This window comes from Ylistrum balloti, unplaced genomic scaffold (genome assembly GCF_031769215.1).
Source record: "Ylistrum balloti isolate Yb309-2 unplaced genomic scaffold, AGI_CSIRO_Ybal_v1 Utg372346, whole genome shotgun sequence".
NCBI lineage: Eukaryota > Metazoa > Mollusca > Bivalvia > Pectinida > Pectinidae > Ylistrum > Ylistrum balloti.
In genome coordinates this window covers 1-57,254 of record NW_026783076.1, presented here as the reverse complement: position 1 = coordinate 57,254, position 57,254 = coordinate 1, and the positions used below count along the sequence as shown (strand labels likewise).

General features: G+C 36.8%; 3 protein-coding genes across 3 annotated transcripts; 2 read left to right on the top strand and 1 right to left on the bottom strand.

Annotated features, from left to right (window-relative positions):
- Positions 1–1,687: 1,687 nt before the first annotated feature.
- On the bottom strand, positions 1,688–9,583 carry LOC132564513 (cryptochrome DASH-like; the record flags this gene model as incomplete). Its single annotated transcript, XM_060229167.1, has 12 exons — positions 9,497–9,583; positions 8,326–8,498; positions 7,748–7,847; positions 6,753–6,871; positions 6,198–6,346; positions 5,793–5,955; positions 3,721–3,890; positions 3,294–3,353; positions 2,748–2,830; positions 2,197–2,271; positions 1,893–2,012; positions 1,688–1,749 (listed from the first exon to the last, which is right to left on the bottom strand). Coding segments are annotated over exons 1-12 (1,343 nt in total), but the record flags the coding sequence as incomplete, so codon positions are not given.
- A 2,386-nt stretch (positions 9,584–11,969) lies between these two features.
- Positions 11,970–12,931, top strand: LOC132564512 (uncharacterized). Its single transcript, XM_060229166.1, has 2 exons — positions 11,970–12,168; positions 12,435–12,931. The coding sequence occupies exons 1-2, from the start codon at positions 11,970–11,972 to the stop codon at positions 12,929–12,931; spliced, it is 696 nt and encodes a 231-aa protein (XP_060085149.1).
- Positions 12,932–15,997: 3,066 nt separating this feature from the next.
- On the top strand, positions 15,998–17,988 carry LOC132564514 (uncharacterized). Its single transcript, XM_060229168.1, has 2 exons — positions 15,998–16,689; positions 17,078–17,988. Exons 1-2 carry the CDS (start codon positions 16,163–16,165, stop codon positions 17,589–17,591), a joined length of 1,041 nt encoding a protein of 346 aa, XP_060085151.1. The 5' UTR covers positions 15,998–16,162; the 3' UTR covers positions 17,592–17,988.
- Positions 17,989–57,254: the final 39,266 nt, after the last annotated feature.

Below are 57,254 nucleotides of genomic sequence, written 5' to 3'. Positions count from 1 at the left end.
TCAATTGTACCAATAATACTTTACACATTCACACTGGGACTTTACACATTCACACTGGAACTTTACACATTCACACTGGGACCTAACACTTTGCTAGGTTTATCCTAATCTTTATTAAAATACTTTCCGGGAATCAGATGTTAACTGACATCTTCATTATTCCTAATCTTCATATTGTAATCGTTCACATGCATCACTCTTCAACAGAATCAACGAGACATCATGTCAGAAAGACAAAAACTAAAATTAAGCTAAAACTATATATATTAACTTCACGTGTAAACCTTAAAATTAGCATAGCTGTAGAGTTCCCGTACGATTTCATACTCTGGCCTTTGGCCGTTGGGGTACTTATAAATTATCTCCGATCAGAAATTTGAAAGAGCTAGACCTACAATAGCGCGGACAGTGACAGATATTTTAAAGTTCTGGTTAATTTCCGATCTGTTGGGCCACTGACAGAAGTGACTGCGATGAGACCATTATGAAACGATCATTCCAAAATAAATCCATTTCAAAATACTGAAATACTTTACGGAAGCAACAAAAATGTGCTAGATGCTTACATAACATTTTTCAAATGCATACTGCTTCAAGGGAAAAGTCTTGAAAATATTTTGGAAAAAAAAGTGCTATGGCGGCAGTGCCCAGCTTGCGCGTCGCCGTCAAGCCTAAATTCAATAGACGCGAAGGCTCATTCCAAATGAATTGTTGCAAAAAATGCAATTGATAGTTCAGTATAAGTATTGACTTCAAATTCAGCTAACATATATATATATATAGTGATACCTACCTACATGAATTACCCGCCATCTTCTTTCAGCCGCCGTCTTCTTTCAGGGTCCAGCAGCACAGAGCACCCCGGCTGTTTCCGTCAAAATTTTATGCTACTCTAAATCATTCTTATTTTAGTTTCATTTTTATTTTCAACTACATATATCAGTATTTTTAATAGTTATCAACAGTATTAAACGGGAAGTAAATTTTCGAAAAAAGAAAAATAGAAAGATATACAAATGTATATGACTCCCACAATGCATCGCGCGGAAAAGAAAGTTAAGCCGCCATATTGGCATCGCCTCGCAAAATTTACCACCATAAACGTGAGTCTTTGTCATTGTATTTACAAATTTCGATGTCTGATTATCATTAATACACAACACAAAACATTTTCTTGATGTACAGGTAATGAAGAAAATGTCGATAAGGTTGTTTCATTTAATGACTAGCATCAGCAACTTGTAGGGGCGATAATCCAATGATTACGGTAATGTCCGGCAGATGGAGTAGGAGTAAACTTTCGATTTATGAACCAATGAAAACGAAGTACTGATACTCAGCCTCAGGGGCGATAGCAACATGCTGAAGAGCATTGAAAATGCTCTTAGCATAAAAACTAATACAAATTTTGCAAATATTTGGTATGGGAACTGTTAGAGTATTTCAAATACAATGGAATCATCGTTTTGTGACATCGAATACTAGTTAGATATCTATGACAACTGCTGTTTAACACATTGAGAAATCATTGTCAGGTCCATGTTTGGTCATACTGAATTACATTAGGATCCTAGTTAAGCCCCTGTTTCACAATGTATAACTGACCTAAGGGTCATAGCTGAGCCTCTGTTTGATGTGGAACTTACCTCAGGATCATGGTCAAGCCGCTGTTTGATGTGGAACTTACCTCAGGATCATAGTCAAGCCTCTGTTTGATGTGGAACTTACCTCAGTATCATAGTCAAGCCTCTGTTAAATATGCAACTTACCTCAGGATCATAGTCAAGCCTCTGTTTGATGTGGAACTTACCTCAGGATCATAGTCAAGCCTCTGTTTGATGTGGAACTTACCTCAGGATCATAGTCAAGCCTCTGTTTGATGTGGAACTTACCTCAGGATCATAGTCAAGCCCTTGTTTGATCATGTTGAACTTGCGATCCTCTCTAGGATCATTACCAATGCCAGCACTGTATAACCAGTTGCCATAGTTACTGCACACATCGTGATCAATCTAAAATAAGTTATTTTCCAATTGGTTACAGCAAGAGACTCAGAACTCACAAACAGGCAAAACAATATGAATTAAACGTTACAATGTACAACAATAAATACATAGTCAAGACATATAAAACCATCGTGGCATTGAACACACTCATAAAATCAAAGTTAATTTTGATATAAACACAACCACTTACCAGTTGTGATTCAAACCACTCTGCTCCCATCCTCCAGTCAAGTTTCAAGTCTTTAGTCAGAAAACTAGCAACATTCTGAAATGTGGAGAAAGTTAAAATCATTATACAGTTGCTTTATTGTGCATTAAAGGAATAACTGCACAAAAATTATATTCTAATAATGTTAATTCCTTGTTTGCATTGAAACCGATATAAAAATACACATTTTGTATTTCAATGAAGATATAAAATGGGCTCTAAATCAACTGCAGTATGGTGTTTCGTAATACCGTTTGGTGCTGCAATGTTCTAAGGATCTTAATTCCAGCTGATCCGCCTAACATACTTTTAATTTGAAAAGTTTCAATGGTTGTGATATCAAGCTGACACATTTATACAGACCATTGTTATGTAATTATGTGACATTCAGATTTCTCTGGACTGTTCCATCACTAACATGAGAATATAAGTCGCCATGTCATACTGACAAAACGCCATCGATAATTGGCGAGATAATGAATAAAAAATCCTGAAGACAAGAATGACTGGCACATGATACATATGATTTATACCTGTCTGCCCCTGTTCGACATGAAACCAGTGGCAGCCAGTTCCCTCATGTTGGCGTCTACAAATGGTACTCCAGTTTTTCCTTCTGTAACAGAAAGTTTAGAGATGGTGTGGTTTTATTCTGTGTAACTTTTATCAATGCCTTGATACTTCACTTCTTGGTGAAGAAAAAGAGGCGAGACTTAAAATGGATAACTTTGTTCTTTTTAAACTGCACTGTGTATCATTCATTCAATATTGAGTAATATACACTTCACCCAAACAGTTGAAATGTTTCAGACAATCTATCTGTGATTTTATGACATGGTCACAGTTGGCTAAAACTGAGACAAATATAAAATCATAGATAGATAGTTAGAATCCTTCAGACTTTATTTGAGTTTTCTCTGCTTTTCTTACTTTTTTGTTTTGTTTTTGTCATTAGCTTATTTTGTTTTCCAAAATATATCTCTTTTTACATATCCATACCAAAGAGCATTCCAACACCTAAAAAATACAGGTATAAGAGCATAGATATTGATAGCAACAAAGTAAGGTAAAATGTATACCCATCCAGGCCTTCAAAAGGTTTCGATCTCGTTTCCAAGGAATTGCCTTCTCTTGTATACCTGTATAGTAACAAATAAGAAATGAAGGACTACCAGTTCATTTTTAAAATAGCTTGAATTTTTTTGGACTTATCTACAACATTTTAATTTCTTCTTAAAGAAAAAATGATAAAATACCAAATAAGAGAAAATCGATGTTGAAAAGAAAGATTTCTATTTACAATCTCAAACCATTTATCTTCCCTGTTGACCTATGACATCATCACAGTGAACTTCCTATAGTGTAAGAGACAAATTTATCCAGAAAATACTTTCGGTATCAATTTATTTAATGCAAAGTGGTTTTGTATCATCTTGTATGATCTAAATCATCAAGAAATCATTTAAATGTCCTTGACCTTGTGATTTGTAGCCATGACCAACTCACCCCCTTCACTGAACAGTTTTTTTCCATATTTCAGTGCCACATATCTGAAGTAATCCCTCCACAGCAACTCAAAGGTCACCCAGTATGTTGACTGGTTAGCTAAACGCTCAGCCTCATATTTCTTAATCTCCCAGTAGATGTGACGTGGGGAAATACACCCATTGGCCAGCCTGATTGTATTACATCATAAGTACATATAGTTATGTAAAGGTCTGTTAAGTGTTAGATAACACAATAATATATTACTCAAGAGGTATAATTATGTACATCCCAAAAGTTTCCGGTTAGGTCTCAGCATTTATCAGTCTCTAAGAGCTATTAAGGAGCTAAGGACGTTCATAGCAGTAAATACAAATACAAATCATTGGATTATTTATCCAACTCAACTCAGGTAAAAGGACATTCAGTGGAAAGAGAGTACGGTAAAATATCTTCAGAATAAACAAACTTCCTAAATTTTGTGTATTTACAATATGGAGAACTTCTGACATCAGGGTAGAAGATTTAATTACCACAAAAATAACCTGATAGAAAACAGGTTGATAATTTATAGGCGAGAGGACTTCTAACATCAGAGTAGAAGACTTAATTACCACACAGATAACTTGGTAGAACACAGGTAGATAATTTATAGGCGAGAGGACTTCTAACATCAGAGTAGAAGACTTAATTACCACACAGATAACTTGGTAGAACACAGGTAGATAATTTATAGGCGAGAGAACTTCTGACATCAGTGTAGAAGATTTAATTACCACACAGATAACTTGGTAGAACACATGTATATAATTTATAGGCGAGAGAACTTCTGACATCAGTGGAAAAGACTTAATTACCACACAGATAACTTGGTAGAACACATGTATATAATTTATAGGCGAGAGAACTTCTGACATCAGTGGAGAAGACTTAATTACCACACAGATAACTTGGTAGAACACATGTATATAATTTATAGGCGAGAGAACTTCTGACATCAGTGTAGAAGACCTAACTACCACACAGATAACTTGGTAGAACACAGGTAGATAATTTATAGTCGAGAGAACTTCTGACATCAGTGTAGAATACTTACCACACAGATAACTTGGTAGAACACAGGTAGATAATTTATAGGCGAGAGAACTTCTGACATCAGTGTAGAATACTTACCACACAGATAACTTGGTAGAACACAGGTAGATAATTTATAGGCGAGAGAAATTCTGACATCAGTGTAGAATACTTACCACACAGAAAATTTGGTAGAACACAGGTATATAATTTATAGGCGAGAGAAATTCTGACATCAGTGTAGAATACTTACCAAACAGATAACTTGGTAGAACACAGGTATATAATTTATAGGCGAGAGAACTTCTGACATCAGTGTAGAAGACCTAACTACCACACAGATAACTTGGTAGAACACAGGTAGATAATTTATAGTCCACACAGTGTATACTTACCACACAGAAAATTTGGTAGAACACAGGTAGATAATTTATAGGCGAGAGAAATTCTGACATCAGTGTAGAATACTTACCACACAGAAAATTTGGTAGAACACAGGTATATAATTTATAGGCGAGAGAAATTCTGACATCAGTGTAGAATACTTACCACACAGAAAATTTGGTAGAACACAGGTATATAATTTATAGGCGAGAGAACTTCTGACATCAGTGTAGAAGACCTAACTACCACACAGATAACTTGGTAGAACACAGGTAGATAATTTATAGTCGAGAGAAATTCTGACATCAGTGTAGAATACTTACCACACAGATAACTTGGTAGAACACAGGTATATAATTTATAGGCGAGAGAACTTCTGACATCAGTGTAGAAGACCTAACTACCACACAGATAACTTGGTAGAACACAGGTAGATAATTTATAGTCGAGAGAAATTCTGACATCAGTGTAGAATACTTACCACACAGAAAATTTGGTAGAACACAGGTAGATAATTTATAGGCGAGAGAACTTCTGACATCAGTGTAGAATACTTACCACACAGAAAATTTGGTAGAACACAGGTAGATAATTTATAGGCGAGAGAAATTCTGACATCAGTGTAGAATACTTACCACACAGAAAATTTGGTAGAGTAGTCAGAGCCTACAAGGCCATTCCTTGTCTCTTTATAAGTAGACACACTGTCAGATTGCCACAGATAGTGATTGAGTCTGTCAAGGGCAACAGTTTCTCCTCCCTGGAATGACATCACAGAACGTGGATCCTCAGGAGCAGCTGTAAAAAATAGAAATCATCTTTATATACAATACATCACAGAACATAGGTCCACATAAACAAATGTTCCTACTGTCAGTTTGTCAATACTTTGTGCATAAAATCAAAAACATCATTCCTACTACTAGTAAATATATTTTATGTAAGAAATCGAGGATTAAAAATGCAATAATAGGACAATTTATTTGTTGAATACAGGTACTAATCTGATCATTAATTCAAAAATATTTTACTGTAATTACCCGTCAAGCCAAGGTCTGTTAACGACGGCACCTGTCCCTCCTCAACACCAGGTGGTAGGGGCTGGAGTTTGTCTGGCATAGTCAAAGACTTCCTCACTCTCGCCTGACCTTCTACATTCTTCCTGAACTGTGTGTATACATCTGGTAACCTGGATACAGTGACCACATAAATCTTCTCTATTTACTAATATCAGATTTACCTCCCCCTTACCACCACCATCAAAATGTGATGGTAAACAAATTCTACAGCAGTACTATTGTAAGTATTCATCATTATTATTGTTCTCAGCTATTTTTTTATTTTGCTTCAGTTTTTTTCAATAGGAATTCTGTTATGTTATACAATATATGTATCCTCTCTCAAATCTTCAATCCTTAATCAGCATTACTGGTGAAGTATTTGAGTTTGCCTTAATGAATTTTTTGTGATGTCGCCAATTATAAACTTTATTATATTTACAAACCATCAAAATTAAAGATACCATCCTTGGGTGACTTCATATTTATGCTGTCTTACACCTTTTTGAATACTGGAATATTTAGTTTTTCACTTACTGTTGAATCCTGAATGGGAGGTCATCTCTATGATAGAGGGGATGACCCCAAAAACTTTGAACTTTAACACCACAACTTTTCTGCAGTTTTGACTCTACTTCTAGTTCTTCAGCAGTGGCCTAATAAGAAGAAAAGAATTTGAAAATGAATTAAGTGCGTTTTCAATAAAATTTTCACTATCTCTCACCTTGCTTCTACTTTGAAAATTACCTCCACAAAATCAAGTTCGTAGGCAATATAAAAGAAAGATATAAATAGGAATTTATCTTTTTGTATTTTTTTTTAATTTTTTTTTTTTTTTTTTTTTTTAATTCTTTTCTACTTGTCAAAATTCCTAGATGCAGTATGTTATAGATATCCATAACAATGCTGAATTTTTTACCCATTTCTCAAAGTAGGGGAACCCACAGGACTTGTTGATGTTTAATACAAAACCAGTGATACAGAGACGGTCCATCGTCAAAGATGTTTTCTTTATAAACTTAAAGTGATAGCACATCTTCAAACTTCCACTAAGTACTTTTAAATAGTATACATTTCATTAAAGGTGAAGACAATACCCAGTCCAGGACTAGGTATAAAAGTGAAAAGCTCCTGCTTAGTGCTGAAAATGAGTCAGTGCTGATCTCACACAGAAACCATAAATTCTGAAATTTGCCAATGGCCATTGATTCAACTGTCACTGTTTCAATTCAAAAGAGACTTATCATGCCATGCTTTCCCTTTCTACTGAATAACACAACATATGTGTTTTAAATTCATCTACAAGGATAGCTCCTTTGAATTCATGTACAAGGATAGGGCCCTTAAATTCATATACAAGGATAGCTCCTTTGAATTTTTGTACTAAGAATAGCTCCTTTGCATTTATGTACCAAGAATAGCTCCCTTGAATTCATGTACAAGGATAGCTCTCTCGAATCTAAATCTGAACTGAGTTCAATGACTACACCTGATATAATTATAAATAGAGTGACAAGTCTTATGATACTAACCTCCTCGTGATAGCATACGAATGAAACTTGGTCCTGACCAACTGTATTGATGATCTGTGGAACAATCTCTTCTGGTTTCCCCATCCTTATCACCAAACCACTGTCAAAAAAAAAATTAACTCTTGTGACCTAAAAGGTAAAAACTTATTTACTTGATCAACATCAAATACTTTTATCCAGGAATGTTATTTAGAGGTTACATTTCAATACCATGCTGGCATTTTCTTATTTGTATTAATGGGTTTTTTTTTTCTAATTTGACACCTGTAACCTTGAAAGTCAGGATAGATATCTTTCATTTCAATATTAGCATATTATGTCTGCAATTTCTTCAATTCATGTTAAAGTTTTCTCCTTCTAAACTATTTTAATTAATTCAAATATTCCTTGTGATTTTCTTTTTCGTGTTTCATTTGTAAATTTATAAAACCCATTTTTTTTCTCCCTTTAATATACTTCAAATCTTTGAGTGGAATTCACTTTTTTGGAAAAGAGGTATTCTTCAGTAATCAGGGACATACATTCCTGCACTGATATAGATTACATCCATCCAACAATATGTAGTTTCTTTTTCGTACCTTCCCTTGCTTTTCAATGTATTTTGAAGGTCAGCAACGCTCTGCAAGAGGAACTTGGCACGATGTGCTCCAGTTTTAGGGAAATCAAAATGATATGTTCCTTGAAAATGGCGAGGATCGAAGCAATACAAAGGCAACACATATTCAGCTGTCTTGTTTGCCCAGTGTAAAACCTACAAAAGAATTTTCAAGCATTTTGTTCATGTTGTTAAGATCAAGCAGAAAGTCCATATCTAGTAATAAGCCAGCCAATGTATTTTACTTCTCAGTGGACTGACTGTACTTCTTCATTGTCATTCAATAATCAGTCTACTTCCTAACCTTAAGGCATAGGCGTGATGCTACCTGGTAAAGGTGCTACATGATTGTCATAAAGCACAATCAGTTAATAAACTGGTTACATTTCTGTGACTGTATTGACACATTCCTCTCAAAAAAGACCAGTAAAGCATTAGAAATAACTTATGTGTTATAATAAAGGAAAATTAGTCAATAAAATTCTGTAAGGCAAATTTATTAAAAATCAGGAGTTTTAAACCATGTATGATCTATATTAATTAGTCTTGTGTACAGTTGAAAACAAGAAAAGTCTTCGATTATGATCTTTTGCTTAAAGATCATCTCTTTAGCTATCTGAGATTACCTTCCATTGTATTTGAGTTCATGGTATTTCAAAAATACATTTTCTGTGAGACTTACTGATGTCACCAGAAATGGAAGTGCTATCACATGTCCGATACACATGTCGATCATTTTAGTGAACGAATTTGAGTTCGCATCTGGTGACATTTTTTAGAAAAATAGTGGTGTTTCACTCATCAGTTTTTAAAATAAATCATATAATATGAACTAATTTGAATTCATTTGTTTAGTAAAAAAAATCGTTGACATTGCGTAGCTACCGTGAAATGGTTCTTAGGAGGGCCGAAACAAATGCGCCAAGGCTATATGTTATTGTAGCGAGATGTCAATAAAAATGAAAAATTAACAGACATTTAATAAATAGAAAATTAAATAAGTTAATGATAATAACCCAATCATATTCTCTGTGCATTAGATGTTAAATTAATATTACTAATTAAAAACCATTTGTGTTTGTTATGTTTACGAAGTATCTTATGACGTAGGCTTCGATTCTCTAGATATAAAAACACTGATTCCTTCATTTTACCTCGTTATCATGTAGCCTCAGGTCATTACGAAGAAGGCAGACGATAACTTTGACTTTCGAAGACATCATCAACCTTTTGTGGCTTGGTCTCTTTCCGCTGTGCTATCGTGGAATGCGCACCCAAATTATTAGATGTTATGAAACTTATTTTCCACGTGCGGCGGTATATAATACATGCGATAGCCATCGGACTTTTACATAGTGATTTGATCATAAAAGAAAATAACAACGGTGTTCCGAAGAAATTTGTTTATGAAACAACCAAGGGAAGCTACTCTAACCTTTCTTAATGCAGTAAAGCATGGTTACCTTATTCTTCGTAAATTACGGTGTACATGTCTTATTCTTACTACCATAGAAAAAATGTTAACCAGTACTAACAATAAATTCTGAATAAGTATTCATATTTTCACTTATTTTAGCTGTTTAATGTTTTAGTCTGGGCGCAGTATTTTAAAAGCATGGACACAAATCGCTGTCGCTCAGAAGTCCGAAGTCGATACCAAGACAAAAATCGCGATACCTCGTCAGAACACTTCAGACCTATACAAAACATTAAAAAAAAGAACATAGTATCAATATATGGACATCCCAACATATTCTATTTCACATTCTAAATTGTTGTAACTATCTATCCGCGCGACATCTGATTACGTGTAAATTCTATTCTGGAGATTAAAGTTTTAAATCTAATTTTTCTTTCTATGTATTAATTGAAGAAAATTATCATTACATTAGTCAGATCACAGATTTATGATATTCCAAGTCCCTGATTACATCTAGTAATTGTATCAACATAAACAATAGTACATAATGTAAGACCATAACCTTCAAAGCTATCACATTGTTTATTTTCAAAGGTATACCTTCTCAAACCAGGGACGTATATAACATATGTATTATACGTCCCTGCTCAAACCGTTTCAAAAACAAATGCCATATCTACCTTTTTTATTTGAGACTGAAGTCCTTCTTGTCATATACGACTATATGAGAAAATACTGATTTCATATCCTCAGATTATATGTGTGGTACTTCATATTTTTTTTCTTTTGGGCCATTTTCTCGCTGAATTTGTTATTTGACCGAGAAAGTAACATGTATATGGTACTGTCTGTTTCATCAACTGTGTTATGATTTCATCTTAACTGACTATTTTCCAAGAACGACTATAAGACTATAAGATTACTGAACTAATATATAAAAGACAATACAAGGGATATGCTGGATTATTTCAGAATGTATAACCCTAGGGAATTTTATGAAAGGTTTACTAAATATAACAATAAGAGACCAAATATTTAGTTAAATAGGTTGTATGAACATTTTTTTAGATAATGCAGATAGCATTGTGAACCATACAGGTAACTCGAAACATGTGATTATTAATGAAGAGGAAGGTGATGCTATACGAGGGCCTTGAAACCAGTATAACCAAAAATGAGGTAAGACACATGGTCTACAAAGAATTCTAATTGAATTGAAAAATTTCCTGGTCCCATTTCTGACAAAAATATTCAATAATATCTTTGAATGTCCAATGTTTCTGGCCCTAATGATATCAGAGGAATTAGTTTCATTGGCTGTGTCTGGAAAATTTGCACATAAAAAAATAAATTTTACACATTAATTTGTATTTTTTATTAATCTGTAAAATTTGTAAAGTATAAATTTTACAGATTAATGTGCAAATTTAACATATTACAGTGTAAAATTTACATATTAATGTGTGTAAAACATAAAATAAAAAAGTATCCAGACTTTGATCAAGTGATAACATATCGAAAATAGAAAATAGAAAAGATATTAGATTTGAAACAATAATTGTTGCCGTCTAGGTTTATAAATTATTGTATCTTATGGTATATCGGAAGTGGGCGTTTCTTAAGTTGTAATAACTGTTGCCAGACCCTCTTGTCGTTATTTAGACAACTTGAAAATGTGGTTAAACTGAAAATAAAAAAAACACAAGAGCCGTTTCCTTTGTGTAGGATGAGCGTGAAATCACAACAAGTACATAATTTACGTGCCATTGTTTCTTGAAACAACACCACCATCCTATGGTCTAAAGATGTTGGCGTTCAAAAACACACCAACATAGGCTCCGCCTCCGGCGTAAGGAGTATGTCCATACTACGATGTTTGAGCAAGCGGAAAGGTATTAATTAGTGTGTTAATTACACTCTGACTGACAGACCTCTGTTAACATCAGAACAACTTGTCACATCTGTGAAAAGGCTGTCAGCTAGAATATATTATCTGCAAATGACAACACATACCCTAGGAGAAGCCAAAAATCGCTCTCCAAATAGGCCATTGACCAATGGACATACTTGAATGTGTTTATTAACATTGCTACAGTGTATATTTCTGACTGATGCTAAATGTTCTTAGGCATTTGAACAAACTTCTTAACCGCAGCCTGATACTATTTTACAAAGATTTTGTGATATATCAAAGTTAATTCTCCCATATGAATGCATCCCATCTCCAGCCTCTTTCCATAGACTGTAGCCTTGATTACAATTTGGATATGTCAATGTTTCCTGGATGGAATGATCCTTGGGTTCGAGCACAACCGAGTGTGATACTTCACCGCCAAGAATCGTGTATTTGCCATATCTCACCGCAGATCACGCCTGTTGAGGAGCAAAAGCACCCTACAGCCTCTGGTTAGTCATTAATATGTGATACTATATAACACTTTTTATTTAATAATGATAATCGAACACTGGAAAAAGTCTTGCTTGGAAAACAAGAACAAGAAAACACTAAATCAGATCACCAGATATTTTTTGAAGTTGAAATAAAAGTTTAATATTAAAGATATTTAATGAAAATAAAACAATTATCTTGTTTTAAAAAGATCCGTTTGAAATATTTTACATCTAAACCTAAATGGTCTTTTTTTAACTAAGCGTTTCCCTCTTCATTTCAGCAGAATATTTCTCCTTCGTTGAAATTTTAGATCATACCATATCCGACGTCAATGCCAACAAGCATCGCCCTGACGTTGACTTTGGTAACGCGTCGGATGCGACGCTTGAAGATGTTCTGTCTATTGATAGTTCTTTGGTAGACCACAAGAGCGACCCCTACATCATCGGCACAATGACACCGAGTCCTTTGTCCCCCGTAGTTATCTTGTCGTCGTCACCATTACAAACTCTCCTTGATATTGACTTTCTTTTACTTAGCCCAGTAGAGACACAACTACAGCTAACTACTTCACGTCAAAAGAGGAAACACGGAGGTGACACTGCCTTGGACGTTTCATCTGTAGCAAAGCGGCACTGTTACTATGGTAAAGACCTCTTCAGCGAATTGGATGTGACCTTCAACATGACCGAGGCCAATGTCACGGTCAACGACCAAGGTACTTCTGACCCAGTCGACGAAATAGAATATGACTTTATCGCACCTGTTCGTGACTGAAGTGATTAATTAGTGCTCATACGAACTTGTACCAAGGATGACGTGTAAAAGTTCCTCACCGCAGACTTAAAGTACGTTAAATGCCTGCAAGGCATGTGTTCTAGGTTTGGAATACTGTTCAACTTTCTTGAGTATTAACTTTAATAATTTGCATGCAGAATAAGCTTGTTGTTGTTTTTGTTTTTGTTTTGTTTTTTATTTTCTGATAAATTATTTAGATCTTAACTGGGAAACGCTTTTTCTCTTCTAGTTCTTCTTGCCACTAATATCACTTACCACAACATTATTGACATGAAACATATAACATGTATGCCAGAGACGTATATATGTGATATGTGAAAACGATTTTATTGGAAATAAGATTTTAACACAGGGCAATCATTCTTTAATTAAGGGTTATTTTGCAAACAGCATATCTCCTTAGTAGGACCATCGTATACATCAAGTTCCATGATCCTAGTTTCATGCAAGCATAGCTATGCTCATGACACAAAAGTTTAACAAAGGGCAATAACTTTGTAACTGAGGGATCATAAGCCTTGGTGTCGTTACACTTGTTTTTGTATGAATGATGTATACATCACGTTTCAATACCCTTTTATTTAAATGCAGTCAAATTAATACCTCGGGCACAGAATTTTAACGAAGGGCAATAACTCTGTAATTAAGATGTTGCTGGCCCTAAAATCGGTACACTGAAAAACGACTTCGTATGATCAACGCAAAGTTTCATTATCCTAGCAATCAATTTGATGCCATGCTCTAGCCAAAAAAAAATAACTAAGGGCAATCACTCTATCATTAAAGGGTTGTGCGCCCTAAATTTGGTACACTGCACATCGTCTTGACATGATCAATGTAAACGCCAAGTTTCATTACCCTAACTTAAATGCAAGCAAAGTTATGCTCCGGACACGAAATTTGAACAAAGGGCGATAAATCTGTAACTCAGGGTGTCGATGGCCCTGAATTTGGTACACTACACGTTGCTCTAGTATGACCAGTGTATACACCAAGTTTCATGATCCTTGCTTAATTGTTGACAAAGTAATGCTCCGGACACGAAAGAACGGACAGAAAAACTGACGGACGGACGAACATGGCGGCGACTATATTCTCCCCCCGTCAACTTCCGTGGAGCATTAAAATTTAAACGTAAGAAATGAAAGGGAAGAAAAAAACGTTATTAACGTTTAATGTGCAACGACACTTCTTAACTGCTAATTAGTGCCGGTTTGAAAAGTTTGACAAACATATTCTCCTTGCATTTTCTCTTAATGATTCGTGAATATGATTTCTGATGGAAAGGACACACCCTAGATAACCCTTTGTCACAACTTTCAAGATATGCACCGGGAGGAATCATGTCTGTGGTGTAGTGGAAGTAATGCAATATCGGGAAGAAGAATTATAGTATACAAACTAACAAATGATATTACATGATGAATAAGTTTGCCATGTATTTGAAAAAAATGTACTTCTCAATGTCTCGACGTAAACTGCGCCGTCATTTCACTATCGAATCCTGACGTAACATTAAGCTATATTACAAGAGGTGATATTAAACGGACCTATTCAATTATCTATAAATGAAAATGTATAGATTTTCGTATCTCATCACCTAAAACAATTGTGTGTGTGTGTGTCATGTCATTTAGACATGTACACTGAGGTAAACAAATTACAGTATATCAATGTTTCCATCATTCATGTTAAGCTATCCCCGAAGATTTAAAACATCTGCGCAGGCCTAATGTTGATATACTGTATGGTAGTCAGTTCTGTTTCATTTGTTTCCGTGTGAAATATACGTAATCTAGTTCCATGTTTTTTTTCTATATAGTACGGACACATTGTAACCCGTTTGTAGAGAATTGAAATCAATACGGGAATATATATTTGTTTATGGCCTATATACCTGGGACGTAAGAGAGAGAGAGAGAGAGAGAGAGAGAGAGAGAGAGAGAGAGAGAGAGAGAGAGAGAGAGAGGGAGAGGGAGGGAGGGAGGGAGGGAGGGAGGGAGAGAGAGAGAGAGAGAGAGAGAGAGAGAGAGAGAGAGAGAGAGAGAGAGAGAGAGAGAGAGAGAGAGAGACCATTCCCTCTGTCATATACGTCTCTGTATATACATAGCAAAATATATATTAAAACTAATTTAAAAATCTACATATGCCCTTCAAGTGTTTAGTCGATCAAGGACATTATTCACTACCTTCTTTACTTGGGTATCAAGAAAGAGACGTAAACAAATGCCAAACAGGCGTAAAGAGAAGAAGGTTTGGACCAAGGACATATGACAGAACGATGCATTACAAGTCCCGTGAGGACAAACAGGAGAAAATGTCACAATGAGATTTGATGATTCAAATATAACACCCTCATTAAGCTTGATTCGATTAAGCTTGGCATGCAGTGTTGTGTTATGTTATCTAGCACAAAGTGTACTGGGAATTGCTGGGGATATATTGTTCACCAATTATCAGATATACAAATTTGTTTGTTCCATTATGTATTTTACGCATCAGATTTTTAATATTACCTTCACTATCGAGTACTTTTGACGTAGAACGGTAAGAAATTGATATATCAGAATTGATCTGATGACCTTGGCATTTACGGGTGTAAACAATACGAGCAATCCTAAGAGGTTATCGGGCCATTAGAAAACTGATCGGATATTCTGGTGTCGACTTTTGTCCCATTCGGTACAAGCCAACAGAGAGACATGTGTACCGTCGTGCGGAGTAGATACACGTGTGAAATATTCGTCCCGATAAAACGTATAATTGTTGTTCATTTTCAGGACACAAAGTCGGCCAGATTGCTTATGGGTTAATAAGTGTATCGGTTTGAGGAGGGTTTCTCCTATATTTGATCCGGGTATGTAACGTTATTAGCTAAAATTCACAGCTACACTGTCCTTACATGGATAATAAAGACTGCATCGGGAACGGAAGACTAGAGCTAGAGAGTCACAGGGTCTACTTTCGGAAATGCTTACTTCCGCCCGCATGACAAATAGACGGTATGAGTAGGAATCTTTTAAAGCCGAGCCCCTTCGTTGGTGGGCAATAAAATCTACGAGCTACATCATTCGACGAAAGTTAATACACAATAACGAGATATTTGATATTTGGATTGTGCAGAGCAAAAATAGTGTTATATAACACTTTTTGTACCAACTATATATCATGGAGAGGCGTCGAGAAAGTTTACCTTCTTACTAACTATCAATGGCCTCAACCAACGTAAACGTGTCGGACACTTCCGTTCCCAGGAGTGGATATGATTTAGATGTGTTTGACCATGGTAATTTTTACGGTATCCATCTTTCAGCGTTGCTTTGTATACTGGTCAGTTTTCTGTGTGCAATTACAGTCATCACCGCGTCCTTTACAAAACGCAAGACCAATTTTTTCGCCTGGTCAAAAAGTGACCGATTCGTTGTGTACATTGCTTTATGTGATGGCCTCTTCAATGTAGCCCACAGTTTAGACCATACACACGTTCTAGTAACCCGTTCTCATGTCAAGCCTAAAGGACTGTGTGCTTTCTACGGATTTATTTTGTCCGAGTTTCTGACCGCTCAAACGTTCATGGTAAACCTCGTCGCCATCAATGCGTTTTGTTTAATGTTTTTTAACCAGGATATTCCATTTGGAAAATGGGACCATCGCCTGTTGATTTGGACATTTGGAGCACCTTTGATAGCTTCTACTGTTGCTGTGTCTTTAAACCAGTTTGGACCAAACACAGTCTTGTAAGTAAAAATGGGAAAGTTACCAGTAACGTTGACATCTTCAAAATCAAACTTAAACAGTGGTTAATAGCAATGGACATTAGAATTCAAAATAATGATTTCATTTGCAGGTACTCGTCAGGTGTTTGCCATCATGATATTGGCTAAGAAAATTAAGAAAATAAAATTTACATGAGGCAGTAACTTGTGTAAAACATTTTCAAGGTACCTGAACTATTACTTTCGTAATATCTTAATTACTGTCTGTCACTAATCTATTACCAGAATTGGATATTGATTTTAACTGTCTGACTTCAATATGAAATGATGTTATAGTAGGTTCTCTGCCAGGAGAAATAATTTGTTTGTTGTTTGGTTTTGAAAAGAGTTATCTATTTTGTCCTTATAGTTGCTTTATGGACGCCGTCACCGGAAAACTAATGAACACAGTGTACTTGACCATTCCATTGCTGATAGTTTTCTCAACCAACATGGTGCTGTATGGACTGACTTATTGGCGCTTATCAGTGGGCTTTCAACGGTTCAAAGGCTCCAAGATGTCGTCAAGGACTCGGCGCGTGGCGAGAAACATGATTCTCTTTCTCTTGGCCTTTTTTGTCCAGTACTGGGCTGCGGCTCTATATGGTGCGTGGCAGTTGGTAAGCGATGATATTCCCGTCATCGTCTACTACTTCTTGACAACGTTCACGAATATCGGCGGATTTCTGAATGGATTGGTGTATATCGTCATTCGTCGAAGATTCCTTCAACGAGACAAAAGCGGCGACAAGACATCTGTGGACAAGATGAAGAGATCTGGAGACCAAAGTCCGACTGCAATGAGACATTTGAAGATTAATGATGTTCAAAACGACGACATTCTGCAGTCTGATTTTACGTCGGCGTTTCAGAAAAATATATAGACATGCGACATACCGTCGTTGTATTTGCAGATTACTAAATCTACAGTTGCGAGTAATTGTGAAAATACGACTGAACTTTGGAGATTTTTTTTCTTATCTCGTGTCGTCCTGATCTTTTACAGTATAGATACCACTGCTCTGATATTTCAGTCAAGAAGAGTTCTGTTTCACACATTTTAAGATTATTATCATTTGTATTCAAAAGATTAACGAAATCTTAAAGACTTGTACCTGCCCTTAATTTCCTTTACCGTGCATTCTATATCGTATTGTGAGACTCTGACATTCCAGATAACGAGAGTGGCATTGTTATTCGAATATCGATGTCTTATGGTAAATTATAAAATGGCATGATGTAGTGGTAAAATGCTAGTTGTAATGCTAATACAAAGTTGTAGTTACGGAAACACAAATAAATTGTTTTTGGCAAAAAGTAATTTCTTGTGTTTAAGTGTATCCAGTGAGGAGAAAGACAGACACTCATCAGAAAAAGAATAAGTTTTGTTTTTAAATAATGGTGATATACAGAAGCCTCGTGCTCGACTAAATATTAAAAACTGTAGACTAGACTGAATAAATTGAAGTCATTGGTTCGAAACACGTCTGTTAAAGTCAATTTTGGCCCTCATCTTTGACCCATTGTTGACTCGGCGTCCAATAACGCTATCAGTAGGATATGATTGAATTGTTTACTCAGTATCCGAGAACGCTAAACGGTATACTATTTTCGAATTGTTTACATGGCGTCCGAGAACGCTAATGGTAGATTCAATGATCGAATTGCTAACGACTTTAGACTATTTACTCGGCGGTAGAGAATCAAAGCATAGGATTCACAGAGATTTCACCTAAACCAGATTCAAATTTGTTAAGTGTACAGTTTCAAACTTTGAAATGTCAAAAATTGTAAGGTTAGATATAAATTTAAACAAGGATGGGAACAGTCCTCTTCCCCTTTTGTAAGTGTTGCTTTTTACCACGAATATTTCATTTATCAATTTTGCTGTTGTTATTTCAAGTACATATGCAGAATAACAAGTTTATTTCGGGCCCTTGTTAATTTGTCAGATTTGTGTTCAATAATGATGTATATGATAAAATACTTGAATTACTACCAGTTGTGTATCTTGACCTTAGTCCACATAATCGAATGACAATCCGGATATAGACACTTCCGGTTGTCTGTTCTCAACAAAATCGACATCAAAATAAACGTGAGAGGAGACTGCGGGTTCTCTAACAAGGAAAATGGCTTCAGTAGTTATTGTCAAGGATATCATTAAAGTTTTATCGCTTATTGCTCAAATAGACAACAAGTTATGTTTATAATTAAAGGTGTCACCACCGTGCAGAATGCATGTTGTCTCAAATACATAATGTGCAGGTATCATATTTACAACTCATATCAGGAATTTTAAAACGAATTTTCTTTCGCGTGCCATTAACTTTTAGCGACATTTGCCGTTGTTTATTCTGAATATTTGTGTGTCAGTGCAATAGAAATATGATCACACAGACGTATGGGATACAGTAATGCCTTAGTAGAGAAATTATCTATGTAGTTTTATTTCATTGACGTCTTTTGACTGACCGGTTACAAACATAATTTATATCTTTAGGATCTCTTAATGGAAAAACAAAACACACATGTGAAAACTTGTTAGAAGTAACTAATTACTAATTTCTAATCTTCACAACATCATGATAATTAGTTTTTTATGACCCTTTTCAATTCATTTGTAACATTAGTACAGATGGAGATTACGAACTAAAATTATTTTCAAATATAAAACGAGGCTCTACTTCTGCTATTGTCAAACATAAATAAACGAAATAAATAAATAAATATATATAAATAAATAAATAAATAAATACTATTTTTATATCATAAAATGTGTGGGCAGTTTTGTTGATGAACAAAGTATTACATGAGCTCGCACTTGATGACCTATCTTTTCAAGTACTGTAGTATACCTATGATGAAATACTAATCCACAAACACCACTTAGAGAAACCAGAGACATATATAACTCAAATATACGTCACTGGAGAAACCAACATCACATATACAATGTACCGGTGTAGTATGATAAAGTGAACCCCGTTACAAAGTGACCCCCTACCCATGGTAAAGTGATGCCGCTTTACACTGTTTTCAATTGATGATTAATGTTTCTTCACTGAATTTATTATCGGTTTACTTAATTATGATCTCCACACAAAAACGAACCAAAAAAGTAACAAGGGTAACAATGAAAACTGTGATGTACATAATTCCGTTTCATTTTCTCGTTGGAATTGAGACAAAATGTCGGATATATCGATGATGATGATGATGATGATGATGATGATGATGATGATGATGATGATGATGATGATGATGACGACGACGACGACGATGACGACGACGACGACGACGATGATGATGATTATGATGATGATGTAATAATCAATGATTTCATTAAAGTGTCACTTATTATTTTTAAAAAAGGAAAGAATGAAAAAAATGCAATTGACAAACAAGAAATCAATAACAGCCCATATGATGAACTATTAAATATCTAGCACATTCATAAAACTATATATAACCTGCATTACCTTTATATTAATAGACAGTGCGTTCATGTTTTAAATTATATGATAAGCGAAGTACAATAAATGCCGGAATTATGAGCAGAAAATGTAGAAATAAAGGTTTTAAAAAATGTTTCAAATATAATGCTCTCATTACATGTTCCTCTGGTACAGGTTTTAAATTAACGATGGGAAACTCATTCGGAAGTCTTGATGGCAGCGAATATCGTTCGGGTCTCGTCGATCGCAAACGTGGAATCAGTGACGTTTACCTCCCATTCTCATGTGCCCCTAATCTAGCGTTTTCGCTAATTCGTGTGTAGTACGTACGTATTTGCACACGTGTAAATGTCACGATCGGGAAGTGAATTTGCTAGAATATTGTTTTCGGGGTGTATATATATATCACAATTTATACACACAATTACTTTCTGCGCCCTATAATCTAACCATGTCTTGTAATTTTAAGACAACAAGCAATTTGAGTCAATTATGTACTTACCTACTTGAAAAAATTAATGCGCGCTTTCTTAAATAACACAACACCTGAAGCCAAACTGAGGAAGTCAAATATTTGGATCGGTACTTCCGAATGGAAATTAAATTGTCTGGCCTAAACATTTCAATGAAAATTAAATTTAAACAAATAAAGACTGTTACTGTTGTCTTCATTATATACCATAAAATAATATGCAAATTAATCACTATGGTAACCACGTCAGAACGCTGTCTTTCGAGTAGTTCGGAAATGCGTTCCCATCGATGCATGTGACCGTTGGTTACACAGAACTTTTGACTCGGATGGGTGTTATGTTATAACACGGAGTGAGTATTTTGATAAAATCTGTATTCATGTATTATAATATGATTTTTTTAATAAGGTTACAAGTAATAGTAACAGTATTATAATTTGATAATTACTGAATTTTGTACGCCTTATCAAAGGTGTGCGCCAGTACAGAAGACCAGCCGATCTTGGAAACATTTTTGAGATTGATTTCCTTTCTCGGTCTGGAGTAAGTGTGCTGATCGAGAACTTTGTTAGCTTATTTTACGAAGAGCGTTTAACTCAAATATGCTATCATATCATTAATAATGAAATATTTTATTCACATCTGCAAGAGAACTTTTTTCCTCCGGAGTTCCTACTGGAAGACATCTCCGTTCAAGGACGTCATTTGCGTTTTGCTACAAACCATCAGCTTGACATCCTGTACTGTGCGGAGGCGTGGTACTATGACGTTAACTGTTCAGCGTATACGCCTTAGTCAGGCGTTGACGGTGTAACTGTTCAGCGTATACGCCGCGTTAGTCAAGCGTTGACGGTGTAACTGTTCAGAGTATACGCGTCAGTCAGGCGTTGACGGCGTAACTGTTTAGCGTTTACCCCGCGTTAGTCAAGCGCTGACGGTATAACTGTTCAGCGTATACGCCGCGTTAGTCAGGCGCTGACGGTATCACTGTTCAGAGTATACGCCGCGTTAGTCAGGCGCTGACGGTATAACTGTTCAGAGTATACGCGTTAGTCAGGCGCTGACGGTATAACTGTTCAGAGTATACGCCGCGTTAGTCAGGCGCTGACGGTATAACTGTTCAGAGTATACGCGTTAGTCAGGCGCTGACGGTATAACTGTTCAGAGTATACGCCGCGTTAGTCAGGCGTTGACGGTGTAACTGTTCAGCGTATACGCCGCGTTAGTCAGGCGTTGACGGTGTAACTGTTCAGAGTATACGCCGCGTTAGTCAGGCGTTGACGGTGTAACTGTTCAGCGTATACGCCGCGTTAGTCAGGCGTTGACGGTGTAACTGTTCAGAGTATACGCGTCAGTCAGGCGTTGACGGTGTAACTGTTCAGCGTATACGGGTCAGTCAGTCGCTGACGGTGTAACCGTTCAGCGTGTACGCGGAAGTCAGGTCTGGTGAACAGGTTCCTTTAGCCTTTTGCCTCATGTCCAGGCGTAGGCACCACATCAAAAATGTAAAGACGGATCTAAATAAGAAAATGATATTTGACCAGGAAGTCTAGCTTTCATATACTAGTCTAATTATTTCGTCTATCAAAACAATACAACTTACATTTTGAAAAGAAATGTTAAACATGTTTGTAGATACACAATATTTAATGTTTTACTGATTGGTATTAAAACTTTCCCATTGTTAATTAATATATGCACATGTATTGGAAATATGTCAAACATATTTAATTATAAAAATTCTATTCTGATAGGTTCTACAACCACTGATGAGGCACCTTTCTGATTAGCCCAGAATAGAGTGTATCGCCAAGGTGGCATTCTGGAAGGTCGTCACTGATGTGTAGGAGGACAATAATGTGGTTTTCACCACAGGGATCTTGCACGAATTCTCGACCCATAGTTCACACACATATATATATACATGTATATATATATTATAGTGACTTTGATACATATATTTGGACCGTGGGTCGAGAATTCGTGCCAAATCCCTGTGGTTTTCATTGAGGCCAGACGTTGACCCGTAAGATTGCATAGCATGGATTGCAGGTATTTAATCTGATGAAAATAGTTAATTTATTTCATTCCCCGTTGCCAAATAGTCTGAACAATCACTGTCTTTTTATATGATTATGTAATGTAATATAAATAATTGTTTATATCCAGACAACCAACTGGAACGTGAAATATGGGATAGCAATAACCTACTCAGATGTATATCGGACAGCCTGCAGAAGTGACAAGGCCGCGCATACGCCTGAAAGGCAGGTCCTAGCCCTTTCCCTTTCTTCCGCAGGAGCACATCAGGTATGAAAGAGCAACGCCTGCGTCCGCGCGTGCACAATCTCGGTCACCTGACAGCGTGAAACGAAGGGTGGTAACTTTGGGAGACCAGAATATGCGTGCACTGGTTGACCCAACTTTGATATATCCTTGTTATCATTACCATTGAGTAATGTAAACCAAAATAAATTTTGTCTGATTATCAATTTTCCATTTCATATTCTTTAGCTCTCTATCTACGTCCAGTCATCGACCAGCTGAGGAAGAAAGTTCAGCCTCGTTGTCCATCCAGCTCCAGACGGTTTCGGAAGGCAAACTCAATGGAAGATTCTCATCAAAAGTCAGCTCCCAGCAGACATCTTCAAGTTGTTGGGAGGCCTACCGACAAGAAGAGGTGACTTTGTCACAGCTGCTGTTACGATGCGGGCCATCTGCTTTGCATAGAGGAACATATACCTTGCTTTATTACGATGGACGTTCCGTGTGTCAAAGTGGTCAGGGTTAGGCATAAGAAATTGTGTGCAGGGATTTCGTGTATAAGGATGGACGTTCCGTGTGTCAAAGTGGTCAGGGTTAGGCTTAAGAAATTGTGTGTAGGGATTTCTAGTATTAGGATGGACGTTCGTGTGTCAAAGTGGTTAGGGTTAGGTTTAAGAAATTGTGTGTAGGGATTTCGTGTATAAGGATGGACGTTCCGTGTGTCAAAGTGGTTACGGTTAGGCTTAAGAAATTGTGTGTAGGGATTTCGTGCATGAGGGTGGGTCCTTAGTGTTTTGTATTTATTGTTTTTGTTGATTTTATACCAATCAAAATTAAGTATTGTCTTTCTGTGTGATGTTTCTTACTTTTCATTCAGGTCAAAAAAAATAAATATACTGTCATCCATATATATCAAGTATGTACTGCTAGTTATTTCCCCTTAACCACAACAATTGGGACGAACGGGGGGCATTGGATGGGGGTGAACATGTAATAAGGTTGGTTCGAACGGGTTAGGGCGAACCGGCATTGGTGCTACTTGAGCCATCAAGTTGGTTGCTTTGTTTTCACATTTCCATGTGAAGGTACGTTATGACACTAATAATCAGGATAACGATGATGTTATTCGCTCCAATGATAACAGAAAACACGGACTTTTAAAATATTCAAAGTCCGTGCACGTGAGGTGGCAATTAAGAAATGTGTTATCAAAGCATTCAAAGTTTGATAAAGTGAATGTTGCGTTTATTATGTCTCTGGCGGTATGAAATGTGGTATGTTTCATCAGTTATGAAATGGAAACGATAGATGTTCTTTTTGTCGTCAACTTTTTTTTATTTTTAAGCATTCGTGAATATCAAGATTTCGGCGATACTTTCTATGATGATGTTACAATTAAAAAATGAAATTACAAGTGTGTCTCGACAAATGTACATATAGACATTACACCGTTAAACAGGTATGTGATCGATACATTCTTCATTTAATGTTTGATGTTTAAAAAAAAATGCGGAACAAATATAAAGAAACTGATCGTTATAAATCAAAGTGGCACTGTTTAACTTGCGTTCATAGTTTTATAGATGCAACATTTCTCGCTACAGTTTCCACATGCACATGTAGAATTTTGACTGTAAACGGTTCCATGCTAAACTCATTTCAATATTTTTTATTGATTTAGCCGTTTAGGTATATCGCATCCACCAAGATCCTTAAAAGAACAAAATACTTTCTCAACTCTATGGAGATGTGACAAATTAACAAGTGGGAAACTGACAACATATATATTTATTTTTATCCTCGGTAAACGGGAAGTTGTATACATACTGTTACTTGTAGACCTACAGATGTCGTCTGGCTCTCGACCTAAAGCCCATTCACAACATGAAACTGTATATTGTTACTCGATACATTTATCAACGTCATACAGTGTAAGCTTATATTTGCATTTAAATGGAAAAATCTGAAGGACAACCGAATGGTAGAGTAAAATTTCCGTGTGTACACTTTGAAAACGAGACTACCTACACAGAAAGCGGAGCTCAAAAAATTGGGAAAACGAAACTTGAAGCACACGGACAGGAATGCTTGTGAGTATAAAATGACAGATGTTTACATACTACGGTCTAGGCTATGACGAAGTCATAGCATGTGTAACGTAATGTATCTTTGTGAACGGGAAGGATAAGGTCGTTGATGAACTTACCTGTTCGTTTGCGAGACATTTTACCAGCGGCACAGTAATATACCATCGGGTCATCACTCAGGTAGATATATGTAATTTCCTATATTTATTTGTCAGGGGATCAACATGTGTTTGCTCCATATCAAATTAATGTCACTACGGCTTCATCTTTGTGTGTACAACAAATCTTCCACGGAGTAAAATTTAAACATTCATCAAATCTGTCAATCATTTGCTACCACTAAATGTCACTTGTTTTCATTTTTTCACCTGGTGTAGGCGTACACCACGGAGGAATTGCATGTGAATTCAAGACTGTAAAATACTATGGAATGTTATGAACATTTTGCAGGAAGCACACAATGGGCAGTTTCATCTTCTTTCTTCAGTAGATTAAACACGAAATTGTGTTGTTTGACATTGCTCCTGTCATGGTTTTAATGTGTCAAATCTTCATTCTGTGTCGACTGCAATGATGTTTTCGAACTTGATGTAAAAAAAAAAAAAAAAAAACTAGAGCTTGAAATATTGGTGGGAAGTGATACATAGATAAGTCTTATGTTCTCAGCAGCATAGAAGTTTTTGTTCTTTTACGAGACAAAGTAAACAAAAATATAAGACAGTTTTGTTGTTCAATCTTTGTTTTACCTGACATTAACGTTATGCTGAAGTTTGATACCGGTGTAAGACATTAACGTTATGCTGAAGTTTGATACCGGTGTAAGACATTAACGTTATGCTCAAGTTTGATACCGGTGTAAGACATTAACGTTATGCTGAAGTTTGATACCGGTGTAAGACATTAACGTTATGCTGAAGTTTGATACCGGTGTAAGACATTAACGTTATGCTCAAGTTTGATACCGGTGTAAGACATTAACGTTATGCTCAAGTTTGATACCGGTGTAAGACATTAACGTTATGCTGAAGTTTGATACCGGTGTAAGACATTAACGTTATGCTCAAGCTTGATACCGGTGTAAGACATTAACGTTATGCTGAAGTTTGATACCGGTGTAAGACATTAACGTTATGCTTAAGTTTGATACCGGTGTAAGACATTAACGTTATGCTGAAGTTTGATACCGGTGTAAGACATTAACGTTATGCTGAAGTTTGATACTGGTGTAAGACATTAACGTTATGCTGAAGTTTGATACCGGTGTAAGACATTAACGTTATGCTGAAGTTTGATACCGGTGTAAGACATTAACTTTATGCTGAAGTTTGATACCGGTGTAAGACATTAACGTTATGCTGAAGTTTGATACCGGTGTAAGACATTAACGTTATGCTGAAGTTTGATACTGGTGTAAGACATTAACGTTATGCTGAAGTTTGATACCGGTGTAAGACATTAACGTTATGCTGAAGTTTGATACCGGTGTAAGACATTAACTTTATGCTGAAGTTTGATACCGGTGTAAGACATTAACGTTATGCTGAAGTTTGATACCGGTGTAAGACATTAACGTTATGGATGTAATCAAACATGCATCTGTAATTTTGTACAAGCCTTATTGCATTGTGTAAATATTGATAAATCTGTAGAAACTATACAACACCAATATTAATGTTTAAGTACATGTAAAATCTTGTGAAACTCTTTGTGGAAAAATTCTTACAAAATTCAACTCCTATTTCGCAAGCATTTTTAAAGCATTTCAATTTCTCTCAAAACTTACTATCTCCTAGTGATTTGATGGTATATGAATATCAGCCCTTTGAAAACATTTATGTTCTAGATGCAATCTGTAAGTCTGTTGTTGTACTTTTGCAATGGCACTTTTTCCTATGAAGTTACGATGAATTCCCATATATAACATAAGAACAGGTTGTTCATCATGATGTTACCAGCACATGAATGTGGTCAAAATGTCTTTTTCATTCAATATAAATTTCATGTATCATATTAACTCAAAAATATGATATCAAACATTTTGTGATGGCAATGACATATGACGTCAGCCATTTTGTGATGGCAGTGATGTATGACATCAGCAATTTTGTGATGGCAGTGACATATGACATCATCCATTTTGTGATGGCAATGACATATGATGTCAGCCATTTTGTGATGGCAGTGATGTATGACATCAGCCATTTTGTGATGGTACTTACATGACATTATCCATTTTGTGATGGCATTGAAATATGACATCGTTCACATTGTGATGGCAGTGACGTATGACATAATCCATTTTGTGATGGCATTGACATATGATGTCAGCCATTTTGTGATGGCAGTGATGTATGACATCAGCCATTTTGTGATGGCAGTTACATGACATCATCCATTTTGTGATGACAGTGACATATGACATCAGCCATTTTGTGATGGCAGTGAAATATGACATCGTCCACTTTGTGATGGCAATGACATATGATGTCAGCCATTTTGTGATGGCAGTGACATATGACATCAGCCATTTTGTGATGGCAGTGACGTATGACATCAGCCAATTTGTGATGGCAATGAAATATGACATCGTCCACTTTGTGATGGCAATGACGTTTGACATCAGCCATTTTGTGATGGCAGTGACATGACATAATCCATTTTGTGATGGCAATGACATATGATGTCAGCCATTTTGTGATGGCAGTGATGTATGACATCAGCCATTTTGTGATGGCAGTTACATGACATCATCCATTTTGTGATGGCAGTGACGTATGACATCAGCCATTTTTTGATGGCAGTGACATATGACATCAGCCATTTTGTGATGGCAATGACATATCATGTCAGTCATTTTGTGATGGCAATGAAATATGACATCGTCCACTTTGTGATGACAGTGACATATGACATAATCCATTTTGTGATGGCAGTGACGTATAACATCGTCCACTTTGTGATGGCAGTTACATGACATAATCCATTTTGTGATGGCATTGACATGTTGTCATTTTGTATGTGATAAGTTTAGAGATGAAATATGCATTTCTAGTCTTGATGACGTTTGTCAGTATCTGGAAAAGTTGTAATACTTGTACTGTGCTGCAATAGTGTGACTAATAAGGTCTATTCAATGGGGATTTGTTTTCTTGTTATAGAAGGATGTGGTTCGTTGTCCTCCTTTATTCATACAGGTGTGTTTGGTAGGGATATCACGTAAGTAAGTAGTGTGGTGTTTTGCGATGCTGTTTCAAAAGATATGCGTACAAGATGAAATTTCATTGTTAGTTGGTAAGTAGGATAATCCTATAGCTATCATGAGGATGTTTTCCCATGAAGTTATTAACATAATACATTGTTCTGATTTGATCTCTGTGAAAAACTTGATTACAAATCCATAGGATGGTAACAAATATCTAATGGCTACGAGAAAATTAGCTTACTGTGATATTCATGAAATTTGTTTTTGGTGTGGTGAATTCACTTGGCATGACGAATGTGCTAGTGAAATAACATATGATAGTATTCAGAAGAATCTGCCGTTGTCCATGATTAACTTTTTTCTTGTAAATATCTTCTTAGGTCATTTGGTATGTGATGATTACTGACATTTCAATCTAGAATCTCTCCGAGGTTTTTAGTCCTTGCAATAAAGGTGACTGCAGGTGACTAGTGTCCTGTACCAACCTGATGAAGTATTTTTAGGACAATGACATCAAAGTGTGGCAAAATTAAAAAACTAATCAACAGGCATGTGATTTGAATTAAGAAAACTATCTTGTGCTGTGGCCAAGCCTTTCCTTATGTTATCCTTAGAACACTAACTGGATATTGATTGTCACATTCCATGACGTATTTTTGTTTTATCAAGTGATGTTTGTTATATTGTCATAGAAAATGTTAGCGGTTTGTTTCCTCATAGTTTATAGTGCGTGTGTTGGCTTGAAGGAGTTATTCTGTTTGTGATTAATTCCTTGAGTGACTTTGAGTACAGAAGTCAGCTTCAGAGCTTTTTCTTGTCCATGTGACAAAGGCAGGGTTTTCCATTATTTTGTTAGTAGTAGGCTGTGTTGTGAAAGTAGGAGGCTGGCCTGCCCTGTACGTGTAGTTGTGTACGGAACATTATTACAGAACTGGATTGGTGTAGGCGGCCAAATGATCAAAGTAGCCAGTCAAATTGGCCGGTGACCGGCTCTTATGAAAAACCCTGCAAAGGTCATTTTAAATGTGCATTTTGAGAAAGAGTATAAGACTTATGTAAGTTAATAGTTTTATGGCTGAATATGCCACATGGTTAGACTCGGAGAGCATTGAACTTTTCAGACACAGGGTAACTACTCCATATTTATTTGCTTATAAATATAAATAGGTTTCCAGTAACTTACCTCCAGTGTGTCACACATGTGTACTTGGTATACCACGTATTCTTCCTGTTGATGAATTGTTTAGTTTTATTTCAGTATCTTTTGTCCTTCTCACTAGTATAATTCATCAGATTTATATTGAATTGAACAAAATCTTCATGCGAAAGTGGCAGTGAAACTCCAGGCAAAACTTGTACAACATTCTGACCCATGTGTCGCCATGATGGCACACCTGCATCACAATTTGTTGCAGGTTATGATTGAAATTCAGTAGAATCCAATGTTTTCTTTGGTGATATACAAAATCTTACAACAACAGGTAGTCAGGACAGTTTATGAGACTGTTAATGTCCCCATTGTAGAAGACACAGAAGAAAAACTCAGAGTTGCTTCTTACGAACATGTACTGTAATGCAGGAGATCCTATTCTTGGGCTTTCTGAGATTCCCTAAACAGAAGGAATTTGAGAAATCACCATTGAATTGCAAGGTGTGCCCAACAATTAGTTGCCTGCCATATATAGCAGGGATATTCTTTCCCCTTCATTTACCTGCATATGTGATAAAGAAAGAAAAACTGATTTTAGGAATGTCATGGTAATATGTTGAGTGTTGCCATGGTGATTAAATGGGACAGTATACAGGGGCGATAGACCGGAGGACTACTGAACACAACTACAGAATGCTATACACTGGTATTAACATATTGCATATGGACAGTACATCTACTGTATTTGATCAGAATTTGATGCACTAAAAAAGCAAAAGAATGCACAAAATTCAGTTATTTACAAGCAAAAATTTCACCTTGAAATGTGGACTGTTTAGTCATGAATGTTTGGTAGAACTAGAAGAATTTCAGATAAAAAAAAATTGCCAGATTACTGTGTGGCTAGGTACTGGTATATGTGACATGAAGTGTTAAATGACTAAGATTCTAACTTACTTTCTACACACTTAAGTTCAGCACACCTGTACTCTTTCCTAGGAAAATACGTTACTGGTACCCTTAAAAGGGCAGGCATGCTTATCAGATCAAATGCTGTATTTGTGAAATTGACATAAGGATTGAAAAGTGGTGCAGAGGGAAAAGTCAATATTTAACATAAACATATACATGTAATTTGTAAATCAAAAGAAATAAGATATATTATCATATATTATTTGTGTTAATAAATGACACAAAAGGAGTGCAGGTAACATTCAGCAGGTATGACAAGGAGATGGGATAGTTGAAGGATTAGCCAGATTACATAATGACACCTGTTTAAGTACAGAAGGTAACTAGATTTCATTGGTTGTATCCTTTTGAGTGGATAAAATCAACAGGTATGCCCAAGGGATGGGAGAGTTGAAGTAATGTTACATGGTGAGCAGGTATGATATTGGGAAAGGAAAACAGCTTCCTGTGTACGTCATGGCTGATAAGTTCCATCCATTATCATTAAATTGCTGTTGACAGAAGCTTATTACCACACAATACATACAGTGCATGATAAGATGGAGTCATACTTGAGTTGTCAGCAGGGGCCAGTCTTGTCTTTCCTGTTGTATTTGTTATGGTAGATGTCCCCATATTTGAATATTTATTATTAATGTCACTGGGCTGTTATTTCCGTTACCTAATATCTTGGATTTTTTTCTTCAGATCAAGGTTTACATACCATAACCATTGCAATGTTGACTATCATGATAATGTGCACAGACAATTTACCAGACCACAATGGCCAATAAACCTATTATATTACCTTTTATGGTATACATGTTTCTTTAAAGAGAACTTCAATTTTACAACCCAATTACAATTTGGAAAGGGCATATACATTTCTGTACAAATGTTAATTTCAACAATTGTTTCTTTCAGTAACTGTGTTTTAGCCCACCATCAGTTTCTTTCAGTAACTGTGGTTTTAGTCCACTGTCAGTTTCTTTCAGTAACTGTAGTTTTAGCCCACCGTCAGTTTCTTTCAGTAACTGTGGTTTTAGCCCACTGTCAGTTTCTTTCAGTAACTGTGGTTTTAGTGCACTGTCAGTTTCTTTCAGTAACTGTAGTTTTAGCCCACCGTCAGTTTCATTCAGTAACTGTGGTTTTAGCCCACTGTCAGTTTCTTTCAGTAACTGTGGTTTTAGCCCACCATCAGTTTCTGTCAGTAACTTTGGTTTTAGCTCACCGTCTGTTTTTTTCAGTAACTGTGGTTTTAGCCCACTGTCAGTTTCTTTCAGTAACTGTGGATTTAGCCCACCGTCAGTTTCTTTCAGTAACTGTGGTTTTAGCCCACCGTCAGTTTCTTTCAGTAACTTTGAGTTTTAGCCCACCATCATCAGATGGTTGGCTCCTCAAATTGCCTGGCATTTTATCAGAGCTTTCAGCTATTCTCTGGTGGTCTGGAAGTACAATCATAGGTGCCAAGAACTAGACATGTTTCTCAAACCCCCTAGACACCCTATCAGCTAATCATAGGTGGTTTGTACAGTATACAATATGATAAGGCACCGTTCATAAATCGATAAACTTCTTTTTTTTTATCAAAGTTTCAATTGGAGATAACAAGATATTTTATTATTCAGACATAAAACAAGTATGTGAAAAGAAAAATGATGTTCAAAATATCAAGAGTATTTACCATACAGTGACATATAGTGTGTGGTGAATTTGAGAGGACTGTAAAATTACATAGGAACACTTGTACATAATGTAGTAACATAGGTCAGAGGTCAAATATTAGCCATGGAGTAAATGATTTCACAGTGAATAAGTGACTACAGCTTTAGATGTGACTGAATCTGTCCAGCTACAGGGCTACTCACATACCTGAACATACCTACATATATATATATATAAATGGAAAGGTAAGTTGTATCATAGCATGGCACTTGTAAACGCCACTGCAAATCAGAAAATAGGTGGACATGTTTCAGGTTGTACATTTGCAAATGATATTGGATAGGGGAACATATTTCTGAAGGACAAATTATTTATTAAAGACAGATGAGGTGAAAGGTAATAATTGTTTTTATTAAATGTGTGAAAAGGATTTGTTATGTCGACTGCAAGGATATGTTGTCTGTTAGTTGTCAATCAGTCATCAGTCCTTAAACAATTCTTGTTATCCCTTTAAGTTGGTGAGGGATTATAAGGATCTGTTTATATGCCGGTACACATGTACTTGTTGGCATAACTTCACTCTGCTAGCTTCTTCAGCTATCATATTGTCATGTGGTTGATGGTGGGCTATTCAATTCAAACTTCATCCTTGTTCTATGGTTCATCAGCCAGTCGGTTCACCCATAAACAACTTTTGGTATCATTATTTCTTGAAAGGGACTGGATGGTCTCTCTCAATTGTAGGTTGCCCTTGTCCCTAGTTGTGCTCATTTGATTTTGGGACTGATCAGAACTACTGAATGGCAGACAGGTAGCCATCTTGGATTTGGTGAAGTGCTGGTAGGATCTCCAACAAATTTCATTTGTAGGTTCCTCTTGGTCCCTAGATTTTGGGACATTTCAGAAAACCAAAATGGCTTTCAAATGGTTATCTTGGATTGGGCAGTTAAAGAATGTTTAAATTGTGTATCATTAAGAGAAAAGAAGGATCCAACTTTTAAAGAACAAATGAAGATCAAACAATGATGGGTGACAGCATCCTTCTGAGATCTCTTGTTTTTCACTCAAATCAAATGTAATGAAAAAAGAATGAAATGAAATTACAAAATCCTGAAGTAAATTTTTTAATTTCTCAAAATTCAAAAGATACTTTCCATCATTTCAATTTATGTTTTCCAATAAATACCATAAGGCATATCTGTAAAACCTTCAAATAACCCTTTGCCACATGCAAGACTAGTGTATTGCTGTACTCTGCTCCAATGAGAAAACTTCCAATGAACATTGTTGCAGGATCTGCCATTTTGACTGTACCATCTTAATGACAGTTGTAGAATTTAACTATAATTCAGTATGCTGTTTTAAACTGGATATTTGAAGCTGATGTGTATGTTTTTGGCAATTTGTGTGGTAATTAAGTTTGTTGAGAATAAATAAGATTTTAATGTGTTGTAACTTTCAGCAAAGTTCATTCACGATTTTTACTTATAAAATCTCATTATACCCCCCGCAACGAAGTTAGGGGGGGGGGTATACTGGAATCAGGTTGTCCGTCTGTCCGTCCGTCCGTCCGTCTGTCTGTAGACACATTTTGTCCGGCTAACTCATCCTAAACCTGTGAACCGATTTTGATGAAACTTTACAGGAATATTAAGGATCATGTGTAGATATGCATGCCCCTTTCTTTTTTTTTGAAAATTTTGGTTGCCATGGTAACTGGTCACTATAAACAAGTTTTCTAATAAATGTCCATAACTCCTCAGTTATTTGACTGATTGTATTCAAACTTAGTAAAAAGATGTAATTCAGTAAGGCCAATAATTGGACATATTAGACGTTTCCTAAACTGTTACCGCGGAAACACAATCCTGGCCTGATTGGTCAAAATTTAGATATTGTCCAATTTTGACCAAATTTGGTATATAGGGTTATTAGGGGATGCCAAACATAATAAGATAGGTTTCGTTGCCATGACAAACATGAGTGTTTAGTGTAGATCAAGAACATAACGGCAGACATTTTTTTGTCTCTGTGGCCCTTCAGTGGAAAATATTACTTCAATAAAGATGTAAGTATTGCAAGACTCTCTTGATCATGAACAACATGTATTCCACCCCTTCTGATTTCCAGAAATGCAAGCACATGCAGAATATGTCAATTACTCTCAGAATAACACTTTAACTTATCCATTGACTCGTTGCAGTGTGCGGGGGGGTATTGGTCAGCCATCTAGGCGACAGTTCTAGTTTAATCTGATATTACTCATTTTTTGTAGGAAACAACTTGTCGTGTACATTATTTCTTTTGTTGTTTATTAACTTACAGTATATCTTGTCACTTGTGTTTGTCCTATGACCAGTAATGTTTACTGGTGAAACAGTCTGTGACAGTCAACTTTGCACAGTTGCACACCGCAAATAGAACAGCCATACACAGTTTCCCTCATAATATTTTGGACTGTGAGGTGATAGCGACATCTGTGCTTTCCACCAGGCAGACGAGCATTTACGTGCCCCTCGATGTTTTCCTGTTGAACCTCTGGGTTGTTCATTTCCTTAGATTCATGTTACCGTAATGAATATCCACCAACGAATGCTCTGACTAATTCTACTCTGTAAACAAGGTGACGAATCTCTTCCTCTTCATCTGTCTCTGGGATGCAATTTTGTACACAATGAAGGAGTTGACAATGGCACAATTCACCAAAAACCAAAAGATGTAGCACCACCACTTCTTAGATGATCTCCCAACGTCATAAGCCATCCTAAGCTGATCATGACGATCTACCCCACCCATATACTTGTTATAAGTGTACACTGACATAGGTTGCGGTAAGTCAAGAACATGAGCATCCATCCGCCGATTTGCCCTCATTTCGTTCGTAGGGTCACTTAATGTTGATAAATGGTAAACTGGTGTTTTGTCTTTCCACAAAGTGGCTGTAAGATTTGAATTCCCCTTCTGAAGTGTTTTGTAATCTCTCCTGTTCATTTTTCCAGGTTTAACAAATTCTTTAGGGAAACCTTTTCAGTTTGACCGACATGTCCCACATGCATACAAGCCATTGTCATATAAATCTTCCATTAGTTTTACACTTGTAAAAAGTTATCAAAGTAAATATGGTGGTTGCTACCATGAAGATCATCACAGAGTGAAGTCACCACATTGAAACTTAAACCATGCTCAACACCACCTTCATTTTTACCAAGGTAAATGTTGAACCTAGACATGTAGGAACTCTCAGCATCACAGCGCACCATATTTTGGTACCCCTTTTGATGGGCTTGGCAGGCATATATTGTCTAAATGAGAGTCTGCCTGTATACTTTACCGTAGCCTCATCAATTGAAATGATCTGAGAATGTTGCTACTTCTCCAGAAATGTCTTGGTTGTGTGGTCAATTGTCTCTCTAATTTTGTATAGTTTGTCACATTTTGGATCACCTCTTGGTGGTTCAATTTGTCTTTCCGAAACATGGAAATATTGATGAAGTTTCTGGAATCTGTTACATAACATGATGTTTTTCACACCAACATTACCCAAAAAGTTGTCAGTCGACCAGTACATATGTGTTTCTGGCATATATTGAATCCCCATCAACATGTTCATTGCAATGAAAGCTTTCATTTCTGCCTCGCCATCGTACGTCGTTTCTACTTTTGTTTTCCATTTTCCAGCGAGCGTAATTGTTTGTGTGTATAGTGATGTTGGCGTACTGATGATCATGGGGAAAAAAAGGTTCAGATTATCAAGTGGATTTGCAGTATTTACCTCAAAATTGGCTGGAACTTTTGGTCCCAATTTTCTCTCAAACTTTTCAACATTTATGTCCATAAAGTCAACAGTCCACTCTCCATCGCTGGGTAATGGAGGAAGTACGTGAGCCCGAGGCCGTACATCATCGTCACTACTTTTGGTCTCATCACTTTCATTTTCTGATAAATCTTGCAATATTTCTAGCAAATCAATGTCTGACTCAATATCGTGAGATTCAAATCCTTCAAACTTGTTGTCATCATCATCACCTTCAAAGATTTTCCTGATAATATCGGCCACCGAAGCCATGTTGGCGGCAAGTTAGTGACACATGTGTACTACACCGCACTACAACTTTTCAGGTTAATTATTCAAAACTTTGTATAGTAAACATGTGCTAATTTTTGATTGGTTGAAAAACTGGGTTATTCTTTATTTGGATTGTGACGTATCAGTGTAGGGGGTGCTGTCTAATCATGTGATATGCAAATAAGAAAATCGGTAAACAAAATGGCGTCCAGAGTCGCTTTCATTGAGATTACGCAGAGGTGTCCAGAGTTGCTTACATTGAGATTACGCAGAGGTGTCCAGAGGCACTTACATTGAGATTGTGTGGAGGCGTCCAGAGTTGCTTACATTGAGATTACGCCGAGGTGTCCAGAGGCACTTACATTGAGATTGTGTGGAGGCGTCCAGAGGCACTTACATTGAGATTGTGCAGAGGTGTCCAGATACGCTTACATTGAGATTACATTGTCAGGATATGTTGATTTACACGTATTGTAAATTTTGTACTGAGTTTCAAGAAGGAGTACCGGAATATAATTTTCAAATTATTTTCATTAAATTCAAAATGCTGTTGTTGTCTTGAATCTTCACAAACTTACTCACAGCTGTCATCTGTTGTGCAAGTTGGTGTCTCAACCCCCTGGTGTGAAAATTGAGGTCTTTTTCACTATAAATAGATACTTGCCATCCTCATTCTTACTGAAGCTTTGTGATAAATACTATTTCATTTACTTAGTTGGATAGAGCAGTGGGATTTGTATTGTCTGGAATGCTTTATTCATGCTTTTTCTTGGGAATTTGTGCCATATTAATTTTTAGTTTGATAAAAAAAAAAAAAAAATGACTGCCAGTTGACCATCTTAAATTTTGTTATCTCTATATCCTGAGTAACGCTAGGTGGATCTTTTATAAATTTACAATGTAGGTTCCATTTTGTCCTTACTATTTCAAAAATTGAAATATGATTTAGAGCTCCTGTAATATGGAACTAAATTTCAGGTAAAGGCCACAGGATGGATACTGTTGGTTTAGAGAATAATCGAGGCAATTAAAGGTCTGATTTTCTGAATGGATTTACCTTAAACACTATAGAAAACATAAGGGGTTGGATTTCCAGGATTTTGTAAGCCATGAAAAAGTATGACACCTTTTGATCATGTGTCGTTACCCTGGCTTCTCCAGTTTCCCAGAAACCCATTATATATCACCAGAACTTGGTTCACAATGGTTGTGAAAATGAAGAACTCTAAGCCAAGCTAGTATGACATTGGTGACACCAATGAACACAAACCTCAACTCTTCAAAGAAATTCATAATCTTTAAGTGAGGCAAAATCTCGTTTTTTAATTCTTTTGTACAAAAAAATGAAGTTCCCCACTTAATTCGAGTTTTACAAATTTTAACTTTTAAGATAGGTTTTACTAATCTTATCTTATCTAATTTTTTACTTATCTTAACTCTTAAGATAGGAATGGTAAATAATTTTCAACTTATAGCTTAGTCAGTCTTCTGTAATAAAGTTCCATCAGAATTCATGTTTAAAAATGAAATGTATGTGTACTCAACAAAAACAGAAAAGCTCAATTAAATTATGCAATCAGTAACCTATGATACTTTTGGAAATTTGTACAAAATTTTATATCAATGTGAAGGAACAAGTCTACTCTTTACAATAACTATAGAAGAAAAGTCTGTGTGACGTCACTCGTGTCGTCAGTAGTTACTCAAAGTGGGATACTGGAGAAAAACAAAATAACACTTCAGTACCTGGTGTGGGTACCTCTTGCACGAATCCCTGCATGGATTCTCATATGCATTGAATTCATGAAAACATTAATTCGCCTTAAGGGAATGTTGTTCTATTCTTGTGTTATAGCTGCGATCATCAAACCGCGGCTAGTTGGGGGGTTTAGACATTTCCTAATACGCCTGTCCAACTGCAAGATACCCTAATCAAGAGTCATCTGTGAACATCACACACCTCCACCGCTGCATCCCAAACCTATTCCATGTCTGTGCATCCGGTCAAGATGCACTCGCCGCCTTAGTGGTGTCAGAGGTAGCCCAACATAAGGTCAGCAAGCAATGATTCTTTCGGCATGCCAGCAGTTCCTGGCAGTTCAAGCACAAATAGGTCTGTCATGAATGCCTAAGGTATGCGGCGCAGTCTCTACAGCAGTCCTGAATATGTTGCGCAAGTGCGACAATCGAATCGCTCTGTCTTGTCTTGCAGTTGTTACACGCAGACGACCGTCCCTGGGAAGATCGGAAACTAACCCAGTAACATGGAAACGTGTATAGAGACAGTCAATTGTACACTGGCCATGCCAAACTGCCTTGCAACAGCAGTTTGGCTATGACCATCCATCAAAATCGCAATTCCTCTACTCTTCTGAGTTTGCATTGAGTGTGGCCATCTAGGTCAATGGCGAAATTAATTTGGCTGAACTTAGAGTATCTGTTTAAATTATTTGTTTGAAAAAATCTGGCTTGGCTTGATCATGCTACATGATTTGGACTAAAGAAGTTCACAATTTCAGACAATGTCATTATCAGGCTTGGCTAATTTTAGGGTATATTGACGAGAAGGGAGATCACTCTTGATGTAATACCTGACCAAATACACCATTATTTCGTTACAGCTAAGCTGTTCTGCAAGAGGGAACTGATTTTCCGTATGCTTTCTTTTTCTGTATTTTCTTGTACAAAGTGAAATATTAAACATTTACATGTAGTACAAAGAAACAGACATCTGTCTCGTATATCAATCTAGTCTGGTGTGTTCTCATGACCACTGATGAAACCATGACAATATAATTACAGTGACATTATGAAATATGAGAGCTTTCTTGATGAAAGATCTGACAGTTTAGATTTAGGTCTTTCTTTTTGTGTCAGTGAGAAAAATTGCAGGTTTGATCATCTTTACGCTTAAAAAAATACCCTGTTTAGGAAAGTGACTCATGATCTTGGCTTCCAACTTTAGATGTAAATCATTAGTAAAACTTCAAACAAACTCCATACTATCCAACAGAATTAGAAGCTTAGATATGTTTGTCTTAATTTGTCAACAGAATTGTGAGCTTAGATATACTTGTCTTAATTTGTCAACAGAATTGTGAGCTTAGATATGCTTGTCTTAATTTGTCAACAGAATTGTGAGCTTAGATATGCTTGTCTTAATTTGTCAACAGAATTGTGAGCTTAGATATGCTTGTCTTAAGTTGTCAACAGAATTGTGAGCTTAGATATGCTTGTCTTAATTTGTCAACAGAATTGTGAGCTTAGATATACTTGTCTTAATTTGTCAACAGAATTGTGAGCTTAGATATACTTGTCTTAATTTGTCAATAGAATTAGGAGCTTAGATATGCTTGTCTTAATTTGTCAACAGAATTGTGAGCTTAGATATGCTTGTCTTAAGTTGTCAACAGAATTGTGAGCTTAGATATGTTTGTCTTAAGTTGTCAACAGAATTGTGAGCTTAGATATGTTTGTCTTAATTTGTCAACAGAATTGTGAGCTTAGATATACTTGTCTTAATTTGTCAACAGAATTTGGAGCTGAGATATACTTGTCTTAATTTGTCAAAAGAATTGTGAGCTTAGATATGCTTGTCTTAATTTGTCAACAGAATTTGGAGCTGAGATATACTTGTCTTAATTTGTCAACAGAATTAGGAGCTTAGATATGCTTGTCTTAATTTGTCAACAGAATTGTGAGCTTAGATATGCTTGTCTTAATTTGTCAACAGAATTAGGAGCTGAGATAATCTTATCAACAGAATTAGGAGCTGAGATAATCTTATGTTAATTTGTCAATAGAATGCTAAGGTTTGTATGAGTGCTGTTGTCTTTCCTGATTGAAATTCCAGAAAGTTTGTAAAGAAATGTCTTAATTGTTGTTAGAACTATCTACCTTTATTAAAGTTTTGATATAGTTGATCATTTCAAAGTAAAATGACCAAATTTGTGTAAGAACATGACCTAGGAGTATAATTAGTTTTAATTTGTAATCATTACATATACTTTGACATGCATCTTTATACACAAAATTTTGTAAGAACATGACCTATTAGTATAATTATGTTTGTCTTTCTTCATCCTTGCCAATATAAAGCAGATATTTTAAAACACTAAGCCTGTATTCTCTATTTATCCTGCAACTGACACAGCCATTGTCAGAATATGCTTGCCACATAGATTTTTGCTGTATTCGGCAGCGACAGAAAACAGCTGTATTCTAGCAGGTTTTCGCTCTGAATTTACTTAAATATTACATTTAGAAATATGAATAGTTGTTGAAATAAACAATTTCACATGTCATCAGGCAAAATTCAGCACGTCGTCAACATCAGGTATACAGAATGAACAAAAAAACTGTTTAAATTTCAATAGTCAAATTTTCAATCATTTTGGCAGGATAAAAAGTATATATGGTCAATGTCTTAAAATATATGCTGTATTTTGGCTCGGGACAGAAAGACACCTTCACAAAATACAGCTTTTATTTTAAGACACTGACCATGTATTCTCTTTATCTATGGTACATACTTCAAAGTGATGTGGATCAGAGTATGATTGGTAGATTTTCCATGTGACCCAAATGTTCATTCCTATAGGAAAACTAGTGGGCTTTTCCATTTTTTAAAACCATGGAAACAATTCTGAAACTATTGAAAGTATGAGTATCACTATCAACATAACATCTGTAGACTTTAGGGACAGATCTTTGTACTGGCTCTCTATGTGTCTTCAGTATTGTTTACTAATAGTATTTTTCTTTGTAATTGACCCAACTTCATTGAAGACTTTTGTTCCTTTACAGGTTTCCTGGGACCTGAAGACTTCTCTGTGATATAGCACTATATGGTAATGTCTGTAAATAAGAGGTTCATTTTTCTGTCTACTGTACATCTGTGGAATTCTCCTCAGCCTGAACGTCCATCCTCTACAAGTTATAAAATGTATGTCAGGGTTTGTATGGAGCTATATTGTTTTTCACCAGATTAATTAATAATCATAATATTTAAATTGCCTATTTCTGAAAAAATTAAAGATATACTTTTTGCTTCCTACAAATTTAATTTCCTTGTTGACTTAGAAAACAGATATTTTGTTTGGTTTTCACATTAAAACTTTATGACACAGTGTTTGAATGTTGTTTACATTTATCTGAAGTGGCGAGGGTTGATTTATTGTTATATATTGTTTGTCGTCCAATGCTAGAGTTTTATGAGTCCACCTTACCTGATATAGATAGGATCCACCTGTATTGGTTGTAGTGGACACCAGACACTCATTATATCTGACAACTCATACCTGCGAACATTGGCTGTCCATAGAGATAAGATAAAAATATCACACTGTGAAATTGTTTGTTCCCTAGCCACACCACCTGATCAATAATTTCCTTGTATTTTGCGGTATTGATTTATTGTACTAGGTAAACTTTAAACGTATTCTCTGTTTAAAATCTCATAAAATGATGCAATATAAGTGTCGTTCCCGGCAACATTTAATAAGTTTAAGCATGACTATCTATCTCATAACCAGAATGTTAAAACCAGTAGTATATCGAAATCGAAGTTTGTCTATCCCTATAATAGTATGTAAAGAAATATCCCCACCCTTCAAGGATGAAATTTTTATTAGCTCACCTTGTCGGAAGGGAAAAAATGAGCATCATCATGTCATTCATGTTTACTTAACTCAAAGACAATAATGAATTATTAATGATACCAAAATTGGTTATCAATAAGCATGGCCTTTGTTGTTAGTCTCAGACATGTAAAAAAAACCTGGGGTGAAAACACTTGAACGGTGAAAATTGAGAACAAGATGTTAACACAATTATTGAATGTCTTCAGTGATAGCATTGATTTCTGTTATTCTTTGCCAAATGCATTAAGTATTATATAATGTTTTTAGAAAGTTGTAAAACTGTATGCCTCCCCTTAAAGTGAAAATTTGCAGGACCTAGTAGGTGTCTGTAGTGGTAAATATTAACCAAGGCCCTTACTTGCTTACAAAGTTCCTATAACCCCATAATATTTCTTCTTGTAAGTCAGTGCATCAAAACCATTCATATCGTAAATTAACATGGCGACCATTTTTAGATTTGACTTTTCAAACGATGACCTATTGATCCCAGGGTGCAGTAGTCTATTGTGAACTTCCTCCCTGCCTTCTTGCTATTGCTTTGAAGTAACCCACTGAAGTGAAAAAGATATTATTGGGATTCATATTAACCTATATGATTAAATGAATCCATGAAAATGTTATTTTTGCGATTTTCTGATAATTCTGTGTATGGCTAGAAGTGACGGTTCTGCACAATCTTTTTCAGTCACGTGTAGGACAGGCTCTCACTAAAAACCACAGTACCATTATGCTACAAATTTATGATAAAACAATTTTTCACAGTGATTTTAAATTAACGTTTATAGTTTGAATGTTTTTTTTTCATTCGTTATTTTTGTACATATATAAGCTGCATCAGTATTTATAACCTGCAAGCCTGACCCAAGAGGAAAAAAGTTGAGGATTATAATCTTGAAAATATGGCATGTTTGGTATCGATGAATGAATTATGCATAGGAGGATTTAATGCTTGTTAATTTTCTTTGCTACTGACTTTCGCAATTCCAGCAATAGAGCAAGTTTTCAGCAATTTACTTTTGCAAATTCAGCACCACCTATTTCAAAAAGTACCCCATAGGGAGCCCCATATCTGGTCTCCAATTTGGCCACAAGTCAGATTGTTATACGTTGTGTGCGATTTACCTGTACCAGTCAGTTAAGTTACCTGTTCATAGAATGGAAGGACTTCTGGTAATACTCAAATAAACAAGTTTAATTAACTTCTAAATCAATTAGCTGTTTTGTGCTACTGTTCAGTAGCAATGTGAAGGTCGATCACAGTGGTTTAAAAACATGTATGGCTTTATAGAAACATGCTTACAATCTTTACCTATGAGTTCTAAACACTCCACAGACTTTTGAAGAAGCGAACACAGTCAATCGTCCCCAGCACTGAAGTCAACAACATGTTAACAAACTACAAGCTACAGCTGTGTTTTACTTGTAGATGTAGGATTAACTGTTGGTAAGGTAAATAGTGATGAATTATGATTCAACAGAATTAATAAATGGAAATCTTTGTTTATTTGTTATATGGTTAAATTAATGGTGATTAATTTTTGGGATTCAGGTTTGTGAAATTGTGAAAATGAATAGCCACAAAGTAACGTTCAATGTGTAGATGGTTTGTATCCCCATTTCTTACCGATAAAAAAGATGTTTTCTGCCATTGTGGTGACGTCGGTATCCTTGAGCCATGGAGAATGAACAGCATACAAATGGAGTTGGTTTTACTTCTGAAGCTTTGACATTATTCAGTGATCCTGTTTTGGCCTTGCTCTGCTTAAGGTGATACATTTTTTGGGCCATTTCTTGCAAAGAATGGAGGCCCTAATCTTAAAACTGTGATACTGTATTACTGATATCGAACACTAGTCCAAAAACCAGCTGGTCCTTATAGGTCGGACTTAGCATAGAAATGGATGTCTTCTCCATCATATCACCTCAGACAGTTATTTAGTACTCTGGGAAGAAGATACTGTTTGTTTATTTGGTATGGTTATCACCCTGTAAACAGCCAGGGTCATTGGGTTCATTTAGATGCAGAAATTCCTTGTAGTAACTGGTGATTTCCACATTGAACAACATGCAGGAGACCTGTGGCATGTTGTTCAGAGCAATCAGGGTAAATGTCTTGCCCAAGGACATAACCATGTTGGCACAGAGTGGTCTGTTTCTCAACTTACTGAGTAAAACAAACCAGCAAGGGTAGGGAGCGTTGAACACGGACCTCAGGTCAATACCTGTGGTTATGTAGGCCACAGTCTAACTTACTGAGCTCTCACAGCTCTGTGATTTCAGTTTTTCTGTTTAAATTCATGGTTTTATGTCCCAGAGGTAGTTTTTCAAACCATTGATTGGGGGAACTGGTTTAGCTACTGGGAAAATTTATCCTGAATGTAGGCATGTCTACATGTATTCAGATCATAATTCATATATATTTAAAACGTAGGTGTTGAATCGCCTTTCATCACCTCTTCAAAATGTATGAAAGTGGCTTTCAAAAGTCCCTAGATTTGGTGATTGAATCACATTCACAGGTAAGAAATTCTAGTTGCAAACAGTTTGATATGTAAATGAATTTTTTCAACATCCAGTCTGCTTCCTGATTAGCCCAAGCAGTGAATGTTCTCAGGTTCTTTTTATCTTGTTAACCTGCCATGTGGGCTATTCAAATCAACTTATGTCCCTGGTCCATAGTCTGTCCGCCCATCCACCTGTAAATAACTTTTGTTATACCTATTTCTTGATAAGTACTGGATCGGTTACCCTCACACTTCAAATGTAAGTTCCCTCTTGTCTCTAGTTGTGCCCATTTGATTTTGGGAATGATCAGAAAAAACAAAACTGGCCAACAGGCGACCATCTTGGATTTGGCAGTTAGAGATTATTATCGCCATTTCTGGAATGGAATGTTTAAATTTTGTACCAGAGAGAGAGAGAGAGGGAGAGAGAGAAGGGAAAAAAAAGGAAAAGATCTTTTAAAGAACTAATTAAGATAAAAAAAATGGACCCTGGGAACTTTGTTTTATTGATAAATGATCGAGTGATGCTGTATCATAGCATGCCCTCAAGATTTAAAAAAAAAACATTCAGTGATGGTCTCTACACTTGAAGAATAATGACAGAAGTTTACAATAATGCGATCTTTTTTTTTTAAGAAAAATCCTTTATTCTCGGCAGTTATTTCTGTAAATTCCTAGAAGTTCAATGCTCTGTATTTTTTATATTTTCCATATAAATATATTTTTATAGCTTTGTGTTTTCTTGTTTTGTTGAGGTTCTGTGTACCTAAAAATACTTGTTTATAACATGTCTTTCCATGTATGTATTTATTGATTTATTTGTCAGTATATAGATGGCTATTGTAATGTGATATATTTATATCTGGGGAGTATTCAGGATGGTTATTGATTCCAGTAATAGATTCCTTCTCTAGCTGAACTATTTTTTGCAGACATTGAAGAGTTATATCTGGTTATGTGATCTGATGAGGATGTTTGTATTGTTGTTGAGAAAATTCGTTCGCTGGACAAAATAAGTCTGTGTATATTGGTGATACCCGATTTAGATGTGCTAATTATGGATTGCAATATATAACTGAAACCTTCTTTATCTTTCAGTAATTTTCACCGATGAAGCCTTGCCACAGTGCCATGACAACATGATGTCAGAGAGTGTTGATCACATTTTCTTAATGAGCTCATCATTTTTACAATGTCTACAGAAAGATCAGATCAAAGTGATTCAGAAGAAAGCGGTAACCTCACAAAACAAGCTAGTTTTCAGTCTGATTGTGTCAATGATCAATGGACACAAGAGTCAGACTTTCATCGCAAGGGAGAGAAGATGATGGAACACACTCGATATACTACAACTTCACCTTTAAGCCATCATGATAGGTACGAACAGCATAAGTTTTCTTTAGAGTCAAACATCAGTAAAAATGAATCCTCACCGTTGTATCAAGCATGTGGTTACATAAAATCTAGGTCTACTTCATTAGCTTTCTTAGATGAAACATCAACACGGCTTTGTCAAATGTCAACAAGCACTAGTGATTCTAGTTTTGATTATGGAATTCCTGCTGAACACCACAACTTTAGACAGGATAGGGTGTCGACCTGTCAGGGTAACAGAGGGTATCTGTCAGAGTATGACCTCACAAGATGGACAGGGATCAGTTCAACTCCCAGTCATTCTGTTGGAAAACATTTAATGCAGCATAAAGACTTGTCCCCAGTACCTTGGGATAATAGAACGGGTCAGAAACCATTCACCCCTTCATCAACAGTAGCATCAACAGAATCATCCACGGTTTCTTTGCCTTCATCTTCATCACCATTGGCATATCATCCTTTGTCATTATCATCAAGGACATCTTCCGTATACTCTGAAAACAATTATCGATTTGCAATAGATAAAAATTCCTTCAATATAGCAGCCAGTCCGTCATTAGGGAAATCAATCAATTTCGGATGTAACGAAAGTCTGGAAAGGCCAGTGTTTGAGAATGATAAAATGGACACGGAGTACTCGAAGGATAGATTTTCTCGGACAGAAATGTGCAATGATAGAGAGTCAGAAAGTAGTAAGACACAGGAGAAAATGTGGAACGAAAGTGGACGATCTTGGCAAGGATATTTGGATGCTGACTACAAACTTCTGGGCCATCCTCCATTAAGTCCTCGTGGCAGCAATGGAAGTATATGTAGTATTCGTTCTAGTAATGCAGATTCCGCAGTTGATCTCCTAACTCCAGAAGAGGAAGGTCTGGACTCTTCCAATATAACGATTGAAGAATCTGTCGATTGGTTTAAAACTCCAGACAGAAAACAATACACTGTTCCACAGCAGAAGAAACAAATTTTTTTGAGTCCAAATGAAGGTCAAAGGAACATGAATCTACCCTCTGTAATCATCAGTGATCACAGTGGACCAGTCAGCGAAATGGACAAGGCAAATGACATGAAAGACTCCAAGAATCATCAAAGTGGTGATATTTCTATAGATTATTTGTCCTTCACTAGACAGAACTCGAATACCTCGCTTAGTTCTAATGAATCATTTCTGTCTGACGGTCTCTCGGATGTAGATGACAGCCAGCGCATCCCCCCACCCAAACCAAAGGTAAGCCTTTCATTTTGCATTTCTTATTGGTACTCTGGAGATAAACCATGAATGTAATAATGAGCCAGCTCTGTTGGGTATTGTGTACCCTAACATACATTCTTATTTATATAAAATTACCCATATACAGATGTACTTACTTTAGTGGCTATTGAATGTATGCTTTTCATGTTTTGGGGCTCTTACAATTTAAAGTTTAATGTAGTAAAAAATCGGAAAATGAAAAACTGTGTTGTTGACCAGGTGACTCTTTGTATCTTTTCTTGTGCCATCAAACACGGGTTGCCTGGGTTACTCCGGCTTTGTGAAATCTGCCTGTGGATTAGTAATAGCGTTTGAGATATGAAATTATATACCCTGGCATCCTTACAACTTCCGGACAAAAAGATCATAATACAAACATACTATGTTACCAGCAGGCACAAAAATCCTTGTAATGAAACACCCTAAATAAAAATCGGCATTACCTGAGATCTGAAAATTCTTTCAGGCCTGAAAGCATATTCATGATCATATAGATTTAGAAACACCATTGCCAGATCAAGTTCAAATCTCTCTCTAGCAAAGCTGTGTGTTTGCCCCTGACAAAGATTGAAGGATTGAATATAAATTTTGTTGCTTGCTGATAAAGGAAAGTGAACCTTGTAGAAGTGAAGTGAAATAATTCTTGTACGAGTCAGCATGTGGTTTACTATCCTTCATCCGTCAAGACCAACAATGAAATAGACAATTAATCGTTATATCTACATTAACCATTTTAGAAATCATGCCACTTGAATGCACTTTCAGTTGACCCTACATTAGAATGTAGTGTCACTTTTCAACATTGTTGCAGTTATCATACATTTGTACACACATATTGAACAGCTTCCTTCATCGCTCATTTAGGAAAGAACCTTTTTATCTCATTTTTGGAAGAAAATTAATCAGTTGGGAAGGAAATTTTAAAGAGTAAACTATATATTTTGAAAATTTGGCCTTCAGATAAACCCCTGTACTATAATGACAAAAATTCAAAGTTCCGAAAAGGAAATAAGATTTTAAAGATAAATGAACAACTTTTGAAAGTGTTTTTATTATGGATTATATGTCACGACAGTAATTATGTAACAACACTATGAGTATTTTGTCACACTTCATGGTAATTTTACCTTCCCAATATTAAATGCAAGTATATGTTGCTGAAGTATAAATCAACTTTCTATTCTTCACCTGTAAATCTGCATCTGAAAAGAAAGCGATAAAAGCTGATTGGTGCTTATTAAATGTAAACTAGACCTGTATACCAACAATGTATAACAAATTCTTCATGCCATTATCAACTTACATTCATGAATGTCCGTATTGTTGGTGAGGATGAAAGTGAGCATGATGTAGGACAAAGGAGAATACTCTAGTGGCTGTGACATGATATCATTTGAGATTAAAATCCTAGTAGCATTGTTGCTGCAGAGTGAAATTGATTCCTATAAACCATCTGCTCTGTCTTCTAATGATCCATTTGGTTTTAATATTACCCTGACATTGAAATGTGGGGTATTTTGATGTGAAGGCAAATTGTCACTTTATTGCTATATAGGCTAATGACAGGTACAGTATTTTCCAGTGTTGGCTATGTATATATAAACCAGACAAGACATATTCAACTGTGTGAAATTTATCATGTAGAGTTTTTTTTTATTTAAAATACTATCATTCAGTTAAGTCAATGTGTTTAAAGTGAAAGAGTATGACAATTATCTTGGATTTTTTGGTTTGAATGCCTAGATAATGATGAATGACCAGAAATATCATTTGTGAATGTGTTATAAGGGAGGTAACTGTTGAAATCTTTAACTGTGACTGAACAATCTGTTTATTTACCATGAGTGTTCTGCCCATGTTAGGAGAGAAAGGTCACTAAATAAGGTAAAACTCACTTGTTTTATACATTAATCAGCTTGACACATTCATTTAGCTAAAAGTGTAGGTAGGTGATTTAATCTTCGAAGCAGGGAGGTCTTTCCCAGAAATATCAGAAATAAGATTTAAAAATGGTAATTTATATATTTTGATACTGTTTGGAATAACAAAGTGTCCCATTATTACTTGAGAAGAACATGAGGTGGATCATTCTCAAATTTCCTATTTATTATTACTGCTCTTGTTGTTTGTGATTTATTTTTAGATTGATCCAAAACATTGATAGAGCCAACAGGCAGCCATCTTGGATTTCAACACTTGGAGATTGTTAATATTGTTTCTTAAGAACATTTCCATGAATTATTCTCAAATTTCATTGTTTTTCTTGATCCCTAGTCGAGGATGTTCAATTTTAAGATTAATTGGAAAAAAAAACAAAAAATTGCTGGGTTAAATTGATGTTTGAAAGTGAGTTTGTTATTATTATTTTGGATAAATACATGGTGGATATTTTTTTCCAAAGATGAAATTTAGCAAATTCTGTGAAGTCCTCGTTACTCTGTGGGAATGACAGAATTTTGCCCAAATAACATCCTTGGGTGAACAAGACTCTGGTTTCATAGAAATATAAAGGTTAACCCCCAGGGGCTGATAGGCCAGGCCAAAAGGAATCAAATTAAGTCAGATTTCAAAAATCTTCTTAACACCCAGATCTGGTAGAATCAAATACTCTTCATGGATGGAAGCATCTGAAGGTGGTTTACAAAAATGGGTGTCACTTTTCTCCCTAGGGAGGAGGGTAACTTTACTATAATTTTATAGAAAAAATGCATTGTTTCACATAACTTCATTCATTTCCCAAAGGAAATAAATTAATAAGAATTGTTCGTATTGTATGAGAGTTTTGAGGTCCGCATGTATTGACGCTGGCCTACTATCATCAATTTTGCAATTTCTTTTTGATGACACTTGAAAGCTACTTACCCTTTAACCTTTTACATTCAATATTACTTATCTCAGGTGACCATCAAAGCCACTTTGCCTCTTGTTTATATCACTTTCTTTTCATAAACAATTCACTTATGAAAGATGTTTGAGCATGGTAACCTTTCAAACACAGCATGTGAAATGTAGTAAAAATGCAATCTGAGTCTTACACTCATCTGTTTGTTTGGACCTAGATTTCAAGCACATTTTTATTTAGGTCAGTTAATATGCACTGACGATATCACACACTAGTACACAATTTTATATATAAAAATATATATATACACAAACAATGTTAGAAATATTTCAGAGTACTTGGATGTTAGACCTGACCTCTATCATGTCAAATTTTTCAACAATTTTTTGATCCCCATCACTAGATGGTGGTGAACTCATCAGACCATTATTTGTCTGTAGCTTTTTTGTTCATCTATCTGTTATCTTTTTTGTGACCATTTTTTTTTTTTTTTTTGTATTTCATCAGAACAATTGATTGGATCTTTAAACTCCATCAATATAATCAATATGGGTCCTTTAAGTTGTGCATACCAGTTAAAATGTGATCATATATGCTAGATGGTGAACATGTAGTTGCCATTTCACAATTTTGTTGTAGAAAGTTGGTGATTTATTTTTTCTTCATAGCTAATCAAGATCTTGAAACTCAGTTTAATTGATATTAATTTAAGAATGTTATTAACACATCTGCAAAAAAAAACGAAAGGAAAGAACAGAACAGTTTTACATATAGATCCATTGTAGATCATCTATAGTGGAAACCAAGATCCAAGGTCATGTTATACAGGTAGTTCCTCAGGTAAATACCAATTCAAGGAATTATATTTATAGATATCTTAAAATATACTTATGAGGAAGGCCTGTAGTATGAGAAGGGAGATAATCAGGATTACTTCTGAGCCTATCTTTATAAGTCAGGTGATCACTATTAGCTTTACAACATGGTAAAAGCTTGAGAAGTTATTGTTTTTGTAGGCCTCGTCTTTCTCTCTCTATCTCCAATGATTGATATATTTGTTTCTCTCTTTCTAGTTTTCTTTCTGATTCGGATGAAGCATCACATGTTATCGTTTGAAAATAGCAGTAAATGCTGGCATTTATACTGACAACAATGTTGTTACATACACTCAACTTTTAATGAAAAAATTGTCAATGGTTAAACGGTTGTCATCCAAGTAGACAAAGGGTAATGCTCCTTTTAGGTTATAGTAAGTATCCAAATTCAGAGTTAACAGAACTTCAGAAGTAAACCTATCTATGTATAGAGAATGACAAATATTGATAATGATACGACAGGATACTGATATGATGAACAGGTGATTTACAGAGTGGTTTACTGATAAGAGACCTAATATCTGTGATTTCTAACATGTTTGAATATGAAAAGCTCATCCTTTGCTTGATTTGGAGTTTGTTGATGAGGCTATACTTAAAAAATTCTTGGTTTGGTATTGCCTGATTTATACTTGGAGAACTTAGGGTGGTGGATAGGGAAAATATTTATTCTAAATTATGAAGTGTTATAACATAATTCCTATGTGAATAAATTTATTCATTTATAATAGAAAAATGAAATACATGGTCTAGAAATAAAATAATGTGAGGGAAGGTTTGATCAAAACACATATACACATCCTTCATGAACAGGAGACAGGGAAATAATGATTGCATTTTCATGTTGTGTGCATAGTTTTCATGGTGTGTAGATATGCTTTGATCAACCTGTGAATTGTGTCTTTTTGTTTTACTCGAGACAGGTGTGTCCAAGCATTCAATGGTATGAATTTTTCATATCTTGGTTGGAAATGGTTGATTCCCCTGTCAGTCAACAATCCAGTGACATAATTACAAATATATATTGTCATGGCAACTATCCAAGCTCTAAGATAATGCATACAAAGGCTAATCGAGTATTTTAGAAAATATTAAATCGTCATTTAGACCCTAGAGAAAAATATTGAAATACATGTAATCATTTAGCCCCATGTGTATGAGAAATGAAAATCTTGACTATAGGGGTAAGATTATTGACTTGCCGAACCTGGCTTGCCTCATGATTGCTATAACTTCAGAATCAAATCCCCCTTTGGTTAAGATCCCCAGGAGCATCTCTCCAAAAGTACTGAAAGATTCTATAAATCTGTAGTCCAAAATGTTCTAGACAGTTATCTAACAATAGCTTTCATGAATTTTGGCCTTATCAATTCAACATATTTGAATTTTTTACCCCAATTCAGATATAGTTATTACAGTTATAAATCACAATTTACTTAATGTATTTAGTATTCAATATTAACCTGATGGTTTATCTGACATTTCTTTTAAGTGGCATATACCTGGTGGCCTCACCTGGCCACAGATACACAGCCACAACATGCTGGGCTCACCCAGTATCTATGTTGATCAGGATTTTCAGTCATTTTAAATGTCTAGAAATAAACATGCAGAGTAGCCCCTAAGATTGCCAAAGTTTATAAATGTAAGTCTGGTACCTGTTATTGATTGTTTAGTTATAAGAGATAATTTTTTACAATACAAAAAATTGTACCTTACTTGAGCGTTGGTGTTATTTGTATAAATCATCTACAAACCTTGATTCATAGGTCACAACACTGAACTAGTGCTTCAAACTTACTTTTTTCACCAGACTGAAACCTTTTAGACAGACTTCTTTGTAAAATTTTGTTTTTTTATTTAGATTTTGTGAAAATTTAAAAATGTATTTTCGCATTGTCTTTAAATTTGTGTTTTTACTCTCACATTTAAGCCTTTGACTTTGAATTCTGGTTGAGCTGGATTATTACTAGCACTTGACATTAGATCAGAGGCTTTGTGACGGCAACCTGGACTTAATGTAGGATAAATACAGTTATTTCTGGCTTATATGTATATATATTTTTAGAAAAAAATTGGTTCCAATATCAGTAATCATTTAATATCCCTAATGAAATATTTCCAAATATAAAAAAAGAGGATGAGTATCAGGTTGATCTATTGTTCTATTGAAGTGATCTATTATTATCTATCGGCATTTTGATTCAAGATTAAATTGATGACAGGCTGGTTTATGGCTTTACATATTGAATGAAATCTGGTGGTTTATATCCTGAATTTTGAATATGTAGGTGTTTAATGAAAATGACACTAATTCTGAAACATTGATTATATGTCTAGGCAAAAAACAACAAGATAAAAATGTATAATTAAAGATAATAAAAAGAATAATTCTATCATGTACAGACAGTACAAAGAACACCATGTTATTTTCTACTGATACCACTTGCTTGTAATATCTCATTTCATTTCAGTAATAATTACAACATAAACACATATGTTGCAAATACAGTACCTACACTTTCCATCTTTGTATCTTATTCAAGGCCCTGATTCATTTCAAAGTTTCTTCACAATCTCTCACTGTAATACTGTGTTCCGTTATTGTTACTGTATCATTGTAGGTTATTTCAAGTTTTATGAAAATATTATTGGTGCCGACTGTCGGAGGTGGGCTTATATGCTTTTCACAAATTCTCTTCAAATAAAATGTGATTTATTATATGTGTATTTAAGAAGTAGATAATAACATGGTTTTTGTTGTTGAAATTGTGAAGTATTGTCATTTGTTTATTTTATCGTATTTTTGGCCGTTTTTTTCCAGCCATTCGTATTAACTGGAGGTAGGAATGTACTTAATGGATGCAGGCTGCTTTGTTTTACCATTACCGTAAGTTGGAACATTGAAATATGTCAAAGATCAGCCGTGTTGTACATTTATTATGTCAGTGCAATCTTGCTGCGTACGGTAGGCTTTGTGCTCTCGTTCGTACTTTTTTGAGTCTCTGTATAAATATTTGTTTTGTTCGTGTTTTTGCCCGCGTGTTCGAGTTTTTAGTTTGAATTATGATTATGTTGCCATGTTGGTATTTTTGGAAGTTGAAATTGTTTTCTTGCTGCTTTGTCGGCCGTTTTGTACGTACCGTTTTCTTTTTTTGCAGTACAATCTTGCTGCGTACGGTAGGTTTTATGATCTCGTTCGTAGTTTTTTGATTGTTCAGAAAACTTTTTATCCTTGTTTTCACAGTTACAATTTTTTATTGTTTCGATGCACAAACCACCAGGGGTACAGAATCGGGGGTCACGTATGGATTTTCATCTGAAATTACTATAGAACACTTTAAGCAACTGAGCTATTGATGTCCCATTTGCCGACATTACAGCCAGACCTCAAATGTGATACTATGTCTTTATACAAGTTACATTATTGCTCCCAAACATCTGCTATTGTCCTATTAAGAAAATTCAAGTCCTCTTCTTAAGGGAATGCTAATTAAAATAAACAAATTTTTTTCCCAAGTTCTGGTTACCAGAGCGTTCCTATTGTAGGTGCTACAGGTGAAGACCGAGAGAACATTTTATATAGTGTCAACCATTCTTATTGACCACAAGGTGATTTATTTATATTAAATTTAAGGTATGAAGTTGACCCTGACTCGAAGAGGTATATTTAAATGCAATTATCCGGTAGCTCTCGATAGGCGGCGGTGTTACAGTGTAAACACCTGCATCTCTCCTTCAGGGACCTCGGCACGCCAGGTGGCGTCGTTGGTGGGGGCCGCTCCATCCCAGCACTGTGCCTTCGGGTATAGGTTCTCAGAGCTTTGTCAGGATTGTCTGTGGCTACGGGGATTAGTGACACTTGAGTTCACTAATCCTGGTGTGAGCGCGCGGGTCTGTTTTCCCACCCTCACAGGCTTCTGGCTCTGGGACTTCCGTCCCAATCCAGATTTCCCAGTGCAGGGTTTCCCAGGGGGTTTTCCTCCAAGGGTTTGGGGCTTCAGGCCAGGAGTCCGGTTTCCGGTCTCCCTTTCCCCCGGGCTCAGGGAGTAGGGGTGCCTGCAGGCACTTATTCCTGGGTCGCCCAGGCCAACCTGCGGATGGTTTTGGGTACCAACAGTTACTCAGCAGTTACGGGCTTAGCCTGTACATGTCTGGGTTTCCACCTGGTGGGAGTGGCGGTTCATCCTGGTCCTTTGGACAGGATGTCCAGCCCCAGACTCAGGCAGGCCATCTTGGCCAGTTCTGGGGTCACTCCCGGCCCGCTGGACCGTTCCCATTCCCTCAGGGGTTTGGGTTTTTACCCCATGGGTCTTCACTCGTGGAACCCATAGGGGTTGGTCTCTCCTCTAGGAGATGTTATAGCAGTGCGGAATCCCCCCAATGTTCTGCTACTTCGGGGGCCTTGTTGGCCGGTCCTATAAAGGTTTGCCAGACCTTAAGGACTTCCGCCTCCAGCGCGGACCCGTCGGTCTCCTGTTCCCAGGGGTCGGCTTCGGGTCTCCGACCCAAGCCTACAGCTACAGCTGTTGGTCGCGCTGCGTCCAAATGCCATAAAGAGGAGTTCCCCTCTGCGGAGATGGCTCCTCTGGCGGCCCCTGTTCCTCCCAAGGGGACTTCGGTCTCTATTGAGGAGGAGATGGACATCGAGGGTGCGGGCTCGGCAGAGGAAGACGATGTCATTCATCTTTCTCCTGGGCCAAGAGGGTTCACAAGGGGAAGATGGCCCTGAGACTGCTGAAGCTGAGGCTCAGCATGTGCTTTCTGGGATGCGGGTCCTCCGGGCCAACATCTCCCGGATTCTCAGGGCGGAGGTTTGCCCACCGCCTCAGCATCGTCGGCGCCTGAATCCACCATCCTTCTGGGTTCCCTGGTGGCTCCTCAGGCTTCCGTTCGCTCAGATCGGTCTCTGCCAGAAGGCAATATCATGTCTTCGGTTCTGGCCACGGCCCGGGCTCCGGTTTTAGAGAAGGACTCCTTCTCTACCCGTGCTCTCGGGTTTGTCGGTCTGCAGCTCGGTGTTGGTGAATTGTCGGAGGCTTCAGCTTCCGACTATGCCACACATGATGGGCAGCTGGCCTCTCAACCAGCACAGCTGGAGTTGAGACAGCTGGCTGCCTGGCCCGGCAAATCAGTGGACCAGGTGGTGCTCGATCCCAAAGAGCACCACAGGATGGAGAGAATGTTGCACCTCTCCATCCAAGTTCTGTCATACATAGACTTCCTGACAGTTTGTCTATACAGGGTATCCGATTTGCCTGAGTGTCGGTTATCCGAGACAGAACGGCCGACATACAGGACACGGCAGCCTTGCAGGTTCTCTGCTCGTCAATGCTGTGTTGGCTAGGCAGTTTTCAGTTCTGAAATTCCGCCCAGTCCAGTAACCCTACCGTTTCCGCTTGTTGAATGCCCCCTTCTAGGGCTCTACCCTGTTCAGGGGAGCTCTTCCTTGGGTTCAGAAGGATATGAAGGAGGACTCGGTCGCCTCAGCACTTCTGGTGAAGAGGTTTCAGGCTGAGAAGGCCAGTGCCTCGCAGGGGTCAGTGCCTCCTAAGAAGAAGGCGAAGTCTTCGGCTGCTCAGTTTTCTGCACAGCCCAAGTCCCAACCTCACTTCAACGGCAACAAGGGGAAGGGTAGGAAGGGTAAGAAACCTCCTGGGGGCAAGAAGAAGGGTTCCTGACTATTTCTGCTTCTTGGCCGCTAAAGGCGAAGGGTATGGCCGGGTGGACGGTGGTTCTCCTTTCCCGGGCTCATGTCCTTCTCCTGCAGGCTCAGGCTCCGGGTGGGCAGACGATTCTCTGGTCTGGCAGGGGCTCGATCTGCCCCATCCGGAACTCCCTGTGGGCGGACGTCTCTCTGCTTTCCTTTCCTAGTGGCAGGATATTACAGAGGACGCTTGGGCTTTTGTCGGTGGTCAGGGAGGGTCTTGGTATTCCCCTTCTTCAGGATTCGTCCCTCGCCTCCTGGCCGTTTTTGTTTCTTTCCTCCTCCCGGGGATTCAGAAAGGGCACGGGTGCTCCAGGAGGAAGTAGGGACCATGCTGCCAAGGCAGAGATGCCCTTGGGGCTCACGACAGCTCCTTTGGTGTTCACCAAGTTGCTGCTGGTGTTTCCTTCACTCCTACAGAATAGACGTCCACATCTATTTCGACGACTCCCTCATGCCTCTTTTGGTGTGGGAATCGTTAGTGAAGGACACTCGTCTGGTCCTGAAACTCTTGCTCAGAGTCGGCTTCATTCCTTCCAGAGAGAAGTCAGAGGTTCCTTCATATTAGGACTTCTTCTTCCTGGGGAACCATTTTGACATGGTTCGGGGCTTAGCCCTTCCACCTCTGGAGAAGTTTGAGAAGGTCAGGGCTCTGGCTCTGACTTTCATCACTTGGTCGCTTGTCCAGGTACATTGGTTCCTCAGTTTTCTGGGGTATCTCAACTCCTTGGCATATGTGGTCCCCCTAGGGAGGATTCACATCGGACCTCTCCAGATGTTCCTCCTGTCTGACTGGGTTCCGTCATCCAGGAGGCCTGGATCCCGCTTACCCAGTCGGTCAGGGAGTTCTCTTGCTGGTGGACCATTCAGGAGAACGTTTTCCACGGGGTACCTCTGACCAAGCCTATCCCCTCTATGATCCTGTTCATGGACGCGTTCATGACAGGAATGTGAGCTTACCTCGATGGGGGAGTGGTCTGGCGAATAACTCTCAGAGCACATCAGTGTACTCGAGATGAGACTGTTCATTT

Excerpts from the sequence above, each read along its gene's own strand:
- LOC132564512 (XM_060229166.1), top strand. The coding sequence starts at position 11,970 with ATGAATGCATCCCATCTCCAGCCTCTTTCCATAGACTGTAGCCTTGAT. Across the intron at positions 12,169-12,434 it reads AAAGCACCCTACAGCCTCTG|CAGAATATTTCTCCTTCGTT; the intron begins GTTAGTCATTAA and ends TCTTCATTTCAG.
- LOC132564514 (XM_060229168.1), top strand. The coding sequence starts at position 16,163 with ATGGCCTCAACCAACGTAAACGTGTCGGACACTTCCGTTCCCAGGAGT. Across the intron at positions 16,690-17,077 it reads TTTGGACCAAACACAGTCTT|TTGCTTTATGGACGCCGTCA; the intron begins GTAAGTAAAAAT and ends TTGTCCTTATAG.